Source organism: Musca autumnalis, unplaced genomic scaffold (assembly GCF_047663935.1).
Source record: "Musca autumnalis isolate F117 unplaced genomic scaffold, ASM4766393v1 scaffold_2, whole genome shotgun sequence".
In the NCBI taxonomy this organism is placed as follows: Eukaryota; Metazoa; Arthropoda; class Insecta; order Diptera; family Muscidae; genus Musca; species Musca autumnalis.
The window spans coordinates 175,991,043-176,063,131 of NW_027411755.1; the positions used below are offsets into that span (position 1 = coordinate 175,991,043).

Sequence of the window (72,089 nt, forward strand, 5' to 3'; positions counted from 1 at the left end):
AGTTTATAACGATATAATTTTCTATTGAGCAACTCCATTCTTCCTGACATAATTATTCAAAAGATTTAAAAAAGTATTCGGTGCCTATGCCACCCAATTTTTTATATGTACATATACATATATGTTTATTGATTACCCCGTTTTTTCACTGCAAGAGATCACAGGATATGATGCTCATTAACTGCTTTACTCAGAGACCAACGAAACAAAGGTCATTCTGGATAGGTTTAAAAATAATGATGAGATTATCATGGATATTTCTTGTTGGATTGATCGTAATAACTCCCACAGCGAATTTTATCCCTAACTTATCTAGTGGGAGATAGGAGATATGAGATATAAAGATAGGAGATATAAAAGATGCTGGGGCATAGATCGATTAAGTCTTAGTTCAACATTCTTAAAATTTATCAGCCATGAGCGTGCAATTATCCCATACGTAACGATCACTATGTCGTCTGAAGGGGATGCTATAGAAGAAAGGTATAAGTTAAACATTTTAATTTGCTTCGTCATCTTGTTCTTGAATTTCACTTACGAAGTGTTCTTTGATCGACGTCCGAAAAAATTTTGCCGTGAATGACTTTATCAAAGACTTAAGATTGATCAAGATCTTTGTAAAGCAAAACTATTTTTCCTGTCCCTCCCGCGATCCTAAACAAATTGTCAGTAAAAATTGGATAATTTTAAAGTATACGGAGCTGATTGGTTTAGAATTCGACTTTCCTAGCTAAACCACCAATTTTTACAACCTCCACCATAGTATGGAGCTTGATGAAATTATAAGGTAGTTTCAATCTGTCAAATTTTTTGTTTCCGACCCTATAAAGTATATGTTCTTGATGAGGGTAAAATTCTGAGACGATCTATGCATGTCTGTCCGTCCGTCTGTTGTAATCACTCTAGGATCTACAAAAATGGAGATCGGACGCTGCAATTTTTGGGAATATACATACGTCTTTTGTTTGCAGGCAGGTCAAGTTCGATTTTGGTCACGTTTTGGTATATCCTCTATTTGAGGTATTCTGAAGTTTTTAGTCACATTTTTGATATTTAGGGTTTTTAGTGACCAACAAAATTATATTCCAAAAATTATGGACATAGGTCCATATTTTGGCATAGCCCACATATAACGGTATCTCCCGGTTTTCCGTATTTTGAGGATTTTACCGAAAACTTTTAACCGAACTAGCTGTAATTTAACATTTGAGGTTCTAAGCGGCCAAGAAATTTTTTCACTAAAAATCGTCAACATAGGTCTGTGTTTTGATAACTAACTTTACATCCTGATTTTCGGTATTTTGAGAATAGCTAAAACTTTTAACCGAACTACCTGTGGGGTGCCACCGTGGTGCAATGGTATGCACGCCCGCCTTGCACGCAGAAGGTCGGGGGTTTGATTCCTCGGCCAAGCAACATCAAACATTTTTCAACGGTGGCAAAATACCCCTCAGTAATGTTGGCGACATTTCCTGAGTATTTCAGCCTTGAAAAACTTCTCCACAAGTGGTGTCTTAAGACACGCCGTTCGGACTCGGCGATAAACAGTAGGTCCCATATCATTGAGCTAAATATGAATCGGGGTGCACTCATTGATATGAGAGAAGTCTCCCTTGTCCCGTATGGGATGTTGTGGAACAATGTTTTTTTTTTTACCTGTAATGTGACATTTGAGGTTCTTAGTGGTCCACCAAAAATCGTCAACATATTTCTATGTTTTGGTATAGCTCCCATATAACGTTACCCCACGATTTTTAATATTTTTAAGGCTTCAGCTACATTGTTTGACGAAACTATCCGTAATTTGACGTTTGAGATTCCCAGGGGTCATAAAACGTTCCATTATAGCTCCACCTGCTGTATTTCTTGACCGAACTTGTAATTTGATATTTGAAGCTCCTATTGGTCACAACACGTCTCCATCAAGAGTTGTCAATATAGATCATATATAACGGTACCTCCCGATTTTCGGTATTTTGAGGGTATTAGCTACACTGTTCGACGGAACTTCCCGTAATTTAGCATTTGAGGTACCCTACAGTCAAAAGCTTTTCCACCAAAAATTGTCAATATAGGTACCACCTGATTGAACATTTTTTTAGATTAGATTCGATAATTTAGGCATTAGGGCTATCCGAGGTCGAAAAATTTTTGCACCTAAAGTTGTGGACGGGAAAGGAAATTATTCCATTTATGCCCGTAATTCTAGCCCTAGGTAACCGGGTAGGTAGCTACCTATTAGTTATCTTTACCTACTCGTTTGGTAATTTCTACGTGCCATTTACCGAGGCGTGTAAATTTTGAAAACGTGTGGTAACATTGGTGATTTTCATTCATTAGTCCCAATTTACATTAGGCGAGTTTACTTGCGGCAATTGTCAGTTTGATGGAGAGAGAGGTGAGGCATATGGTAACCCTTTGCCTCTCAGCCCCCTCTCTCACCAACAAACTGACAATTGCCGCAAGTAAACTAGCCTAATGTAAATTGGGACTTATTTCGTAAAAACATTGCCACATATAAGTGTTTTAAAATTTTTAACACATTGGCAATGATCAACCAGGCAAAATCCTTGGTGTAAGTAACACGGCCGTTTTCGACCCGGTAACGTTACCTATGGATTGAAATTATGACATTTTGCTTACACGGGGGATATCTATGAACTCATAGATAACTACGCGTAGAAATTACGGGCATTAAGTTAAGAATATTTTATAATGGAGGGTATAAAAAGTCACGGTGCGCCTTAACTAATTTTAAATGGAAGCTGCTTACACCTGGGAAGTTTTTGCAAACTCTGAAACTACAGTGCTCATAGATGATAAAAATCAAGAAACAAAAAAATCGCCGGAGGGATTTTCTTTAGGATTTCACGATTTTGCTTGGAAACCGCGAGTCCTATGTAAATGGGCCTAAAGAAAGTTCTGACCTTTACGACATTTTCGTAGGTTTTACTGATTTTGAGATATAGAAGTTCAAATTGAGACAATGCACTGACTGTATCGCATCCTTATAAAACAATGTCATTACTGCAATTTCCCAAATTAAACTTATAAACCTTGAAAATGGAACAACCTAGGAAAAAAAATCATCCAATATTGTAGAGAATTTTCACAGCTTCAACATTTTCTTTAGACTTTGATATGACTTGCGGTTTCCAAGCAAAATGTTGAAGACTTAAGATAAAAACCTAAAAACATGAACTACCTACGAAAAAACCTGATGGTCAGTCTTGTAGAAAATTTTCACAGCTACAACATTATCTTTAGACTCATTTCGATACGATTTGCGGTTTCCAAGCAAAATCGTGAATACCTAAAAAAAACCCTAAAATTGTGAATTTTTATCGCGATTTATTTAAAAATCCCTCCGGCGATTGTCTCAATTTGAACTTCTATATTTCAAAAACGGTAAAACTTCTCCAAATCTTGTGGAGAATTTTCAAAGCTACAATATTTTCTTTAGGTCCATTTACATAGGACTCGCGGTTTCCAAGCAAAATCGTGAAAACCTAAAGAACCCCTAAAAATGTGAACTTAAATCGCGATTTATTTAAAAATCCCTCCGGCGATTTTTTGTTTCTTGACATTTTTCATCTATGAGCATTGTAGTTTCAGAATCTGCAAAAACTTCCCAGGTGTAAGCACCTTCCATTTAAATTTGGTTCGATCGGTCCACGTTTTGGTATAGCCCCCATATAACGGTACCCCCCGGTATTTTGCCGTTTTTAGCTACATTTTCAGACCGATTTAGCTATAACTTGACATTTAGGGTTCTTAAATGTCAATAAACTTATATAATTAATGGACATAGCTCCATGTTTTGCAATAGCCCCCATATAACGTTACCGCCCGTTTTCAGGTATTTTGATGTTTTAAGTCACATTTCTAGACCCAATAAGCTATAAATTGATATTTAAGGTTCTTAGTGACCAAAAAACTTATATTCGAAAAAAATTATGAAAATAGGTCCATGTTTTGGTATAGCCCCCATACAACTGTACCTCCCGATTTTCGGTATTTTGAGAATTTTACCTACAAGTTTTAACAGAATTATCTGTAGTTTGAACATTTGAAATTCTTAGTGGTCACCACACCTCTGCACCAAAAATTGTCAAGAAAGGTCGATGTACTGATAAAGCCCCCATATAAAAGTACCTCCCGATTTTCAGTAATTTGATAATTTTAGTTACAATATTAAACCGAACTAGCAGTAATTTGACATTTGAAGTTCCTAGTGGTCACAACACCTCTCCATTAAAAATTGTCAACATAGATCCATGTTCGGATATAGCTCCCTTATAACGGTACCTCCCAATTTTCACGTTGTAGTTCTCACCACACATCTGCATCAACAATTTTTAACATGGCCCCAATATAACGATAATTCCCGATTTTCGGTACTTTGAGGATTTTACTTAAATGTTTAACCGAACGTAGGTCCATGTTTTAGTATAGCCCCAAAACAAACCTACCGATTTTCCGTACCTTAGTTTTATTTTTTGGACGAACTTTTTGTAATTTGAAATTTAAAAGGCAACAACAATTCTGCAACAAAAATTGTTCATTTAAGTTCATATTTTCGTATAGCCCACATACCTCCGAACTAGCTGTTAATGACATTTGAAGTTCCCACGTTATGTACCGATTTCGGTATTTTGAGGATTCTAGCTACAATTTTTAACCGAATTAGGAGTTATTTGACATTAAAGGCTCCCATCACAAACTGTCAACATAGGTCCATGTTTTATTATAACCCCTATATAACAGTACCTCCCAATTTCTAGCCCACCAAAAATTGTCAACAGTTAGATATAGGCACCATAAAAAAGGAAGAAGCATTTTATGTACATTATCTGACATTTTAACGTACTCACTTAAAGTTGGGGACAGGAATGAATATTTTATGGTGGAGGGTATGAAAAGTTCGGCCCGGCCGAACTTAACGCTTTTTTTACTTGTTTTGTTTAATATTTTCTTCACCAAACCAAAAATTTAAAAATATATTTTTTTCTGAAAGGAGGGCACCTTCAAAAAAGTGATATAACTCAAAAATCGCAACTTGGTATTTTATGTAGTAGTTGATTCAGAACCCTTTGCTGAATATATTTACAGTGGCAAAATTTCAGACAAGGTTGGACAATTTTGTAAAAGTCTGTAATATAAAACTATAATTTTGTTAAAAAAATCTCAGGTTGTATCCTATATGACGATTTTTCCGCTGTAACCAAACATGTTGAAGAAAATTATTTTTTGAAACAGATAGTACACACCGCCTGCATTTCACTGAATATCATATCTATGTATTTGATTATTACCAAACTCTGAGTTTTAATCTATTATTAAATTTTTTATTTTGTTTTCAAAATTTTGTTTTTATCTATGAATTATACCGCGAATTTTGAATATTTTTGAAAACAAATTGGACATCCATATAATTTGACATGTTCTTTCTTCGAATCAAATTAGTAAACTCGCGTTATTAAAAGTGCAAAAATCGACTTTTTGCCTAAAAACCTGTCCAAATTACCTAAATTTTAATAATATTTTAATAATATCGCAATTTTAGTGGAGTAGAACTTTAAGGGAACAATATGGAATAACGTTTCGCTTTCTAAGAAAGGACCTTAATTACTGCTAAACCTTAAACCTTATCCAGCAAAAAACATTGTGAACCACTTTGAGGCGTACATTTTTAGGCGTTTATAAGTTGAGTATCAAAAACATTGGGCCTAATTATGTCACTTATAGATCCGATTACATAGCCTACATGAATAAAATGCACATACCTTTGGGCGGGGCTTTTGAACAATGGTGGTTATTCTGAAGGAAAATTCCCCGTGAATTTTGTCTTTCCGCCGTTTCAACTTAAGAGAGAAAGTGAAAAAAATCACGGGGAATTATCGTTCAGAATAACCTCAAATATGTCCATTATCGATAGAAGAATGGGGAATAAAATTATAGCATAGTAATTGAGACCAAAAATTTCTGGAGTAACTGCACATATGCCTAGAAAATAAGCTGAATCTCGATGAGTTTTAGAGATATCAACTTGAAAATTTGATTCAATATAAAGTAAAAGTCGTAGATAAAATTGAAATTGCTAACATAAAAAATCCATTTTTTGAGTTATGCCACTCTTTGAGTAAAGGAGCGATATGTTCCCACAAACTTCCCCGAAGTGTCAAGGGAGACTTTTCTCATATCAATGAGTGCTCCCGTCTCATATTGGCTCAATAGTATAGGACCTACTTTTTATAACCGAACGACGTGTCATAGATACCACTTTTAAAGAAGTTCTACATGTCTGAAATACTGGCGTATTTTTTGCCACAGTCGAAAATGTGATATTCTTCGAAATGAATATTATTCTTCTCTCGCTGGTCCGATCAAAACTGCGACTTGTTGCGTGATTACGACTCAATTACTTGAGTTATTCGATTCGCTATATAATATAAGGTGGACCATTATTGTTGTGTTGCAAACTTTTGATCCGAATCTAATTTATAATGTGGTGCCACCGTGGTGCAATGGTATGCACGCCCGCCTTGCACGCAGAAGGTCGGGGGTTCGATTCCCCGGCCAAGCAACATCAAACATTTTTCAACGGTGGCAAAATACCCCTCAGTAATGTTGGCGACATTTCCTGAGTATTTCAGCCTTGAAAAACTTCTCCACAAGTGGTGTCTTAAGACACGCCGTTCGGACTCGGCGATAAACAGTAGTCCCATATCATTGAGCTAAATATGAATCGGGTGCACTCATTGATATAAGAGAAGTCTCCCTTGTCCCGTATGGGATGTTGTGGAACAATGTTTTTTTTTGTACTCTAAAAATAAAATTAACCTTTTAATGGACTTTCCTTTAATGACACTTATAAAAAATGTACATATGTATGTATGTATTTTTATTAACTTGTATTACATTTTCTTGTACTTTCAGTTATCAAGTCCCCGTGATGGTTGGAAAAATAAAGTGTCAGTTTCGTTTAAACGCGGTGGCGAATATGGTGATCGTGGTAATGGTATCAATGATTTGGTACAACGTTGTATATAAAAAATGAAAAATTTCTTATTTTTATATTTGGATTTCATTTTATATAAATAAATTTTAGCTTTTAAGTGTCTCTCCTAAAAAAGAAAAATAATAATTATAATTATTTTAATAAAAAAGAAAATTGAAATAATTTTAAACAAAAAAAATGTTTTTTCGATATCATTTGCAACACATAACTCACATACCACCACAAACTGTGCCCACGGAAAAATTTAGTAAGAATAGCTATAAGGATACAACTAGCATCGAAAATCTGGGAAAGCTAAATTTATTAGGAAGTATGCACAAGGATCCCAATGTAAAGGAAAGCTGAACAGAGTTATCTCTCGGAGCAGGAAGAAAGCTGTGCATTGAAAATTTACATAACAAACACGGAGAAAAACACCAGCTCGCAAATTTGAATCTTGTTGCAACGGAGGCGTGTAAACTCTATGGACGGCATTCATACTTGGCTTCAGTAGAATTATTAGGGTGGCTAAAGACAAACTAAGAACTTTGGTCAAGTATCCATCTGTGTTAAAATTACCATTGTAATTTCGCAATTTCAGAGCGTTTTGGATGATATTACGCTTGGAATAACATTGTCCAACGTAAAACTGTCCGCCCGGGTTATTGTGTACGTGCTCTTTAAAGTGCGGAATAAAATATCTGACCCTAGGGAAATAATTAGTTGACGTCATTCGTAACATTCGGCTTTTGTGTTGGATGGGGGTATGGTCTCTGGGTAAGGCATTCGCACTGTACCTTTGTACTGCCTGCGGAACTGTATCAGTATGAATGCCTGATAGGCTCGCCACACTAGAGGTTCTCGATTATACCTTCGGACCTCTCTTACTCCAGATCTTGTAGATATCTCCTGAAGTGATTGGGTGAGGAAACCCTGTCCCCTAGATTGAGGGTTGCTTGCGGCGGTAACACACAAGCAGGGGCCTAATTACGTGATTCGATTCGATCGAGTATTTGCTCGTGAAAAAGATTTCGACACGATAAAAAAGCGGCATGACGAGATTCGATCGAAATCGTTGATCGAATGTTTCGAGAGTAACCGGTAATCGAACTATGAAAACCTATGTGTACTATAGGGAATATGATGAAGGTAGATGTAAAAAAGGTGTTTTTTGAAAGCAAGAACCAAAAAAAAAACTAAATTATGAATGAAAAATGTAAATATTTGTGGAATTTGTTGAACAATACATTCAATAATAATTTCGGAATGAAGTTGTGCTATGGAAATAAGAAAATTATTAATTCTTGCAAAATCTTTTTGACATTGTTGTAACGGATTGCTGATACATCTACCTTAATAATCCTCTCTCAAAATAAATGAGAGAGAGTTTGGTGGATGTTTTGCATTAGCCTCTCTGAGAGAATATTTCCTTTGGTAAACAACGGGGGATGAAATGTTTAAAATGTACTTCCCTTATACAATAAAGGCTATTAATATTAAATATTTTTTTCTTTTTTTCCAGAAATGCTTATTTTTTAACGACTGCAAAAGTAATTTTTGGTTAATGATTGCATGCATTTTAATTCTAAATTTATCACAATTTCTCAAAACGACTGCAAAGGACTTTTCCCAATTTCTCTTGTTATATTGTCTAAAAAATGCTGCCAATTATTTACTAACATCGTTTTTCTTCTATAAAACGACAACAAACAACAATTTTTACATTTCAAACAAAAAGACAATAAGGAAATCTTTCATTTTATTTGTTTACGATAGGTAATTTGGCCTCGAGAAATTACTCGCAAATTTATGCTCAATTTCTCGATAATTTTACTCGATAACGAATGTTGTCATCCCAACTTTGAGTACTCAGGGGCCCAATTATGTGATTCGATTCGATCGTGAATTTACTCGTGAATAAGTTTTCGACACGAGAAAAAAACCGCATGATAAGACTCGATCGAAATCGTTGATCGAATGTTTCGAGAGTAACCGGTAATCGAACTATGTGTTCTTCAGGGAATGTTATGAAGGTAGATGTCAAAAAAATGTGTTTATTTCAAAGCAAAAACTAAAAACAAAATTATGGATGAAAAATGTAAATATTTGTGGATTTTTTTGAACAATACATTGAATAATAATTTCGGAATGAAGTTGTGCTAAGAAAATATGAAAATTAGTAATGTTTGGAAAATTGTTTTGACATTCTAGTTACAGTTTGCTAATACATCCACCTTAATAATTCTCTCTCAAAATAAATGAGAGAATTTGGTGGGTGTTTTGACTTAGCCTCTCTGAGAGATTATTTCCTTTGGTAAACAACGGTGGATGAACTGTTTAAAATGCACTTTATTAAAAGTTGTTCACCTATAAAGTGAAGGCTATTAATATTAAATAATTTTTTGTTTTGCAGAAATTCATATTTTTTCAACTTGTATTTTAACGAATGCAAACACTAATTTTTGGTTAATGATAGCATGCATATGTATTTATTTTAATTCTAATTTTATCACAATTTCTCAAAACGATGAAAAGGACTTGTTATTTTGTGTAAGGACTCTTGTTATTTTGTGTAAATAATGCTCACAATTATTTACTAATATCATTTTTCCTCTATAAACCGTCAATAAACAACAATTTTTTACATTTTAAACAAAAATACAATAAGAAATCTTTCATTTCGTTTGTTAACGATAGGCCATTTGGCTACGAGAAATTACTCGCAAATTTATGCTCAATTTCTCGATAATTTTACTCGATAACGAATGTTGTCATCCCAACTTTGAGTACTCGGGTCGAAACAACTCGATATCGAATCACGTAATTAGGCCCCAGGTCGAAACAACTCGATATCGAATCACATAATTAGGCCCCAGGTACTGCATCGACAACATTTTGTTGTGTTGAAGTACCGGTAAAATCTTCGCGCGTCATAAAGATGGTTCACTGTTACAGTCCTCAGGCGGCATTCTGTCAGGTTTGAATATTCTTCCATTGCGGATCGTTAATATTTGCATACAACACTGGCACCGCATATCTCACTTATACCAAACTATTGCTTTATAAGAGGTCAACAATGATTATTTGTCAGAATCCCAAGTTCTGCCGGTCGCTGTCACTGTCCCCCAGTGAAAGTAACTGCCGCTCTATTATCCTTCTTTCCCGAATTCGAGAGTGATTAGAGAAAATTTTTATAGAAAAATTTTTCAGAAAGGGTATACCGAAGCACCTTTAGAAAGAGTCTATAGAAGCACCCTTTCTTTCAGAAAGTGTCTATACAAGCGCCCTTTCTTTCAGAAAGGTCTGTGGAAATACCCTTTCATTCAGAAAGAGTCTGTAGAAGCACCCTTCCATTCAGAAAGGGTCTGTAGAGCACCATTTCTTTCTGAAAGAGTCTGCATAAGCACCCTTTTTTCAAAAAGGGTATAAAGAAGCACCCTTTCTTTTAGAAAAGGTCTAAAGAAGCACTCTTTCTTTCAGAATGGGTCTACAGAAGCACCTTTTCTTTCGGAAAGGGTCTATAGAAGCACCCATTCATTCAGAAGGGGTCTGTAGAAGCATCCTTTCTTTCAGATAAGGTCTATGGAAGTGTCATTTTTTAAGAAAGGGTCTGTAGCAGCACCCTTTATTTCAGAATGGGTCTGTAGCAGCACCCTTTATTTCAGAATGGGTCTGTAGATGCACCCTTTCTTTTAGAAAGGGTCTATAGAAGCACTTTTTCTTTCAGAACAGGTCTAAAGAAACACATTTCTTTCAGAAGCGCCTATCGAGGCACCCTTTCTTTCAGAAGGGGTCTATAGAAGCACCGTTTCTTTCTAAATGGGTCTATAGAAGCACCCTTTCTTTCAGAAAAGGTCTATAAAAGCACCCTTTCTTTCTAAATGGGTCTATAGAAGCACCCTTTCTTTCAGAAAAGGTCTATAAAAGCACCCTTTCTTTCAGAAAAGGTCTTTGAGAAAGGGTTTATAGTACCACCGATTTATTCAGAGAGGGTCTATAGTACCACCGATTTATTCAGAGAGGGTCTATAGTACCACCGATTTATTCAAAGAGGGTCTATAGTACCACCGATTTATTCAGAGAGGGTCTATAGTACCACCGATTTATTCAGAGAGGGTCTATAGTACCACCGATTTATTCAGAGAGGGTCTATAGTACCACCGATTTATTCAGAGAGGGTCTATAGAAGCACCCTTTCTTTCAGAAAGGGTCTATGGAAGCACCCTTTCATTTAGAAAGGGTCTATGGAAGCACCCTTTCACTTAGAAAGGGTCTATAAAAGCACCCTTTCTTTCAGAAAGGGTCTATAAAAGCACCCTTTCTTTCTAAATGGGTCTATAGAAGCACCCTTTCTTTCTAAATGGGTCTATAGAAGCACCCTTTCTTTCAGAAAAGGTCTATAAAAGCACCCTTTCTTTCAGAAAAGGTCTATAAAAGCACCCTTTCTTTCAGAAAAGGTCTATAAAAGCACCCTTTCTTTCAGAAAAGGTCTATAAAAGCACCCTTTCTTTCTAAATGGGTCTATGAAAGCACCCTTTCTTTTAGAAAAGATCTATGGAAGCACCCTTTCTTTTAGAAAAGATCTATGGAAGCACCCTTTCTTTTAGAAAAGATCTATGGAAGCACCCTTTCTTTTAGAAAAGATCTATAAAAGCACCCTTTCTTTCAGAATGGGTCTACAGAAGCACCTTTTCTTTCAGAAAGGGTCTATAGAAGCACCCTTTCTTTCAGAAAGTGTCTAAAGAAGCACCCCTTCTTTCAAAATGGGTCTAAAGAAGAACCTTTTCTTTCAGAAAAGATCTGAAGAAGCATTCTTTCTTTCAGAATGGGTCTACAGAAGCACCTTTTTTCAGAAAGGGTCTATAGAAGCAACCTTTCTTTCAGAAATGGTCTATGGAAGCACCCTTTCATTTAGAAAGGGTCTATAGAAGCACACTTTCTTTCAGAAAGGGTCTACCGAAGCAATCGTTCTTTCAGAAATGGTATACCGAAACACCCCTTCTTTCAGAATGGGTCTTCCGAAGCATATTTGCTTTCAGAAAGGTCTACCGAAGCACCCTTTCTTTCGGAGAGGGTCTACCGAAGCACCTTTTCTTTCAGAAAGGTTCTACCGAAGCACCTTTTCTTTCACAAAGGGTCTACCGAAGCACCTTTTCTTTCACAAAGGGTCTACCGAAGCACCTTTTCTTTCACAAAGGGTCTACCGAAGCACCTTTTCTTTCACAAAGGGTCTACCGAAGCCCCTTTTCTTTCAGAAAGAGTCTACCGAAGCACCTTTTTTCAGAAAGCTTCTACCGAAGCACCCTTTTTTTAGAAGCAGACTTTCTTTCAGAAAGGTCCACCAAAGCACGTTTTCTTTCAGAAAGGGACTACCGAAGCTCCTTTTCTTTCAGGAAGAGTCTACCGAAGCACCTTTTCTTTCGGAAATGGTTTACCGAAGCACCTTTACTTTCAGAAAGGGTCTACCGAAGCACCTTTTTTTCAGAAAGCTTCTACCAAAGCACCCTTTTTTTAGAAGCAGACTTTCTTTCAGAAAGGGTCTACCGAAGCAATCGTTCGTTCAGAAAGGGTCTACCGAAGCAATCGTTCTTTCAGAAATGGTCTACCAAAGCACGTTTTCTTTCAGAAAGGGACTACCGAAGCACCTTTTTTTCAGAAATGGTCTACCAAAGCACGTTTTCTTTCAGAAAGGGACTACCGAAGCACCTTTTCTTCAGAAAATGTCTACCGAAGCACCTTTTCTTTCAGAAAGGGTCTACCGAAGCACCTTTTTTTCAGAAAGCTTCTACCAAAGCACCCTTTTTTAGAAGCAGACTTTCTTTCAGAAAGGGTCTACCGAAGCAATCGTTCTTTCAGAAATGGTCTACCAAAGCACGTTTTCTTTCAGAAAGGGACTACCGAAGCACCTTTTCTTCAGAAAATGTCTACCGAAGCACCTTTTCTTTCAGAAAGGGTCTACCGAAGCACATTTTTTTCAGAAAGCTTCTACCAAAGCACCCTTTTTTTAGAAGCAGACTTTCTTTCAGAAAGAGACTACCGAAGCTCCTTTTCTTTCAGAAAGAGTCTACCGAAACACCTTTTCTTTCGGAAATGGTTTACCGAAGCACCTTTTCTTTCAGAAAGGGTCTACCGAAGCACCTCCTCTTTCAGAAGGGTCTACCGAAGCAACTTTTCTTTCAGAAAGGGTCTACCGAAGCACCTTTTCTTTCAGAAAGGGACTACCGAAGCACCCTTTTTTCAGAAAGGGACTACCGAAGCACCTTTTCTTTCAGAGAGGTTCCACCGAAGCACCCTTTCTTTCAGAAAGGTTCCACCGAAGCACCTCCTCTTTCAGAAAGGGTCTATCGAAGCAACTTTTCTTTCAGAAAGGGTCTACCGAAGCACCTTTTCTTTCAGAAAGGGACTACCGAAGCACCTTTTCTTTCGGAGAGGTTCCACCGAAGCACCTTTTCTTTCAGAAAGGGACTACCGAAGCACCTTTTCTTTCAGAAAGGGACTACCGAAGCACCTTTTCTTTCAGAGAGGTTCCACCGAAGCACCCTTTCTTTCAGAAAGGTTCCACCGAAGCACCTCCTCTTTCAGAAAGGGTCTATCGAAGCAACTTTTCTTTCAGAAAGGGTCTACCGAAGCAGCTTTTCTTTCAGAAAGGGACTACCGAAGCACCTTTTCTTTAAAAAAGGGACTACCGAAGCACCTTTTTTTCAGAAAGGGACTACCGAAGCACCTTTTCTTTCAGAGAGGTTCCACCGAAGCACCCTTTCTTTCAGAAAGGTTCCACCGAAGCACCTCCTCTTTCAGAAAGGGTCTATCGAAGCAACTTTTCTTTCAGAAAGGGTCTACCGAAGCACCTTTTCTTTCAGAAAGGGACTACCGAAGCACCTTTTCTTTCAGAGAGGTTCCACCGAAGCACCCTTTCTTTCAGAAAGGTTCCACCGAAGCACCTTTTCTTTCAGAAAGGGACTACCGAAGCACCCTTTCTTTGAGAAAGGGTCTACGGAAGCACCTTTTCTTTCAGAAAGGGTCTAGAAGCACCGTTTATTTCAGAAAGGGTCTATGGAAGCACCTCCTCTTTCAGAAGGGGTCTGTAGAAGCCCCGTTTCTTTCAGAAAGGGTCTATAGAAGCACCTTTTCTTTCAGAAGGGGTCTGTAGAAGCACCGATTCTTTCGGAAAGGGTCTATAGAAGCACCCTTTCTTTCAGAAGGGGCCTGTAGAAGCACCGTTTCTTTCAGAAAGGGTCTATAGAAGCACCCTTTCATTCAGAAGGGGTCTGTAGAAGCGCCATTTCTTTCAGAAAGGTTCTGTAGGAACAACCTTTCTTTAAGAAAGGGTCTGTAAAAGCACCCTTTCTTTCAGAAAGCGTCCATTGAATCTCACCAACGGACCAGGATGTAGGACTTCCAAAGCAATCTGGCCTTTTTTTTAATATTGTGTGGGTGATACCCTAAGCAGTGGACCGTTATGCTCCATTTTTTAATTTTTTTTTTTTTTTAATTTTTATTTGACAAACACAGTAACCTAGCCCATAGGGCCATGAGCGGTTCCAAAAACAGCTATACAATAACTACTCTCAGATACTTATATCTAACAATATTTCTTAGCATATCATGAATAGAATTAAACATAAATAAAAGCAAAAGCATGTAAATTAAGAAATGAAAATATATAACAACATAATCATTAATAGAATCAGCTATGCAACAATATATCATTACAAACTAAGGTAACTTTTGTGAACGCTGTATTTGATTACGATTAAAATGAGCACATAATTTATTCTTGTAACATTTTAAGGAGGAATTAAATGTCTTGAGACATGGTGGCAGATAGTTATAAACACGCGAAATTCTAACATAAAACGATTTTTCCAAAAAAGGAGTCAACTGCGGAACAATTATCTGTTTGTTCCTCTCAGAATGAGAAAACGTGAACAGACTCAACACACATAAAGGGGTCTTCAACATAAAAACCTTATAGAAGAATAACATAGACCGCAAACTCAAAAAATTTTCAAACGTGCACCCAAGAAACTCTTTCACATAAGGAGATATATGATCACGACGTTTAACACAGAACACATATCGCATAACACTATGGAACAAAAGTTTCAACTTACGCAAAGCACATCCCGGACTACCCCCAAAAATCTCAACACAATACAAAAAGTGAGGCATAATCAGTGCATGGACCAACTGAATTCTAATGCTCTTAGGCAGAGCTAAGTCCAAACAGTACAACTTTCTTAGAATAAAGTTCACCTTGGACACCAAAGAATTCACATGCACATCAAACACCAAACCACTATCAAGAAACAAACCAAGACATTTCATAGAGCTTACAACATTTATAGGAGTACTATAGATGGAAACACTTATCGAATCCTCTTGCATGTTTCCGAAGAACATAACTTTAGTTTTCTGAGTATTGATGGAGAGTCCATTGCAAGACAACCAAGTAACCAGCATATTCACAGTAAAATCAATCGACGACTGCAAAACATCCAAAAACACAAATTCTCCTTTAAACAAAATTTGCACATCATCAGCAAAAGTAAACGACATACAATTCCTACTATTAATACAACTCAACAAATCATTGACATACATCACAAACAACAGCGGGCCAAGAACAGACCCCTGAGGAACACCACTACTCACTGGAAGCATACGAGAAACATTATTTTTACAACAGACGTACTGACGTCTATTGAACAAATAAGAAAAAATTAACTTGCAAGCCGAGGACGAAAAGTTATACAAACTATGCAGTTTGCTAACCAATTTGGCATGATTTAGTTTGTCAAAGGCCTTTTCCAAATCCAGTGACAGTAAAACACAACACCCTCCAGCACTAACTGTATTCCTTATATTGTCAGTCAAACCAACAAGAAGTAATGTCGTGCTACGATTACTCCTAAATCCATGTTGACTCTCATGTAACAACGAATTCTGATTAATGAAGCCAAGCATTTGATCTTTCATAATATATTCAACCATTTTTGAAAGAATTGGCATTATTGATATAGGCCTGTATTCACCAGTATCGCCACTTTTGTGAATAGGCACTATCTTGGCTATTTTCCACACCTCTGGAAAAACAGACACTGTTAACATTGTATTGACAACATGTAACAAAAATTGACCAACAACGGGAAACACAAGCTTAAGAAACTTAAGCTGAAAGCCATCATAACCTACAGCTTTCGACTTTATTTTATTAAAAGCTAGTTCCAATTCAGCACAATCAATGCAACGAAACGAAAAACCACCATAAGCATCCACAGGAATACAAGAAACATCAAAGATATCCATAGACTGGTTAGAAACAAAATCCGCATTCAATCTCTCAACATCCACACCCTCAACTTCACTCTCCGAATCACTCAAACCATTCTTACTTAATATGGACCACACTTCCTTTGTGGTTTTATTTACAAATATATCCTTATGTGCAATAAATTTCAGCCTCCTTATGATTTTCTTAGCTCGATTTCTACAACGACAAAATATATTCCAATTTTCGATATTTTTATCACGAAGGTATTGGCTATATGCAACATCCCTAAGTGAAAGGTGATATCGGATATCTGGAGATTTAAACCAGTCGAAATTATTAATTTTACAATATTTTCTTCTAATAGGGACAACACTTTGCAAACATTGAAGACCATAATTTAGAATATTGACCTGAGAATCAACATCCGTCAGTGCATATATTTCATCAAAGCTGCACAAACCAAAGGCCTCAGAAAGAGCTGCAGGGTCAACAGAACTATAGTCTGCATACTCATAAAATTTACGAGAACAATACCTAGGTACATTAAAAGAAACAAATAAAAACGAGTGGTCAGAAATTCCAGGACACGAAAATTGATTCGAGCATGCTAACAAACTCGAACACGAAACAAAAAAACAATCCAACAAAGAGGTGGAAGCATGCGCAACATCAACACGCGTTGGCATTGAATTGTGCACAACAGACAAATTCAAACGATTACAAACTTCTCTTACTATTAAACTCCGGGACAGGTCAAACATGTTATTATTAAAGTCACCCATAATAATAACATTAGAGTACTTGACCACCAAGTCAGATATTTCATACTCCATGGCCACAATATCACCATGTGGTAAATAAACTACACCAATAAGAAACACAATATCATTTACAATTACCTCACAAAAAATGTATTCGACAACACCATAAGAACTCCCCCTACAAATAAGTTTATGTCTCATGTCATGCGCAAGGTATAAAACAACCCCACCTCCTCTACACTCAGGACGATCACTCCTGTAACAAATATAACTCGGTATTTGTATTGCTTCATTAGAAACTGTTGGCTTTAACCAAGACTCTGTCACACCAAAAATGCTTAAATTATTCCCCTCTAAAATGTTCCTTAATTCATGGATTTTAAAAGTATTCTTGCATAAGTTATAGCTTCTAATATTAACATGACCTACATTGAGATTGTTTCTAAAATTGCATAGCTGATTCGACAAAAAACTATTGTCACTGATAACATCACCTAAATTGGTGGCAAAGTTCATAATATATCACAATCGAGAAATCAAGAATAAAAATTAATGAACAAAATAGAATTGCAATAAGGAAAAAAATATAAAACAAATAAACAATTACACTACTAGAATAATTCCGCTTACGACTGACCGTCAAAACTTCCGGAATTACCAGAAGAAGCATCAACACCCTCGCCATTCAAAACACTAAGGCACCGATTAATGTCAAATTCATCCTCCCGACCATCTGGGAGTAAAACAAGAGCCTTAGGACTATCCTCACTTCTCAATTTAAATTTACGTATCTTATTGCTTCGCCACAACTTGCGACATAGATACATTAACTTGGCGGCTGCACGATTATGATGGTCATTCAAGTATACTCTACTTCTCACAGATACACCAGTAATATCAGCAAGCAGGAGCGAATTACGACGCATTTGGTACTTAGCCATGAGGGTGTCTCTGAGAAGGACAGAATTAAACTTCACAAGTACGGAATTGCCCTTTGAGATATAGCAGCAATGATTAATGTCAGACGGCTGCACATCAACACCACACAATGCTCCTATTCTTATTATTGGGTCTCTTAATGTTTTAATGCCATCAGGCAAACCACTGACGATTATATTTGACCTATTGAGGCGCCTCGAAAGAACATCGCTCTCAATAGCAGACTCTTGCTTAGCTTGCTCAATAAGCTTAATAGAAGCATGACAGCGCTGCACTGACTGCTCCATTTGCTGAATCTTATTATCAACCTCCGACCGTATAGTTTTCACAACTTCTTTGATTTTAACCATAAAGTTTTCAAACTGCTTCTCTAGACATATTTTATAGGCTTCAAACTCTTTTTCCATTTTCTCAATGACCTGCGTACCAACTACTTCACAGTCAACATTCTCACTGGCCACAGAGGAGGCATTGCTACTGGCATTATCATCAGAAACCTTTTTTATACATGTCGGGCATTTAAACAAGAACATCTTGTTCTTTCTGTTTTTGTACAAGAAGCTATGCTGTTCCTTTGTCACATTGACACAGTTAATATGAAAATAAAATCCACATGTACAACATCCGATACTGTTCTGGTTACTTTTGACAATACAGCTACAAGTAGGGCATGTATATGTTTTGGTTGTAGATGGCATGATTAATAGAACAAAATAAACAAAAAGCTCCAGATACTTTTAACGTCGATGGTGACACAGACACAAGCGCCAGAAATTATATTGAGGATCAACAACAACAATGCAATGTTGAAGAAAAAACACTGCAGCTGGTCTCCAATTACTCCAAACAAAACATTTGCGAATTTGAATTTTGGAATAAATATTTCGAGGTGCAAAGTTAGGACCAAATTGTTTGATCCGGTCGAGACTTATCATGCACACCACTCTGCCAGACAGACGGGTAGAGAGTTGAACGGACAGGGCTCCAAATTATATGAAAGAATTTCGTTTAAAACCATTCGTCCAAAACCATTATTTTGACAAGGCTTTCTTTAGCGGATGAGGGTAAAACAAAATTTATTTCGGTGTCACAATTGTGCCATGTTCAGTGTAGAAACAAAACTGGAAAGAAGTTGAAACTCTGATTTCATAATATTTTTTGTATTGTTTTTAACTTTCTTCTGCTTCAACGTCATGGACTCATTCGATTTCTTGCCCGATCAAGATCATCCATTGATTGAATATCAATCGATTTCATCCGCATGTTCGCAAGACATTATAGAGCGGCCAGAACGCCTCCACGAATGGTTAAAACCTCAAGAAATCGAGCAATTACATGAACGTTTTGTGGCAAAGCGTAAGCTAAGCTATGGGGAATTGCGTGAAGAATTGGAAAATCTCGATATAACCTTTAACGACTTGGAATATCAGCGATTATTTTTGAAAATTAATCAAAATCGTGATTTTAAATGTGATTGGAATGAATTTGTTTCGTATTTGATATTCGGATTTCAAGATGATGATCCTGCGGGCCAAAAAGAAGCCTTGACATTGCCCATTTCAGTGCCACCCACTGTTCGCAAGTCCGAACATAAATCGGCAGTTTGTTGTATAAGTTTATTAAAAATTTGTTCGGATTTTTTACTAAACGAAGCTGAGGAGGAGAAATTCAATGAGGAGGTGGGGAATGTCAGTGGTGGAGCAGGCGATGACGATGATGACGAAGAGTTGGATGAAGAAGCTGAGGAAATGAAACGTAAATTGGCAAGTTTGGCGGTAAATGATACACCCGACAATACTGGGCTTTGGATAACTGGTAGTAAGGAAGGGCAGATACGTTTTTGGTCACCACATTTGGAGCCACTGCGTAGTGGCATGTCTGAGAGCAGTAAGTAAAGCATGGTGAATACACCCAACAAACATTTTATGGATCCCTTTTTCATTTCTAGTCCACCTAAAAATGTCCACATGGATCTTAGCCGTTCAAGCCCTCTCTGATGTTAGCATTGTTTGTACCTCTTCGACGGAGCGTGAGTTGCGTTTCCACGAGACCGTGGCTTCTACATTTACTCTGCGCATTGTGGTGCGCAGCATGCCTTATGCCGTGTGCTGTATGTCTTACAGCTTCTTCCCGAATGGTCGAACTAATTCTCGCCTAGTTTTGGGAGATTATGGTGGTAATGTTCGCATCTTGGAATTTAATCCACATTTGAGAGGACCATTTCAATCGAAACCAGGTGCGGCATTAGTTGAAGTGTTTTGGTCTGATATACTTAAGGTAAAATGTGAGGAATTGGAGAAGGAGGAGAATACTTAAAATGTATTATTTTTTCTTTTTAGGGAAAACTTCCTCAGTTTATTGTACATGAATATGTCAACATTCACAGCGAACTTATCCAGCAGACATTCTATTCTTATCGCTTGAATTCCCTCTTCTCAGCGGCTGAATATCGCAATACAAAGAAGTATCGTGGTCGTTGTCCTGGCCTAATAGTGGCGAATGGTGATGAGAGAACTATTTTTCGTATACCGCTGGTAGGTTTTTTAATCTAAATATTTATCTTCTCAAACAACATAAAAAGGTCTTCCCATAGAAGATCAGAAGATCTTCACATGGAAGATTTTCTCATAGAAGGTATGAAGATTTTCTCATAAAAGATCGGAAGATTTTCTCATTGTAAATCGGAAGATCTTATCATAGAATATCAGAAAATCTTCGCATTGAAGATTGGAATATCTTCACATTGATGATCAGATCGTAGAAGAACGTATTGTATATCAGAAAATCTTTTCATAGAGGATTAAAATATCTTATAATAGAAGAACAGAGGATCTGCTTATTGAAGATCGGAGAATCTTCTTAGAGACTATTGAAGACCTTCTCATAGAAGATCTTGCGGTTTTTAGTGAAACTATCTTTGGATCAGTGAGACTATCTTTGGATCTACCGGGATTTAAGACTTTTTGCTATGGACAGGCACTAATCTCCGATACGCGAACAAAATTTTCCCTTAGATTTTCTTATAGAAGATCGGAAGTTCCTCTTATAACAACTCAGAAGATCTTCTCATAGAAGATCGGAAGGCCTTCTCACAGAAGATCGGAATATCTTCTTAGAGAAGATCATAAAATGTTCTTCCAGAAGATCAGAAGGTCTTCTTATAGAATATCGGAAGGTCTTAATTGAAAATCTCATCATAAGCGATCGGAAGGTTTCCTCATATGAGATCAAAAGATCTTCCTATAGAAGATCAGAAGATCTTCCTATAGAAGTTCTTCTTCTAGAAGATCAGAAGGCCTTCTTGTGGAAGACCATATAATCTTCTTATAGAAGATCAGTAGATCTTCTTGTAGAAGATCAGAAGACTTTCTTATAGAAGATCGGAGGTATTCTCACAGAACATCGGAAGATCTTATTATAGAAAATCAGAAGATCTTACATAAGATCGGATGGTCTTGTAATAGAAGATTTCTCATTGAATACCATCATAGAGGATCAAAAGGTTTTCTCATAAAAGATCGGAAGATTTCCTCATAGGAGATCGGAAGATCTTTTTATACAAGATCAGAAGATCTGCTTATAAAAGATCAGAAGACTTTTTATAGAAGAACAGTAGATCTTCTTATAGAAGATCATCTAACAGAAAATCGGAATGTATTCGCCTGTATTCTCACCGAAGGTCGGAAGATCTTCATATAGAAGATCTTCTTATAGGACAACAGAAATTCCTCTCATAGAAGATCAATTGACCTTCTCATAGATCTTTTCATAGGAGAAATGAAGATTTGTTCATATAAGATCGGAGGACCTTCTCATATACTACTTCTCGTAGGAGATCGGAGGATACTCTCAAAGAAGATCGGAATATCTTCTAATAAAATATCGGAAGATCTTTCGTAGGAGATCGAAAGATCTTCTTATATAAGATCGGAGGACTTTATCATAGAAAATTTAAGGATCTTCTCATAAACTAGTAGAAGATCTTCTCATAGAAAGTCGGAGGATATTCTCATAGACTATTGGAAAGTCTTCTCAGAGAACATCTCTCATTGAAGATGGGATGATCTTCTAATAGAAGATTGAAAGATCTTTTCATAGTAGATTCGAAAATCTTCTCATAGAAGATCGGAAGATCTTCTCATAGAAGATCTATTCTTCTTATAGGACATCGGAAGTTCTTCTGATAGAAGATCGGCAGATCTTCTCATTAAAAATTGGAAGATCTCATAGAAGATCGGAAGATCTTCTCATGGAACATCGGAAGATCTTCTCAAAGAAGATCGGAGAACATTCTCATAGACAATATTTTCTCATAAATGATCGGAGGATCTTCTCAACGAAGATGGGAAGATATTGAAGATCGGAGGATGGAAGATCTTTTCATAGAAGATCGTGGGATTTTCTCATAGAAAATTAGAGGATCTTCTCATAAGCTATTGGAAGATCTGCTCTTAGAAAGTCGGAAGATTTTCTCATCGAAGATCGGATGATCTTCTTATCGAAGATCAGATGAACTTCTCATTGAAGATCGGAAGAACTTCTCATAAGATCTTCTTTAGAAGATTTTCTCATAGAGGATGATGGAAGATCTTTTCATTGAAGATCTGAAGAACTTCAAATAGAAGATCTTCTTTTAGAAGATTTTCTCATAGAAAATCGGAAGATCATCTTATAGAAGATTGGAAGATATTCTCATAGAAGATCGGTAGATCTTCTCATAGAAGATCAGTAGATCTTCTCATAGAAGATCAGTAGATCTTCTCATAGAAGATCAGATGAACTTCTCATTGAAGATCAGAAGAACTTCTCATAGAAGATCTTCTTTAGAAGATTTTCTCATAGAGGAAGATGGAAGATCTTTTCATTGAAGATCTGAAGAACTTCAAATTGGTTTGGTTTGGTTTTAGGACGCGCAGCTACCGTTGTTGGCAGCTACTTCACTAGGAGACTTTGAGGTCCATTGTGATCATCCTTAAAGAAACTGTGTGTTGTGGTTGGGCTATATCTGATGATGATAGATGCTGGACTATTGCGGATTTGTTGTGAAGTTGAGTGTGTAGGTGATGCTGTGATGATGGATGTTAGTTTATAGGTTGTTGCTGAGGTTATGATGATGGATGTAAGTTTATAATCAAGTTGTTGTGTGTGGTGACTGGTTTATACTGCAGTGATGTGCGGTGGTTGGTATATTGTAGAGATAATTCATGTATTGTTGTTGAGGTTGCGATGATGATAGTCACCAGGCGACGGTTTATAATAAAAATGAAGAGGTGATTGGTAAGCATCAGATTTGTTGATGTAGAGTGGTTTTGGTGGGTTGGATGTGATGATGATGGATGCTGATTTATAAGATGGGTGTTGAAAGTGGTGACTGGTCTATTCTGAAGTAATATACGGTAGTTGGTCTATTGCAGGTTTGTTGATGTAGAGTGGTTTGGTGTGGTGGGTGCGATGAGTAATGGATATGGATGCGCGGCTGCTGTGATTGTGGCAAAGATGTTGATGTAGTGGATGTGATGTGGGTGTGTTGCCGCTGAGGGTGTTATTCAGAGTTGATTTGCTGATTTCTATCCCTCTGTGTGAAGGAGAAAGAAAAACAGTGATTAATTAGTTTTGTTTGCCAGCCATGTGAGATTTTTGGCAAATTGGTACAAGTAGATGGGGTCTATGTCGGAGAAGAAAGTCAGAGTATTTATCTCATATCTACCGAAGAATCGATGTCTCTTCGTGAGTAACGAGGGACACCTACATAGTAGATGTTCGACCGTCTCTGTTTCTTCTGGATCTTGACATAGCCTACAGTAGTCTACACTACTGTTGTCCCATCTAGAAGTTAGGGACCTGACCATGTTGTGACCGGTAATGAGACCTACAGTGGTCTTTATCCCTAACTTATTTAGTGAGAAAAGAGAGTTGGTTCTATGCTGAGAATAGCTGGACCAGATTGCCTTGGATACCTTACAGCCAGTTTCCATTTGCCATCTTTGCCCCGCCTTCTCAAGGAAGTAAACGCGAAGTTTCCGGATGTAGTAGCACTTTGGTGGTCTGATAGATGACTCAACTGGTAAGTCAGTCGACTGAGAGCCACCCCGTGCTAGTTCATCCGCCTCTTCGTTTCCCTTTATATCACAGTGTCCTGGAACCCAGCAAAGACCAACAAAGTCGCGTACTTCAAGCAGAGCGTTTTTGCAGTCGATGATAGCTTTTGAGTTTATGGTCCATGACTTGAGAGCCTTAAGGACCGCTTGACTATCGACAAAAATAGTCACCGGTCCTTTAAGGATACTCCCAAGTTCTTTGACCATCTCCGCTGCTTTCCTAATTGCAAAAATCTCTGCCTGAAAGACGCTGCAGTTATCGTTGAGTTTGAAGGATTGCTTAATTTGTGGGTTTTCGCAGAAGACCCTGGCACCTGTGCCATCCTCCATCTTCGAACCGTCTGTGTAGATGGCCAGACCGCCAAGAGGAGGGCTACCACTTCAAATAGAAGATCTTCTTTTAGAAGATTTTCTCATAGAAAATCGGAAGATCATATTATAGAAGATTGGAAGATCTTCTCATAGAAGATCGGTAGATCGAAGATCAGTAGATATTCTCATAGAAGATCGGCAGACCTTCTCATAGAAGATCGGTAGATATTCTCATAGAAGATCGGAAGATCTTCTCATGGAAGATCGAAAGATCTTCCCATAGCAGATCGGAAGGTCTTCTCATAGCAGATTGGAAGATCTTCTCATAGAAGGTCGGTAGATCTTCTCATAGAATATCGGTAGACCTTCCCATAGAAGATCGGTGGATCTTCTCATAGAAGATCGGTAGATCTTCTCATAGAAGATCGGTAGATCTTCTCATAGAAGATCAGATGAACTTCTCATTGAAGATCGGAAGAACTTCTCATAGAAGATCTTCTTTAGAAGATTTTCTCATAGAGGATTATGGAAGATCTTTTCATTGAAGATCTGAAGAACTTCAAATAGAAGATCTTCTTTTAGAAGATTTTCACATAGAAGATCGGAAGATCATCTTATAGAAGATTGGAAGATTTTCTCATAGCAGATCGGAAGATCTTCTCATAGAAGATCGGTAGATCTTCTCATAGAAGATCAGTAGATATTCTCATAGAAGATCGACAGATCTTCTCATAGAAGATCGGTAGATATTCTCATAGAAGATCGGAAGATCTTCTCATGGAAGATCGGAAGACCTTCTCATAGAAGATCGGAAGATCTTCCCTTAGAAGATCGAAAGATCTTCTCATAGCAGATCGGAAGGTTTTCTCATAGCAGATTGGAAGATCTTCTCATAGAAGATCGGTAGATCTTCTCATAGAAGATCGGTAGATCTTCTCATAGAAGATCGGTAGATCTTCTCATAGAAGATCGGTAGATCTTCTCATAGAATATCGGTAGACCTTCCCATAGAAGATCGGTAGACCTTCCCATAGAAGATTGGTAGATCTTCTCATGGAAGATCGGAAGATCTTCCCATAGAAGGTCTATTTTTCTTACAGGACATCGGAAGTCCCTCTCATTAAAAATTGGAAGATCTCATAGAAGAGCGGAAGATCTTCTCATGGAACATCGGAAGATCTTCTCAAAGAAGATCGGAGAACATTCTCATAGACAATATTTTCTCATAAATGATCGGAGGATCTTCTCAACGAAGATGGGAAGATATTGAAGATCGGAGGATGGAAGATCTTTTCATAGAAGATCGTAAGATTTTCTCATAGAAAATTTGAGGATCTTCTCATAGGCTATTGGAAGATCTGCTCTTTGAAAGTCGGAAGATTTTCTCATCGAAAATAGGATGATCTTCTCATCGAAGATCAGATGAACTTCTCATGGAAGATCGGAAGAACTTCTCATAGAAGATCTTCTCATGGAACATCGGAAGATCTTCTCATAGAAGATCGGAAGACCTTCTCATAGAAGATCGGAAGATCTTCTCATAGAAGATCGGAAGACCTTCTCATAGAAGATCGGAAGACCTTCTCATGGAAGATCGGTAGATCTTCTCATGGAAGATCGGAAGACCTTCTCATAGAATATCGGTAGACCTTCCCATAGAAGATCGGTAGATCTTCTCATAGAAGATCGGTAGATATTCTCATAGAAGATCGGAAGACCTTCTCATAGAAGATAGGAAGGCCTTCTCATGGAAAATCGGATGACCTTCTCATAGAAGATCGGTACACCTTCTCATAGAAGATCGGAAGACCTTCTCATAGAAGATCGGAAGATCTTCCCATAGAAGGTCTATTCTGCTTACAGGACATCGGAAGTCCCTCTCATTAAAGATTGGAAGATCTCATAGAAAAGCGGAAGATCTTCTCATGGAACATCGGAAGATCTTCTCAAAGAAGATCGGAGAACATTCTCATATACAATATTTTCTCATAAATGATCGGAGGATCTTCTCAACGAAGATGGGATGATATTGAAGATCGGAGGATGGAAGATCTTTTCATAGAAGATCGTAAGATTTTCTCATAGAAAATTAGAGGATCTTCTCATAGGCTATTGGAAGATCTGCTCTTAGAAAGTCGGAAGATTTTCTCATCGAAAATAGGATGATCTTCTCATCGAAGATCGGAAGAACTTCTCATAGAAGATTTTCTCATAGAAGATCATCTTATAGAAGATCGGTAGATCTTCTCATAGAAGATCGGTAGATCTTCTCATAGAAGATCGGTAGATCTTCTCATAGAAGATCAGATGAACTTCTCATTGAAGATCGGAAGAACTTCTCATAGAAGATCTTCTTTAGAAGATTTTCTCATAGAGGATGATGGAAGATCTTTTCATTGAAGATCTGAAGAACTTCAAATAGAAGATCTTCTTTTAGAACATTTTCTCATAGAAGATCGGAAGGTCATCTTATAGAAGATTGGAAAATCTTCTCATAGCAGATCGGAAGATCTCGTCATAGAAGATCGGTAGATTTTCTCATAGAAGATCGGAAGACCTTCTCATGGAAGATCGGAAGATCTTCTCATAGAAGATAAGATCAAACGATCAGATGATATTCTATTGGAAGATCGGATGATTTTCTCATAGAAGATAGGATCAAATGATTAGATGATCTTCTCATTGAAGGTCGGATGATCTTCTAACGGACGATCAGATAATCTCATAGTAGATCAAATGATTTTAACATAGAAGTTCAGATGATTTTCTTTTGGAAGATCAAATGATCTTCTCATAAAAGAACTGTAGATCTATTCGAGAAAGATCATCTCATCTCATGAAGAACTCCTTACTTACTCTCTCATAGAAGATCAGATGATCCTTTCTATGCAAGTCAGATGATATTTTCATAGAAAATCAGAACAAAAGTGTAGATTTGGGCGGCACTCTCTTGACGTTTGGACAAATTTCAATTTGTTCTTAATTTTTTTAGGGCGTTACAACATTCTTTGTGGATGAGAAAAATAACATCGTTGTAACTGGAGGACCTGATACTTTTGTTCGGATTTGGGATGTATATATACCAAGTGAACCTTCAGGTATATTAACCGGGCACAATGGAGGCATTGTTATGGTGTTTGTACAACCGGATGAAAAAAAAGTTTACAGGTACATTATGCGAACTCATGTTTGCACCTTGTAGCTTATAACACAATTCAACCTCTTTTCCCATAGCGTTGATTATCAGAAAATCATCAAGGTGTGGGATTTAACCGAGCATGTATTACTACAAACCTATGGCGATTTGGTACGCCTAATACCTGGCGAAACTGATTTGGCGTATTATTACCACGCCCATATGCGGGTATTGCTGGTGGGTGGGAGAAAACTTGTTGCTGTGAAATGTAACCCTCGGGTGCGGGTAGATCTTACCGATGGCAATACCCATGCTGCTCCAGTCTCTGTGGTTTTATATAATCGCCTCTTCCGTAATGTGGTAACATGTGGCCTCGATAGTTATATCATTGTTTGGGATCCATGGACGGGACGACGGAAAATTATTATGAAAAATTGTCATACGAAGCAGATGTATGGTGAAAATATTGATATTGAAATAACGGCAGCATGCTTTGATCCGCTGGAACAATTTCTACTGACGGGGGCCAGGGATGGTTCGTTGAAAATTTGGAATTATAATAATGCTGTGTGTATCAGGAACATGAGTATCAAGGCGGAGCATGAGGTTACCGCTGTGCTATGGGTGGTGGAGAGGTAAGTGAAGGGCAGGAGAAGTGTTATTGTTTCTATTTTTGTTGTTTGTTGCTTTTAGAATTCTGGCTGTTGGCTGGGATATGCAAGTAACCGAATTCAATGATGTTGAGGGCCGAGAATATGGTGATGCCAAGAAATGGCCCATGTTCCACACCGATGATATTACCTGTGCTGATGTTAAGTTGGGGGAGGGTGTCATAACTGCCACTTATTCGGGAGAGTTAATTTTTTGGAAATTGGAAACAGGCCAACCATATCGTCGTTATAATGTTGCCACACCTGAGAAATTTATAGAGTTAAAATATCGTCGTAAAGACCAAGAAGATGATGATGCTGAGGAGGAGAAACGTCGAGCAAGTGAGCAACGTCGACAATCATACCACGTTAGCATATCACGTTATGTACGCAAGTCAATATCGGATCGTATACGCGAAATTGAAAGGAAACAAACGAAAAGGGAACGTTTTAAGGGAAAACGTTTAAGAGAGGCCGATGAGGGAGAAGCCGTTTATTTTGAGCAGCAAAGCGATCGCAGTGAAACACTACCCATGTCTGTACAGGCGGTGCTATTTTTGCAAACTCGACCCATGACCAAGGAACATGGTAAGGGAGAGGGTGCATTATTAAATTTCGTAGGGTTAATGTTGTTTTTTTAACTCTTTTAGGCAGCGTTTTTGTTTCTCTGGAAACGGGTGTTATACAAATCTATTCCCACCATCATCATGGCGGATATTTGGATCAATTCAATGCCATACATAAAACCGGAGATTGTGTTTTGGCCATGGCCACAGATCGTAAGAATCGGTTTTTGTTTAATGGTACCGCTTTTGGTTATATCAAAATTTGGTATATCGAGAATTTTGGGTGAGTTTAAAACTTTAATAACTCAGTCAGAATGGGTCCGTTGTGCGTGTCGTTAAGGCATGAAAACAATAAGAGTTGGCAATATTTCTTACGTTGTTGTTGTAGTTGTAGCAACGCAGATATATATGTTCATTCTGGTATGGTTTTCAGTCATGTGGTTCAGGTTATTCTGTATCCAGATTCAAAAATTCTGTAACCGGCTACTTCGGTAAAGTATCGGGACATACGTGAGTGGGGTTAGCTGGACAGCTAAACAAATGCAGCGTGTCGTACCGTTCCAATCCACATGCAGGACATTTGTTGGATATCTGCTGCACCGCCTGAATCTTAAATGAGCTAAAACCAACGGTGTTTGCCTTGGCAGCTGGAGTTCTTCATTTGTGTTGAATGGGCTCTGAGCACGGAATTCCCGCTATATATTCGAACAGCCTGTGCTATAGCATCAGTGGGAATGCTATTTAATCCTGCCTGATAAGTTCATTGATCTAGAGGTTCCCATTTGTATCTACCTAGATCATGAAGACTTCTTATGTCATGCCTCCGTAGGGAAAACCTGTCTACAAGAATGTGCCTGGGTGTTATCGCAATGAGCATACCTGCCACAATCTTGTAGACAAGCTTCCTTTTCCCAGGAACTTCAGTAGTTATCTTTATAAGCTGCAAATGGGATCCATCGACAGATGATGCTCTCGTAAAATCATCCCTTCCTCACAAAGATGGTCCACTGGTGCTGTGTGGATGCATTCCTCTTCCACTGCATAGCATTAACATTTGCATACCACACTGGCGCTACATTGCTTACTACAGACTGGCATATTGATTTTTAGGAGGTCAACAAAGAAGTACTCGATGCTTAGTGATTTAGTCGAGCCATGGAGCTCATCTTCCATGACAAAGCGAACAACGAGATCCAACACATAGAGTTTGCTACTGATGAACTTGGATGTGGATCAAAAGATCTTCTGATGGATGATCGGATGATTTTCTCATAGAAGATCGGTAGATCTTCTCATTGAAGGTGGGAAAGTCTTCTCATAGGAGATCGAAAGGTCTTCTCATAGGAGATCGAAAAATCTTCTCATAGAAGATCGAAGACCTGCTCATAAAAGATCGGAAGAACTTTTAATAGAAGATCGAAAGAACTTTTCATAGAAGATTGGAAGATCTTCTCATTGAAGATCGGCGAATTTTCTCATAGAATATTGGAAGATCTTCTCATGGAATATCGGAATATCTGCTTATAGAAAATCGGAAAATCTTCTTATAGGAGATCGGAAGGTCATCTCATTGAAGATCGGAGGACCTTCTAATAGACTATATCTTCTCATAAACTCTTGGCAGATCTTCTCATAAAAATCGGAAAATTTCCACATTGAAGATCGGAGGATGGAAGAATTTTTCAAAGAAAATTGGAGGATCTTCTCATAGACTATTGGAAGATCATAGAAGATCAGAAGACCTTCTCGTAGAAGATCGGAAGTTTTTCTCATAGATCATCACAAAACTTATCATCTGTACTCCAGGTTGTAAGCCCAACATTAGCCCGCTTTTGGAAGGTCATAACCGTCTGGTCTCGGGGGACTTTAATGCTCGTCGCGAGTTGTGGCATTCGATTTTACCTTTTCTTTACGCTGCATTTTCATCAATCATGAGAAAACTAATTGGCCTAGTTTCTGAGATGTCAATAATCACCGCTTCAGAGATCTATGGCTACAGCCGCTCGCTATATATCTGCTGGTCGAATACTCGAAGTGAGAACAAATTTTCCAGCAAAGGCGACGGGATTAGCAAATGAACGTGATGAGCCAACCCCAGTGAACCCCGAGTCAGCGAGCTGACATTGGAAGTTAACAGGTTAGTAGGTGAACATAAGCGGAACAAGTGGCTATATCATCTGAAGATTTGCAACATTGGAGCCGGGATAAGTTAATGCAACGGTTAAATCACTCTCGAACCCGGGAAAGAATGAAGATATTACCACAGTCACGTTTGGCGACGTTACGCTGATTGATCCGAAGAGGTGTAAGTTATTTCAGCGCTGTACCGCAACACAAACTAGTCAACTAGAGCAAGCCGTGTGATACAACAGTGATGACGGAGCTGGAGTTATCAAAAGCTTTTGATGCTGTCTGTTTGAGGACATCGAGCATACTACCCTCTGGCCAAATTTTAAACGTTTGACAATCAATAATATGTGTTCACGTCAGTCGTACTTGGAATTCAGGAACAATTATGTCCAAGCACCAAGGTGGGGTGATATCTCCGGAAGTGTTTAACATCTACCTTTCTGAAATTTCAAACTCTCCAACAGTGTGCCTCTTTATCACACCAGTGGACCATGTTCATGATGCGATGGTTTACCGGTGCATCAACACAACAGCATATTGTCGATGCAGTACCTGATTGGGTGTTATCGTAGTGAGAATCCATGTCAAGATTTAGTGAACAGGCTTCCTCCACCCAGGCACGTCAGGACATATCTTCATGATTTAGAGGGAGATAGAGTTCCAAAGTGATAAACGGGAACCTCTAGACCAACGATCCTCTCAGGCAGACTTGGATGGCATTGACCCTGATGCAGTCGCGCAGGCAGTAGGAAGATACAGTGTGAATGTCGAACTTGGGGACCCATCCATCGTAGCAGAAGAACGACAGCTGCCAAGGCAAACACGAGTGGTTTTAGCCCAGTTAAGATTTGGACGATCCGGCCGCCCAAATTCGTATAGGGCCCGACATGCCCGGCATGTTGTTTGGGACCACTAACCTGTCTCCTGATTCCTTATGAACGCAACCAGTTCAGGTTGTAGAATTAAATTACGGATAATTAGTCAAACTTGAATAGTCAAACTTGAATGGGTGCCACAGTGGTGCAATGGTATGCACGCCAAATACGTAGTGACCGTTAACCGAAAGGTTTTTAAAAAAGATTTAAACGAATTTTATTCTGATCGAAGTCATGGCTCAATTAAGACTGACTTCTTCTTTATTTAAAAATTATAATATAGCTTTACATTGTTAACCAAAAATGCTTACATAGCTAAATACTAGTTTTAATAAAGTAAGAAAATGTTATGAGCTGATTTCTTCGAATTGTTTATTTGGTGATTTTAATTATTTAGAATTGTTTTTGATTATTGAAGTAACCTGGAATTTTGCTATGAGAAAATATTTAATGCCGGAAATGGTAATTAGGTTACTGTCTGTTAATTTCTTTAATAAATTCTTCGAATTTATCAGGTGGGTAGGTGTTTGCATATGTAACTACCCTCCCCTTTAGATCAGAATTCTCCTGAATTCGATTATTCAAATTTATTTTGATATGACTGAATTTTGTTCTCCAAAAACAAATTATTAATATGACTGTAAATATGATGAAAATATTACATCCATATATAATTTTATTGTGAATTTTCAAGTTCGAAATATTTTGAATGTTGTCTCTATTTTCATCATATATTTGCTCAAATGTTAGCTTGTTTGTAAAATTATATATATCATCATATTGTATGCTCATAATATTTTCATCAACTTTTTCAATTAGATTAGAAAAATAATAATCATTAATTTTTATTGAACAATTGTAAAACTGAATCAAGTTATTTCCATTTAGAATTGTGTTATTTTTATTACATGTATTGTTTACAAATAAATTGAAGGCATTTTTAACCAATATTATTTTTTCATTTAATGATATAATTTCCAATTCTTTACTTGTTACTAATTTACAATTTTTTGTTATTATACAATGATTGCTGGGTTTTAATTGTCTAAAATGTTTATTTTCTTCAAATCTCATGGTTTTATTTTTGTATGTGAACAATTCTTCTATTGGTGCTTCTATTTCTTTCTGTTCATTATTTGGTAATGGTACAATTGTTCTTATTTTAACTTGTATAAACTCTTTTGGAATTTTTATTCCTATTATTAAATAAGTATCATTAAAGGTTGTTATTCCTTGTTGTAAATATTTAAGCTTGTTGAAATCAATATTATACTTGTGTATTTCATTGTTTGTTAAAATGTTCGGATGGAATATTCCGTATTTAGCTGAAATTACATTGTCTTGTAGTTGTTCTATTTTACTTTTTAACAGTTGAATTTTTGTCATTTGTTGTAAATACATATGTTGTTGGTATTCTTGATTTTCAAATTTATTTATTACATTTAAATTTCTTTCCATTTCTTTTTTATCATTTTTAACAATATTTTTTATTTGTTCTATCGCTAAATTAAAATGATTGTTAATATGTATTTGTTCGTTTAATGTTTTCTCAGTTTGTAATAAGTGTTTTTGTATGTTCTGTCTGTCATAATCGTCCATGGTTCCAAATGTCCACTTTGATAAAGTTCCTACTGCGTTTATAAGTCCTCGCTTTTGTCTTTTTATTGGAACTAATGTCATTAATTTATTTCTTGTTTCTAGTAATTCCGTTTGTAGCATATTTTTGTTGCTTGCATTCATGAGTATAACATCATCTGTCATTTCATCAATAATGTTTTCTATTTCCTTAGTGTCCACTATGTGTAAAATTATGTCACTGTCCATAACTATATCCTGGTCTCTTATTTGTAAGTCGATAAATCCTTTTTGGTCTACCAATTCTGTTAAAGTCAATGCGGTTTCACTCTGTGCTATCCATATGCACGTTGTCATCATTATTGTCATCAATAGTATCTGTAAATTTTAGAGGTTTTTTAATGTTACTTGGATGAATGTTTTGTAGTTTGCTTTTCCTAAACTTTGGCTGCTCCTTATGCCTAACAGCTTTATAATTTTTAATAAATCCTTCTGATCTTGTTTCCTCATAATTTTCTCTCTTTTTGTTTAACTTGTGAATGATTTTGTGTTTTGTCGTTTCTATGTTATTTTTTACTACTTCAAGATCTACTTTATTATTATGTACTTCGTTTGGTGTACATTTTATTGTTGAGTGGAATCTGTCATTATAGTTTCTAATAGCTTTCTGTATTAATTGTTTGACTGACAAACTTTTTTCTAACTTATATAAAATTCTAAATTTCTCTCCTATGGTGTTGTGAAATCTTTCGATATCTGAATTGCCTGTATGACTATTAGGTTTTGTTAGATGAAGTTCGATGTTTTCATTGTTTAAAAATTCCTTTATTCTAGTAGTTTTGAATTCATTGTCTGCTATTATTTTACTAGGTACTCCTATTTTTGTAAAGTGCTCTTCCAATTGTTCCATAATTGTAATCTGATTTCTATCATTTAAAGAATACGCTGCTCCGAATTTTGAAAATTTGTCAATAACTGTTAAGAAATGATGTCCTTTCATGACATAGGTATCTATGTGTATGATTTCATTTTTCCTTGTCGGTGTTTCTGTGATATAGAATTTTGGTTTGATTGGTCTCCTATCATACTTTACTTCCTGGCAAATTTCACACTGATTAATTATCATTTGGATTAATTCCATTAATTTCGGATAGTATATTTTATTCCTAATTTGGTTATATGTTTCTAATATCCCTGAATGAATACTTTCTTTTACGTGATATAATGAAATTTGCTTAACAGCTTCAACTTCGGTTTCTATGTCTTGAGCTCTCATTGTGCATTTAACAAATTCTATCTGTTTGTCATTAGAATACATTTCAATAAGTTTGTTCTGTACTTTATTATAGTTGTGATCAGATATTTCCGAATAAATTCCAACCTTTCCTTTTGTTATATATTTTTTAAATATATTTCCCATATCGTCAAAATCACTTTCTGCAATAAATATGATTCTTTTTCCGTGTAATGTTTTTAGTTCCTCTATTTTATTATTTGTCAAAATAATTTGAGTTTTATATTTATTAACTATCTCTTCTTTGATTAAAAAATGATCGCATAAGTTTTCTTCTGCAGAGTGTACTGTAGCCATTGTTTCATCTTCTACATTGTTAACTAAAAAATTTAAATTTTCAGTATCCTTACCATCCCTGTCTTCTAAAATAGTGTCCTCACTATTTTGTATTCTACTTAGGAAATCGGCTACTTTGTTTTCTTTGCCTTTTAAATATTCGATATCAAATTGATATTCCCCTAGTTTTAATAACCATCTTTGGTGTCTAGGTGACATGTCCTTGCCTTTGTATTTTGAATGGAGAAATTTAATTGGCTGATGGTCAGTTAAGATTTTAAATCTTCTGCCATAAACATACGGTCTAAAGTAATTAACACTCCATACAATTGCTAGAAGTTCTTTATCTGTAGCTGAATAATTTTTTTCATGATTATTTAAAGTTCTTGAAGCGTAACACACTGGGTGTCCTTCTTGAGATAATACAGCTCCTATCGCATAATTAGATGCGTCTGTTGTAACAGTAAATGGTTTCTCAAAATCTGGGTAACGTAATATTGGATGACTACTAATTAGTATTTTCAATTTTTCGAAAGCTTCTATATATGTTGGATCCTTTAGATTAATCTTTACTCCTTTCTTTAAATATTTGGTTATTGGCTGTGCTATTTTCGCATAATCTTTCACGAATTTTCGATAATAGCCCGTTAATCCTAAGAAACTTTTAATTTGCTTTTCTGTTTTCGGCAATACTAAATTTTCAATAACTTTGATTTTATTAGGGTTCGGTTTCATACCGTCTTTTGTTAGGATGTGACCTAAAAATTCTGTTTCTTTCCTCATAAAGTTGCATTTGTCTATTTGAATTTTTAAATTTTTACTTTCTAGGACCTTGAATATATCTTTGATTGCTTTAATATGTTCCTGTAATGTCGTACTAAAAATGAGTATATCATCAAGATACACTACACATGTTTTATTAATAAAATCTCTCAAAATTTCATTTATTAGGCGTTGGAAAGTCGCCGGTGCATTCTTTAATCCAAACGGCATTCTTATGAACTCATATAGTCCGTGAGGTGTAACAAATGCAGTTTTTTCCCGATCTTCTTTCTTTACTAAAATTTGATGATAACCTTTTGCCAAATCTAACGTTGTGAAATATTGAGCTCTTCCTAGCTTATCTAGTATTGAATCTATATTCGGTAGGGGATATTTATCATCAATGGTTATATCATTTAGTTTTCTATAGTCTATTACAATTCTGAATTTTCTCTCTCCTGAATTATCCATTTTTTTCGGAACTACTATTAATGGACTTGAATATCTGGAATAACTTTTTTGTATAATTCCTTGTTCTTCCATTTCCTTAATTTGTCTCCTTACCTCCATTTCGTGTTGAGGCGGATATCTATACAATTTCGAATTAATTTGTTGTTGAGTTGTAGTTTTTATTTCATGTTGAATTTCCGTAGTATTTGTTAATTGGTCTCCTTCTTTATATAACAAATTTTTAAATCTCTTCAATAGTGTTGTTATTTCTCTAAATTCTTCTTCATTTAAATGGTCTAGTTTTAATCTATCTAAATTCAAATCTGTTGTTTCTAATGTATAAATTTTGTTAAAATCGTAATTATTTTCTAGTAGTTTAGTTTCCTTTTTATTTAGAATTATTTTTCCTTCGTCTATATTTATTTTTCCGTTTAAAAATTTTAAAATGTCCATACCAATTATAAAATCGTATTTTCTTCCTGTGAGTGGTGCTGATTTCCATCTCACTCTTGCATTATTTGGTAAATTAAATTCTTCTGGTGCTTCTGTGCACACTTCATATTTTATTGAATCTTCGGTCGTAATGGTACTAAAAAGAATGGGTTTTTCTAATTTTATTTTTGGAAAATCCTTTATTTCGCTGTTAATTAAACTAAAACTTGCTCCTGTATCTATTAACGCTTTGTAATTCTTACCTTGAATTACTATTTTTATTTTGGGTAACCAATCCGAGGCGGATTCATAAAAAAAATACAATTGTTTACTTCTTCCCGTCTTTCATAATTCATTTGAGTTTCTTCCTGGCTTTGCCTATCCGAAATTAAGCGATTTTGGCTAATTTGAGGAGTAGGGTGTCCTGCCAATTGGAGGTTGCTCATATTTGATTCAAGATTATCAATTTCCATAGGTTCGATCTGACCTTGCCTAAACTGATTCTGGCGATATTGGCCCGAATTCTGTCTAGGGTTTCCTGTCTGTGATCTTTGAACCGAATTATTGTGGTTATAATTATTTCTATTATTTCCACCGTAGTTGTTATAATTATTTTCCCTGTAATTATTATTTTGTCTATACTGTCCGGAGTTATTATTTTTATCTTCATTTTTATTTTTAGGATCATAGTTCTTATTCTTGTAGTTTTCATTCGTTTTGTCCGAATTTTTATTGTTCCATCTGTTTTCTTTCTTAGATTTCCTGTACTCTGGTCTAATACAGCTATTCTCAAATCTTCTACTGCTCATAGTTTTTAAAATGTTATTTAAAATTCCCTCATCGTAAATTTTATCTAAAAGAACTCCTTGTGTCATTTCCTTTATTGTGTTTACTAGTATACTGTCCATGTTACTTAGGTCGATGTAGTGATCGTCATTATAGTATACAGTTAACTCGTCCGTCTTATATTTAATGTCTTGTACTTCAATCATAAGTTCACTCACCGTGTTAACTTTCATGTTGCTTACTCTTCTATAAAGTTGGTGCGGCTCCACGTCGGGTCTGTATCGGAGTTTCAGTGTTTCCTTGATCAATTGCCAATTATCTGGTTCAGGTATATTTATGATGGTGTTTTTTGCTTGCCCCTGGATAGTTCTGTAGAATATTGTCCTTACGGCTTCCTTCCTGGTTTCTTCATTAGTGATTGTTGATAAAAGATACTCTATGCTGCTAAAGAAAGAGTTGATGGACACTTCTCCAGTTCCTGTGAAAGTTGGTAGATTGCATATTGTTTTCCTCAAGGTTTCTCTTTCTGTGTTGTCTGCTTTATTTTTTAATTCCAAGTATGCCTGACGCATAGCCTCGAGCTGCTGCTCCCGCCTAGCAAGCTCTTCTACCATAGCTGCATTTTGTTGTTGTTGAGCCTGTAACTCAGCCATTCTGCTTCTATCAAAAATTCTTTGTCTTCGTTGTCTCTGAATTGTTGGTAATTTGATCGTTTCAGTTTAAGTTTGCTGTTATTTTGTGGTGTCTTTTTGTTTTTGTTAAAAATTCACTACACAAAATTTTATTAATTGATTTATTTTGCGGTGTCTTTTTTCTTGTATAAAAATTCACTACGCAAAGTTTTATTTTTGAAGAAATTATTTTGTGGTGTCTTTTTCTTTTATAAAATTCACGGCACAAAAATTATTTTCTTTTAAGATTTTATTTTGTGGTGTCTTTTTTCTTTTGTAAAAATTCACTGCACAAAAATTTACGTTCAGTTAGAATTCTATTTTGTGGTGTCTTTTTTCTTTTATAAAAATTCACTGCACAAAAATTAGGTTCTGTTATGATTTTTATCTGTGGTGTCTTTTTTATATGTTTGTACACTTCACTCTTTATTTGTGGTGTAATCAAATGACATATTTTAAAAATTCACTTCACAAGATTTTATTGTCCTTTTCACTGAACGATATTTATATTTTTACGGTAACGAGGTACGTTTCACTGAATCCTTTAGTTTTTTAAAGGATCCTACCGACTGCGCCAAATACGTAGTGACCGTTAACCGAAAGGTTTTTAAAAAAGATTTAAACGAATTTTATTCTGATCGAAGTCATGGCTCAATTAAGACTGACTTCTTCTTTATTTAAAAATTATAATATAGCTTTACATTGTTAACCAAAAATGCTTACATAGCTAAATACTAGTTTTAATAAAGTAAGAAAATGTTATGAGCTGATTTCTTCGAATTGTTTATTTGGTGATTTTAATTATTTAGAATTGTTTTTGATTATTGAAGTAACCTGGAATTTTGCTATGAGAAAATATTTAATGCCGGAAATGGTAATTAGGTTACTGTCTGTTAATTTCTTTAATAAATTCTTCGAATTTATCAGGTGGGTAGGTGTTTGCATATGTAACTCGCCCGCCTTGCACACAGAAGGTCGGGGCTTCGATTCCCCGGCCAAGCAACATCAAACATTTTTCAACGGTGGCAAAATACCCCTCAGTAATGTTGGCGACATTTCCTGAGTATTTCAGCCTTGAAAAACTTCTCTATAAGTGGTGTCTTAAGACACGCCGTTCGGACTGGGCGATAAACAGTAGGTCCCATATCATTGAGCTAAATATGAAACGGGGTGCACTCATTGATATGAGAGAAGTCTCCCTTGTCCGGTATGGGATGTTGTGGAACAATGTTTTTGTTTTAGTCAAACTTGAAAGAGGTGGCTATCAATTAAGTTTAAAACCTTCACATGTGTGAAATATGAGGGGCGTGATGATCTGGATCTGCATGTCCAGAGGTTGGAGATCCAGGATTACGTTCAGGCTTTTGATTGTTCCAGTGATCAGAATTGACGCAGCGCTTTGCACACTTGATAATTTGGACAGTAATGCTTTATTCCCAAACAGATCCCCCGTACGTTTGGTTTAAAAAGAAAATGGTTACATCCAGCCATTGTATGACTTGTGGTCTCGGTCCCCAACTTTTTCCAATAGACCTTTTGCAGCAGTCATTTATATACCCGCTCGTATCCTACTGGTAATCCTTTTCCATGTCAAAAGGTGGTCCAGTATAGTACGGACGTATTTTGCTTCCGGAGAAAGTGCCAATTCAACTTCGTCCAAAACTGGAGGCTGCAAATCCGGAATTTTGCATTTTCTGGTGAATATTACAAGTTCTGTCTTCTATTGGTTGATTCCAAGACCATTGTTATAGGACCAGCTTGCCAGTTCTATCAGAGCAGCTTGCATAGGGTCAGATACGGTTGGTATAAATTTGCCACTTATCGGCTGGTCGAAACACACAAGAATTTAATTTATAACCAGAATCCAGAGCAGAGGGTGAGACAATAGTTCGGGTTTGATTGTGACTTGTTACAGGACACCATCAAAGTACGCATAACCGCTTGGATTCCTGATCATTAGATAGTATATTGCAAAACCTCAGCGCTTAATTGATCCTCTCAATATTGAAATTAACCTTGTAGTATCTCAATCAGTAGAGATGGGAAATGGGTAAATACCCAAATGGAAAATACCCATTAAAATGGGTATATTGGGTACAAACGGGTAAATATCAAGGTATGTATTTACCCAATATGTGGGTATAAACTACCGAAACTAAAATCATCCAATTAGATACGAAAACACAGTGTTTTAGCAAATTTTAACTGACTACAACAAATGACGTAAACTCCCAAAACCCCTGTTTTAAGTGCAGGTGTAAAATGCGTTTTATTTAAATTGAACAATGTATACAAATCGTTGTTCGTTCTCAAAATTTTGTGTAGAAAATTAAGTAATTAAATTGTAATTGGGTGTCGAACTACGAATAGAGAGCGAACGACCGTCGGTATGAACATACCTTAGGGAACATTCTTAAAAAAGAGATAAGTATTGAAAATTATTCTGAAAAAATATTCTTTATTGCTGTAATATAGCTAAATAGTAGAGTTGTGCCAAAGGAACTATATGGAACTGTCTAGTTCACTTCGCAGTTCCAATGGCCCACATTTTTTCTTTGAACAAATTGCGTATACTTAATATCACACGTTACATTTTATGATGTTACTCATACGTCTTAGAATAAGTACATGGAACTAGATTACCCAACTCTACTAAATAGTAGTGTTCCCAGTATTGACGCAATTTCATTATCATTTTTGTAGGGGGCAAGAGGAACAGAACTATTGTCTAAAGTTTCTTTTGCTAACAACTAAAATGTACGAACAATTTATCTGTATTAGTTTTGTTGGTGGGAGGATTTTCCTGTCACGGAATATGAAGACAAATGATAACACAAAACTAATATGAAATTCCGCAAATAAAGAAGAAACTTATTAAAATTATGTTTGCATGACAGTTATGACTGACTGGCTTCTTTGTTGGGTGGGAGATTGGCTGGTAGAACTTTGACAAAATTCAAAAATTTCCATAAGAAAAATTTTTGACTTAATTTCGTTTTCTTACGAGGGGGAGGTCTTTTAAGAGGAAGACAAATTTTCAGTTAAGGTGCTGAATATATTCCCATTTAAAAATTGTATGGTAGCCACTCTTCGAATAGATAATAAAATATAAAATGAATAGCTATGAAATAATGTAATGCTAGTTGTTTCAAACAAAAACTATATTATTAAAATTAATCAAAAATTATTATAAATACTTTTTTAATATGAATAGGCAAATATAGCCGAGTAGCTATGAAATAATATAGTGCCAGTTATTTCATACAAATTTGAAAATTTGAATTAATTCTTTAAAATTATTTATATTTCTTTTTAAATTTATTAAAATAGATGTAGTTACATAATTATATTTTCGAGTAGCTATGATATTCAGCTGAATTCTTTGTAATTATCTTTAAAATGGCAATAGAATTGGCCATTCAATTGCAAAGCAAATAAATAAAAAATTAAATAAATAAAATAGTGGAATAATTATAGAACATGAGTTTGACATACTGGACGGTGCAAAATCCGTCGTAAATGTATTTTTAATAGGTTAACCTGTTCACATACAGTTTGCAGGCTTCTGATTTACCATGCTTATTACACCACCCTTTTATATATTATTCGCAACAGAACACTATGCTTCAATGTTACTTCACTCTCAAAATAGTTGGAGGTCTTCAGAAATTATCTTAGCGGTTTGAAGAGAGAATAGCCCGTGACTTCAAAAAAAAAAAAAAATATCTAACTCAAGTACTCCACCACTTGACGAAAGAATTTGGCTCGATTAGTCCACGGCTTGAAGAGAGAAATTTGCCTCGAATAATCCACAGTTTGAAGAAAGAATTCTGCCTCGAACAGTCCACGGCTTGGAGACAGAATTCTGGCTCGAATAGTTCACGACTTGAAGAGGAAAAATTCTGCCTCAAATAGACCACGGCTTGTAAAAAGATTTGTGCTTCGCATACACCACAGCTTGAATGAAGAATTCAGCCTTGAACCCTGCCTGGCTTCAAGAAAGAATTATGCTGTGAATAGTCCACGGTTTAAAGAAAAAATTCTGTCTTGTATAGTCCATGCCTTGATGTCCACAGTTTGAAGAAAGGATTAAGCTTTAAATGGGTCACACTCAAAGAAAAAATTCTGCTTGGGCTTGAAGAATGAATTCAGTCTCGGCTAGTCCATGGCTTAAAGAAAGAAGTCTGGCGCGAATATTCCACGACTGGGAAAGACGATTTTGCAGCTGATAGTTCGTGGTTTGAAGAAAGAGTTCTGCCTCGAATAGTTCAATGCCTAAAGAATGACTTCTGAATCAAACAGTCCACGGCTTGAAGAAAGCATTCTGCGTCGAATAATCAATGGTATGAGGAAAAAATTTTGAACTCTTGGTTTAAAGAAAGAATTCTACTCGAATAGTTCACGGGTTGAAGAACGAATTCCGAATCGAATAGTCCACGTATAATTCTGCCTTGAATAATCCACGGCTTGAAAAAAGAATTCAGGCTCGAATAGTCCGCGGATTGAAGAAAGAATTCTGCATCAAATCGTTCACGTTTAAAGAATGAATTCTGCCTCGAACAGTCTACGGCTTAAAGAAGGAATTCCGCCACGAATAGTCTACCACATCAAGAAAGAATTCTGCCTCGAATAGTCCACGGCTTGGGGACAAAATTCTGGCTCGAATAGTTCACGGCTTGAAGAGGGAAAATTCTGCCTCAAATAGTCCACGGATGGTAGAAAGATTTGTGCTTCGCATAGTCCACAGCTTGAATAAAGAATTCTGCCTTGAACCCTTCCTGGATTGAAGAAAGAATTCTGCTTTGAATAGTTCACGGTTTGAAGAAAAAATACTGCCTTAAATAGTGCACGGCTTTAGGAAAGAGTTCTGCTTCGGCTTGAAAAACGAATTCTGCTCCGAATAGTCCATGGCGCGAATAGAACATTGCTTCAAGATAGAATTCTACTTCGAATATTCACAGTTTTAAAAAAGGTCTGCCTCGAACAGTCCATTTTTTGCCTCGAATAGTCCACAGTTTGAAGAAAGGATTAAGCTTTAAATGGGTCACACTCAAAGAAAAAATTCTGCTTGGGCTTGAAGAATGAATTCAGTCTCGGCTAGTCCATGGCTTAAAGAAAGAAGTCTGGCGCGAATATTCCACGACTGGGAAAGACGATTTTGCAGCTTCGTGGTTTGAAGAAAGAATTCTGCCTCGAATAGTTCAAGGCTTAAATAATGAATTCTGAATGAAACAGTCCACGGCTTGAATAAAGAATTCCGCCTGGAATATTCCACGACTTTAAGAAAGCATTCTGCGTCGAATAATCAATGGTTTGAGGAAACAATTTTGAACTCATGTCTTAAAGAAAGAATTCGGCTCAAATAGTCCACGGGTTGAAGAACGAATTCCGAATCGAATAGTCCACGTATAATTCTGCCTTGAATAATCCACGGCTTGAAGAAAGAATTCTGCCTCGAATCGTTCACGGATTGAAGAGAGAATTCTGCATCAAATCGTTCACGGCTTGAAGAAAGAGTTCTGCTGTGAATGGTCCACTGCTTAAAGAAATAATTCTGCTTCGGTTTGAGGAAAGAATTCTGCCTCCGGCTTCAAAGAATTTAGCTTCGAATGGTCGTCGGCTCAGATCAAGAATTCCGCCTCGAATAGTCCACGGATTGAGATAGAAATTCTGCTACGAATTGGTCACGGCTTGAAGAAATACTTCTGTCGTTGATTGTCTACGGTTTAAAGAATGAATTCTGCCTCGAATAGTCCACGGCTTTGAAGAAAGAATTTTATTTCGGGCTTGATTCTGAATTCTGGTTCTGCTTAAAGAAAGAATTCTGGTACGAATGAACCACGACTTTAAGAAAGAATTCTTCTTCGAATAGTCCACGGCTTTAAGAAAATTTCTCTCTCGAATAGCCCACGGATTGAGGAAGAAATTCTGCCACAAATAGGCCATGGCTTGAAGAAATACTTCCGTCGTTGATTGTCTACGGTTTAAAGAAAGAATTCCGCATCGAATAGTCCACCACTTCAAGAAAGAATTCTGTCTCGAATAGTCCACGGCTTGAACAAAGAATTCTGCCTCGAATAGTCCACGGCTTGAACAAAGAATGCTGCTTCGAATATACCACGGTTTGAAGAATTCATTTTACCTCGAATAGTGCATGGCTTGAAGAAAGAATTTTGTTTCGGGCTTGATTCTGAATTCTGGTTCTGTTTAAAGAAAGAATTCTGGTACGAATGAACCACGGCTTTAAGAAAGCATTCTTCTTGGAATAGTCCACGGCTTCAAGAAAATTTCTGTCTTGGATACTCCCCTCGGGTTTAAGAAAGAATCCCGCATAGAATAATCCGCGGCTTGAACAGAGAATTTTGCCTTATAGAGTCCGCGCCATGAACAAAGAATTTTTCAAGGATAGCTTGAAGAAAGAATTCTGCCCGACTTGTCTACGCTTGAAGATGGAATTCTGCATCGAATATCCCACGGGCTAAAGAAAGAATTCTGACTCGATAAGCAAATTCTGCCTGGGATAGTCCACGTCTTACCCCCTGATTTTGTAAAAATTTGTATTTTTCTCACACGAATTGTCAAATTTTGTATATTGATTTACTCGCTTTAGAGCAAATGTAGAGCGCTGATTTTTCAATGAGGAATTCTTAACGATATATGGAACGGGAATACGAAAAATTAGGTATGCATGTCTTCTGGGGGCTGAGCTATGGATGCCTAAATTATTACGAATATAGACGAACGAACAAAAATAAGTTACAAAAACATGGGGTAAATGAAAGAATTCTGCCTCGAATTGTCCATGACTTGACGAAAAAATTATGCCTCGAAACCGTGCCCTCTGGTCTGAAAGATCTTACAAAAAATATTCTTAGAGCTAACCTAGGTGTCATCGCGGGTTGGTTGTACTATTGCCACCAAAATGGACCAATATAAATCTTGGATTTTCCCCCCTAAATCCCATCTCGAACCTTTCTTGCTATCCATCGTAATCTAAATCCCCTCACAAGTGTAACTTTTAAAATTTCGCAGCCTTGTGTAACTCGCACACAGTAACTTCTGCAGGAAACCAGATTATTATGAATACCAAATTTGTTTGTGGGCCAATTTGTTTACATGTCTAGCAAAACGGAAACATGACTGGCAAATTTAATGACATCTTTATGAATTGTCATTGTTTATGTGGGTGGCTGGTTGTCTGTCCTGCCCGCCCTGCATGCTATCACCCGACCTGTTGACTTACGTTTTGTTTCTCCCACAGCATACCGGAAAAGGATAAAGTGAAAGTTAACATGCCATTGTTGCGGTTACAGTTTATATTTTTGCGAAATGACAGATTTCTAACGCGATCCAAAAGAGCAGTACGTCATCAGACGGAGCCGTTGCTGGTTAGTTCCCACAAAGGGCATTTAAAGGCTATCAATTCATTGGCCTATATAAATCAAACGAAAATTTTAATAACGTAAATATGACATGGAATAAAGAAACGGAGGTGTGAAGAGTTAAAAAAGCATTTCTCATTTCGTTTCAGTGGTAGTCACGATTGTTCCTGCCGCTTATGGTCATTGGGAGGACGTTACTTGGGAACACTGGGCTCTCCACTGCCCTGGATGAAATTGTCACCATTTGAGGCGGTTGAAGAAAAATATGAGAAATTCCGCATGCCACCCGATATACAAAAGGTGGCCAGCTCAACAACCATGAAGGTGGGTAGGGATTTTCGTTGATTAAAACCACAATTTGAGGAATATTTATTTTCAGGTAATTACCGGACAACAATTGGATACCTTTCCAATGTCCACGACCTATCCTAAGGCAAAAACAAATGAAGGCGACAATAATCAGGCAACTAAGACTACTAATAACGTGTATGATGATGATAATGAAGAGGATGGAGTTTTACGTCTATATGGTCAACCATTGCGTGCACCAATTTTGGGCAAACATTTTCAATTGCCGGGTCGAAATGCTGTCGAACAACGTATCGATTTGGATATAACAGCCTCATATATACCTGTGTTTACTCATCTCAAAATACACGAAGCAAATGAATTGACCCGACCCCAGACACCACCCTCTATTAGGCGTGTGGCCACTGAAAGTTATATGGATTTTTATGAACCACCTTTGTCACATCGAGATCAAAAAAGAGATTCTATCAAAGATACAGATTTATTAAAGAACTCAAGAAGACGTTCAGTGGCCAAGGCATCAGTGGTCTTTGGTCCGACAGATGAAAGGGGATTAGAATAGTTGTTGTAGATAAGTATTTTGTTATTGTTTTTGTAAATAAATTTGTTGTGGATTTTGAATTCGATGTAGAATTCCTTTTTTCAAGCTGTATACTATTTGAGGCAGAATTTTTTCTTCGTGGAATATGAAGCAGAATTCTTTTTCATGGTACGGAATATTTAAAATAGATTTTTTTTCAAGTCGTGGAATATTCGAGGCAGAATTCATTCTTAAAGCCGTTGACCATCGGAGACAGAATTCATTCTTCAAGTCGTGGACTATTCGAGGCTAGACCATCGGAGGCAGAATTCATTCTTCAAGTCGTGGACTATTCGAGGTTGAATTCTTTCTTAAAGCCGTGGAATATTTGGAGCAGGATTCTTTCTTAAATTCGAAGAATACTCAAGGTAGAATTCTTTCTATAAGCCGCGGAATATTCGGGACAGAATACTTTCTTTAATTCTTAGAATATTCTAGGCAGAATTCTTTCTTCGATTCGAAAAATATTCGAGGCAGAATTCTTTCTTCAAGTCATGGACTATTCGAGACTGATTTTTTCGTCAAGCCGTGGACTATTTGAATCTGAATTTTTTTCTCCAAGCCGTGTACTATTCGAAACAAAATTATTTCTTTAAGCTTTGGACTATTTGAGATAGGATTAATTCTAAGCAGAATTATTTCTTCAAGTCTTGGAATATTCGAAGCAGAATTATTTCTTCAAGTCTTGGACTTTTTAAAGCCGAATTCTTTCTTGAAGCCGTGAACTATTTCCAGAAAATTTTTTCTTCAAGCCGTTGGATATTCGGGCTGGAATTCTTTTTTTAAGGCTCGGAATATTCGAGGCATTCGAGGCCTTTCTAAAAGAAGGGTTGCTCCGATAGAGCCTTTCTAAAATAAAAGGTGCTTCAATACACTATTTCTGAAAGGAAAGGGTGCTCCGATAGAGCCTTTCTAAAAGAAAGGGTGCTCCGATAGAGCCTTTCTAAAAGAAAGGGTGCTCCGATAGACTCTTTCTGAAAAAAGGGTGCTCCGATAGACTCTTTCTGAAAGAAAGGGTGCTCCGATAGACACTTTCTCCAAGAAAGGGTGCTTCTATAGACCCTTTATCCGAGAAAGGGTGCTTCTATAGACCCTTTCTCCAAGAATGGGTGCCTCTATAGACCCTTTCTCCAAGAAAGGCTGCTTCTATAGACCCTTTCTCAAGAAAGGGTGCTTCTATAGACCCTTTCTTCAAGAAAGGGTGCTTCTATAGACCCTTTCTTCAAGAAAGGGTGCTTCTATAGACCCTTATCCAAGAAAGGGTGCTTCTATAGACCCTCTCTCCAAGAAAGGGTGTTTCTATAGACCCTTTCTCCAAGAAAGGGTACTTCTATAGACCCTTTCGCCAAGAAATGGTGCTTCTATAGACCCTTTCTCCAAGAAAGGATGCTTTTATAGACCCTTTCTCCAAGAAAGGGTGCTTCTATAGACCCATTCTCCAAGAAAGGGTGCTTCTATAGACCCTTTCTCCAAGAAAGGGTGCTTCTATAGACCCTTTCTCCAAGAAAGGGTGCTTCTATAGACCCTTTCTCCAAGAAAGGGTGCTTCTATAGACCCTTTCTCCAAGAAAGGGTGCTTCTATAGACCCTTTCTCCAAGAAAGGGTGCTTCTATAGACCCTTTCTCCAAGAAAGGGTGCTTATATAGACCCTTTCTCCAAGAAAGGGTGCTTGTATAGACCCTTTCTTCAAGAAAGGGTGCTTCCATAGACCCTTTCTCCAAGAAAGGGTGCTTCTATAGACCCTTTCGCCAAGAAATGGTGCTTCTATAGACCCTTTCTCCAAGAAAGGTTGCTTCTATAGACCCTTTCTCCAAGACAGGGTGCTTCTATAGACCCTTTATCCGAGAAAGGGTGCTTCTATAGACCCTTTCTCCAAGAATGGGTGCCTCTATAGACCCTTTCTCCAAGAATGGGTGCCTCTATAGACCCTTTCTCCAAGAAAGGGTGCTTCTATAGACCCTTTCTCCATGAAAGGGTGTTTCTATAGACTCTTTCTCAAATACCCTTTATAGACCCTTTAAGTCGCCGAATATTTGAGGCAGAATTATTTTTTCAAGCCGTTGATTATTCGTGGCAGAATTCTTTCTTCAATCTGTGAACTAATCAAGTATATTCTATCTTCAAGCCGTGGAATATTTGAGGCAGAATTCCTTTTTCAGAATTCTTTTCGTGGAATATTTGAGGCAGAATTTTTCCTTTAAAACTTGGACGATTTGTGGCAGAACTCCTTCTTTTCCTATTTTAAACCATGGTAGAATTGTTTTTTTTATTTGTGAACTATTTGAGGAAGGTGAGGTGTAATGAATGTGGGAATGGGTGTAATACCGAGGCAGGTGTGCGGTGTTAGACGCCTCCAGGACTACTACGATAGAAGTTATGTTGCGGCTTGCATCACTAGAACATCGCCCAGCGTGTCTCAAACTGCTTAGGAATACAATACATCCCTGCAGTCTCCCAAACAGCAGTAAACGCAGCAACATTCCTGATAGGCAATAACTGTCTGGTACTAGGGGACTTCAACGCTCATTCTGAACATTGTCATTCCGTCTTAGTCAATGGCCTGGATGAGAAAATTGATAGCTCGACATTTTGCAAGGTGGATGAAGACGTGCTCATGAGTATAAGAGGAGATTGCCACAGCTCGCCAGTCATCCATCACCACTACGGTCCCTGGTCTGATAAATGGCGTGTCCCGTCATTTCGCTTGGCCCAGACCACCTGCCTATCATCGGCTCTTCGGGTAGCTGAGAGAATTAACCGGACATAATGTTGTTGTTGTTGTAACTGTGTTTTTATTTATGCGTGTACGTTCATTTTCTGCTTAATCTGGCTGTCTTCAGTTCTTGGAATGTGGCTGCTTCGATTGGAAGTAACCACATTTATACTGGAGTTAGTTGAGTAGATTTTGCTGGGCAGTTGAGAAGGGGCAGTGTGTCGTGTGGGCCTGTGCCGCATGCTGGGCAGATGTTCTGCACAGTGTCATCGATCGTTGTCCTATAGTAATTTAGGCGGCTGCACCCCCCGAGCCTAGTTAAGCCAAAACTAATCTGGTTTGCCCTCAGCTGCTATAAATGGGGTATGTTCTCCGAGTACCGGCATCTGCGACTCCATCAGTGTGAATGTTATTTCAACCTGCTGGATAGGCTGGTTGATCTCGGGGTTTTCTCTTGTAACGTTGGACCTCTCTTTCTAGATTATGAAGATCCCTCCTGACATGTCCTATACACCATATGGTAACACGGTAACACAAGTTCAAGCACCGGAGAACAGTTGTCCGGGCGTCATTCTGATATGTTTGAATATTTTTCCATCGCGTTGCACTTATATTTGCGGACCATACTGGCGCCGTATAGATTACCACAAAGAAACCTATCGTGTTATATTTGGTCAACAAGGTTTCTTTATCTGCACCCCAAGTACTGCCTGCTAATGATTTTGGGACCTTGTTCCTACATCTAAGCTTGTCGCATATAGTTGTGGCATGCACAGACGACACGAACATGCTGTCGAATGTGACCCCTGGAATTTTGGGGTAGTTTGTGGTCGGAATTCTGCTACCATAGACCATGACAGTTAATTCTGTTCTCACCTCTGCCGTCCATGTGGTAAACAGAGTGGCTGTAGATTTAGTGGTGGATATTTGCATATTCCTCGCATGGAAAAAGGTGGTAAGAAAGGTCAAATAGGAGTTGAGCCTCTCACAAGTGACATCAGGGAAGGTCGTCCGCATACGTTGCAATCTTAATGCCGTCTGGAGGGGGCGAAATATAGGAGAGGTAAAGGTTAAACAGTTCCGCAGATATCACCCCACCTTGGAAAATTCCCTGTTTCACTCTACGGGGCTGGGACTTATTATTTCTGAATTCCACGTATGTTTGGACGCCTGTACGATACACCTTTGCTGGCATCCTTGCTTCAGTAGCGGGAGCATCGTTCCCATTTTCCAGACTTCGGGAATGATGTGGGCGGCTATCGACAGGTTGAGAACTTCAGTGAGATACACGACTCCCGGCACATCCAGCTATTTCAGCATTAATATGGAGGAGCCTACACTTTGGATGACTTAGCGTTCCTGATGACATTCGCAACATCATCCATTGTAAATTGTGGTGGTTCGGCAGGAAAAGATCTAATGCGACGTAGTACTCTTTTCTTCGCCCTGTTACTCCCGGGATGCTCGACAACAGTCAGCGTAATGTCGCCAAAGTGACTGAGGTCCTGTCTTCCTTTTTTTCTAGGGTCTAAGAGTGACTTAAAAGTTGTCCACAATTTACTTATTCCTGCTTCAATGTTGCAACTCTTCAGATGATTTAACCACTTGTTCCGTTTATGCTCACCTGTAAATTTCCAGTGTCAGCTCCCTGACTGTGGGTCACTGGGGTTGGCACGGCGAAGCTCATCACGCTTGTTTCCTAATCTCGTCGCCTCTGCTGAAAAGTTTGGTCTCACTTCGGGTGTATTCGACCAGCAGGTATGTGGGGAGGGGCTGCAGGTGATGATGTCTCGGAATGTCCTTTCTATTACCCGAACATCAGAAGGGTTGTACATATCTCTCAAGCGATGACTAGTGCTTTCTCATTAATGACGAAAGTGCGGCGTTCAAAGGTGATGAAATCGGGCGGTCTGCTGATGGAGACAATTATGGGGAGATGGTCTGATCTAAGAGAAATGAAGGATCGCCAGGAGACTTCATTTATCAGACCAGGGGACACAAGGGTTATGTCTGGCGGACTGTGATATCTCCGCTAATTCTGGTAATGGCGTCCTCAATGACAGTGCAAAACGTAGAGAACGAATATCTTGGTCAGCCAGTGCTATACCACTCTGGTCGTTTTCGAGGACCGAATGCCACAACTCAAGACCAGACCGTTATGACCTACCAAAAGCGGGCTAATGTTGGGCCTATAACTTGGAGTTCAGCTATTTATCGGCGGTGAAGAGATTGGTGCAATTGGAATAGTAATCCCCCCAGAGGCTAGTATGCTGACCTCCCCGTGGTGGCACCTGGGGAGCTGCCTTTAACACCCGTTAAAGGTAGTGAGCTAACATGTGCCGCGCGTTCACCCATAGAACGTTAAAAACTTGGTACAATTCGAAAGACTTGCTACAATTCGAATAAAAGCAAAATTCTTCAACACCACCTTTATCTGCGCTCATGCTCCCACTGAAGACAAGGACGAACAGACCAAAGATATATTTTACGAGCGCTTAGAAGAAACATATGACCGTTGCCCTGCCCATGACATTAAAATCATTCTAGGCGATTTTAATGCCAAAATTGGAAAGGAGAATATCTTTAGACAAACAGTCGGGAAATTCAGTCTACATAGTGAAACATCAGACAATGGAATGAGGCTGATAGACTTCGCAGCGGCAAAAACATGGTAGTTAGCAGTACCAGATTTAAGCATCTCGATATTCATAAGGGCACTTGGCTGTCTCCAGACCAAAGAACAATAAATCAAATTGATCACGTTGTGATAGATGGAAGACATTCATCGAGCGTGTTGGATGTACGATCGTTCCGAGGCGCAAACATTGATTCGGACCATTACCTCGTTGCAGCAAAGGTACGTAGCCGTCTTAACGTTGCAAATAAAGCACGGACAGACACAACACGAAAGTTGGGCATCGCTAAGCTGCAAACACAACAGATATCCACAGCATATTCCACTCAACTGACCCAATTGCTCAATGAAAGCGCTTCTCGTCCCGATAACATATCAGCACAATGGCAAAATATTGCCCACTCCATGCAAATTGCCGCAAAATCAGTACTTGGATACCAGAGACCTCCACCAAAGAATCCATGTGCCGTGCTGCTACCGAAGAAAAAAATGCGGCATATAGGGCTACTTTACAATCAGTAGCAACGCGTAGCGCACGAGAGAGGTATCGGGAGAAAAGGAGAGAGGAGAAACGTCTTTTCCGCAGGAAAAAGAGAGAGATGGAAAAGAGGGAGTGGGAACAAATAGAGATGTACAGGAGACAGAACGAAGTCCGAAAATTCTACCAAAGAGTGAAGCATCAAACTGATGGCTTTGGTACAGGCATATCCTCCTGTAGAGACCAACAAGGTAATTTGGTAACTGATACAGATAGTGTGCTCAGGATATGGAAAGAACATTTTTCCAAACTGTTGGTATCCGATTGCAGTGAAGACGGCGAAGATACCACAGATCCAATCCCAGAAGATGGTATTGAATTTATACCGCCCAGCCAAGATGAGGTAAGGACAGCAATAAACCGGCTAAAGAATAATAAGGCGGCAGGAGCAGATGGCCTACCAGCCGAGCTGGTCACAACCGGAGGCGACACGCTGATAAGGTGTATGCATCAGCTAGTTAGCACCATCTGGCAGGAAGAACGCGTACCCGACGATTGGAACGTGAGCATCCTATGTCCAGTCCACAAGAAGGGTGATAAGACTGTGAGCTCCAATTACAGGGGCATAAGTCTGCTCCCTATTGCATAAAAGATAGTATCTGGCATATTGTGTGAGAAACTAAAGCCTATGGTCAATGAAATTATTGGACCCTATCAGTGCGGCTTTAGACCTGGCAAATCCACCATTGACCAGATATTTACCTTGAGACAAATCCTGGAAAAGACCCAAGAAATGTAGATCGACACCTTCCATCTTTTCGTCGATTATAAAGCAGCATTCGACAGCCCTATACGTTCAAAGGTGTTCCAAGCCATGTCTGATTTTGGTATTCCTGCAAAGCTCATTCGGCTTTGTAGAATGACATTAACTGAGACGAGATCCTCAGTTAAAATAGGAAAGAACCTCTCCGAAGATTTTATTACCAAAATAGGTTTCAGACAAGGAGACGGCCTGTCGTGTGATCTATTCAACATCCTGCTGGAAAAGGTCATACGAGACGCGAAGGTCAAAAGAAATGGAACGATATACACGAACAGCCATATGTTACTGGCTTATGCCGACGACATTGACATCATGGGTCGATCGGTAAAGGAAGTAACTGACACCTTTGCAAAAGTCGAAAGAGAATCTGCTAAAGTTGGTCTTGCAGTAAACGGCGAAAAAACCAAGTTGATGGTATCGACGCGTAATATTTCCACAAACCCCGCACCATTTGTGAATGTTGGTACCTACAATTTTGAGGTAGTAAAGGACTTCGTCTACCTCGGCACCGCCATAAACACAACAAATAACATCAGTTGTGAAATACGAAGAAGAATAGTGTTAGCTAACAGATGCTACTTTGGGCTGAGTAAGCAGTTTAGGAATAAAGCCACCTCTCGTCAAACAAAAGTAACACTTTACAAAACACTGATACTACCCGTGCTAATGTATGGTTCCGAAGCATGGGTACTTGCTCAAGCAGATAAGGCAGTGCTTGGTGTAGCTGTATCAACTATACAATGACATCAATGCAGTTGAACAAATCGAGATACAACGACTGCGATGGCTAGGCCATGTTATAAGAATGAGTGATGATGAACCCGCTAAAAAGGCGTATAAATACGGGCCGTTGGATAGAACAAGTGAAACTAGATATCAGAAAGCTACATATCCCAGATTGGGAAAATACAGCAGCAAACATAGAGGATTGGAGATTTTTTCTTAGTTCGGCTTATGGAACAAATGTTCTGTAAAAGGCCAGCTTGAAAGTAAGTAAGTAAGTAGTATGCGAACACAAACGCTAAAAGTGACTAGACCACCTGAAGCAATGCAACACTGGTACAGGATTGAGTAAATTGTGGTCAACGGTTAAATCACAACGAATTTGGAAAATAATGATAATGGAGCCTCTTACTTTTACGAAGTTTTTTTTCTCATCCACAAGGACGGTTGTAACGCCCTGCGGAAAACGTTGGGATCTTCTATTAGAAGAACTTCCGATATGCGAATACCTTCTTATCTTTTATTCCAAGAACTTCCATGAGAAATTCTTCTAATCTTTTATGTGAAGATCTTCTATGAAATGATATTTTTATTTTCAATTAGAAGATTTCCCAAGTGAAGATCTCCAGATCTTCAATGAGAAAATCTGAAGATTCTTCTATATGAACATATTTTGTTCATTTATGTGGATACTAATATATCAACTGATCTTCTGTGAGAAAATCTTCTGAAATTCTTCAAAGTGAAGATCTTCTGATATTCTATGAGAAGATTATCTGATCTTCTATGTAATGATCTTCTAAACGTCTGTGTTGAAATCTTCTGATCTTTTATGAGATCATTTGACCTTCTATGGAATTAACATCTGATCACATGATCTTCTCATAAAAGTTCTGATGTTCTTGTATTAGCAGATCATCTGATCCTCTATAAGAAGATCTGATTTTGTATGTGAAGATCTTTTCTATGAGAAGGCAATATAATCTTCTACGAAAATATATTCTGACCTTTTATAGCGAGATCATCTGAACTTCTATGAGAAAAGTATCTTATCTTCTTTGGGAAGATCACCTGATATTCTAGGAGAAGAGCATTTGATCTTCTACGAGAAGGCCATTTCATCACCTGGTAGAACATCATCTGTTCTATGAAAAGTTCATCCGATCTTCAATGAGAAGATCATCTGTTCCTTATGCGAAGATCGTCTGGTCTTCTACTAGGAAATAATCCGATCTATGTAAAGTCCATGTGATCGTCTACGGGAAGATCACCTGATATTTTATGCCACTTCACCTATGAGAAGATCATCTGTACATTATGGGAAGATCGTATAGTCTTCTATGAGAAGACAATCTGATCTACTATGAGAAGATTATCTCATCTTATTTAAAAAGATTATCTGATCTTCTATGAGCAGATTATTTAATTTTACCCTCATATATCATCTGATCATCTTTAAAAAGACCTCTGATCCTTTTTTGCGAAGAAAATCGGACTTTCTATGAGAAGATCGTTCGATCTACTATGATCTTCTATGAGAAAATCAGTTGATTCTTTATGAAAAAATCAGCTGATCTTCTATAAGAAGACCACCTGATCTTCTAAGAGAACATCATTTGATCTCCTTCACCTGATCATCTGATTTTCAAGGAGAAGATCATCTGATCCTCTATGAGAAGGTCATCTGATCTTCTATGAGAAGATCATCTGATATTCTATTGGAATATCATCTGATATGATCATCATTGCATTGTGGATTTCCAAACAAAAATTTCTTACACAAGTATAAAATATTTATTAAAATATCTCTTTAAATATTTTACAAAAATGAAAAAATATCCAATAAAGTTGAAACTTACAAATTATTTATAACCTATTACACAATTCATATAGTCGAATAATAAAAGTCCAGCCGTATAGGGTAGTAGGCGGGTCCAATTATTTAAATGCAACATACATGGAGGCAATGCTAAATTTGTGACATCCGAACGATGGGCTTCAATAATTTTCTCCGCCACATATTTGGGATCCAACATGGCCAGCATTGAGGGAAATCGGGAATTGACACTTTCACACAGCCCCGTGTCAACGGCATATGGATAGATAACGGTGAATTTTATCTGCACGAAAAAGCATAAGTAATTTTTCGGAAAATTGTGAAAATGTCTGATTCCCATACTTACCAAATTCTTATAGGGTCCAAAATGCATTTCATTGTGTAGAGCTTCCATCATACCACGTACGGCAAATTTCGATGCACAATATGGCACCAAATTGGGCATACCAACCATACCGCACATAGAGGAAACGGCAATAATGTGTCCACGATTTTGTTCCTTCATGTGTGGGAGGAATGCTTCCAGTGTCCAAAAGTGGGCAAAAACATTGATTTCAAAAGTTCGTCGAATATTTTCCACGCTTTGCTTTTCCAATGGTTTTGTGGGCATTATACCGGCATTATTCACCAGCACCGAAACCGGACCAACCTCGCGTTTTATTTTATCGGCTAATTGTAGTATGGCGTCTCGATCAGTTACATCACAGCTGGGGAGAAAAAAAGACCGGGAGGAAAATTTGAATTTTGTTTTAAAATTCAGAATCAGAACTATAATCGTGGATTTTTGAGGGATATTTAAAAAAATATTTTTTAAGGGACCTTCAGAACCATAATTTTTGAATATTTGTTCTGTTCCAGAAATTAAATTTATTTTTTAAAAATTTGAAAAGTTTTACAAGTAATTTTTTACGGGAACACAACTTATATTAAACAACTTTCGTGCATTTATAACTTACATGTAACTGTGAACCACACCCCTGTTCAAGGCTTTGGCTTTTTTCATTGTCTCTTCATTGTTCTTCTCATTTATATCCACACAGATAACGGTACTATATTGGCTAACATATTGTAGGGTAAGTTCACGACCAATGCCATGGCCAGATCCTGTAATCTGAAAGATTGGAAAATGGATTACAATAACAGATGTCTCAGATTTGCTACCAAATTATATATGTACTTATCTTACCAAGACAATTTCACCGCTAACATCTTTCAATTGTTTTCCGATGATCTTCTCTACACCTGCCTTAAATATTTCCAGGGTCATTTGAACAATAAGTACAATAAAATCAAATAGATCTTGGATAATATCAAAGATACGTTTTAAGGCGGGATTTGTCGTCCTGAAAGAAAGTAAAGCATATTAGAAGTAAGTTTCAAGTAGAGAGGTTCTTGCATATTTCTGTGGAAACCTTTTTTGTAAGGTATTCATGTTAGATTATTTATAGAAAGCCCTTTGAATTCTTCTGTTTATAGAAAACCTTTTGAAGTCGGCAGCATATAGAAGACTTTTGGAGGTCTTCTGTCTACAGGAAACACTCTGAGGTTTGCTGTCTATAGAAAACCTTTTGAGGTCTTTTGTCTGTTGAAACCACTGTGATGTCTTATGTCTATAAAATACCTTCAGAGATCATCTGTCTATAGACAGAAGACCTCAAAAGTCTTCTGTCTATAGAATACTTCTAGAGGTCTTCTGTCTATAAAAGGCCCTATGAAGTCTTCAGTCTATATAAAACCTTTTGAACTCTGCTCCCTATAGAGGACCTTTCGAGGTCTTCTGTCTTCCATAGAAGACCTTTATAAAAGGCATTTTGACTCCTGCCGTGTATAGAATACCCCCTGAGCTCTCCTATCTATAGGTCTTAGACATTAGAGGGTTTTCTGTAAACAAACGCCCCCAGAACACCTTATAAGCTCCTCTTTAGGCAGAGTACTTCAAAATGCCAAATATAAACAGAAGACCTCAAAGGGTTTCCTAAAAGCAGAAGGTTTTCTATGGAAAGAAATCCTCAAATGGTCTTCTATGGACAGAAGATCTCCAAAGGTGTTCCATAGACAGAATACCTCAAAATAATTTCTGCAGACAGATGACGCCAAAAGGTCTTCTATAGACAGAAGGCCTCAAGGGGTCTTCTACAGATAGAAGACCTCAAAAAGTCTTCTATAGGCCGAATACCTTAAAAGGTCTTCTGTAGGCGAAGACCGCAGTAGTGCGATTCTCTAACTCATTTTTTTGAATTACCGACAATTGTCGGTAAAATTAAAATGCTTATAATTTCGGTAATTACCGATGTTTTTCGGTAAGTTAGCAACGAATAAAAAACAGTCGTAAAGCTCTACCAATACCAAGAGTGTTGTCAACTTTTATTTGTACTTTTAATTCATAATTTTGCGTTTTAATTTTACCGATTTTTGTCGGTAACTAAAAAAATGTGTTAGAGAATTGCAGAAGGTACTCTTTAGACAGAAGACCTCAGAAGGTGTTCTTAAGACAGAAGACCTCAAAAGGTCTTTTTTAGAGAGAAGACCTCCGAAGGTCTTTTATAGACAAAGAAATTCTCAGAAATTCTTCTATAAACGAAGATTTCAGAAGGTATTCTATAGACGAATACCTCAGAATGTCTTCTTCAGACAAAATACACCAGAAAGGGTTTCTATTAAAAGAAGACCTCAATAGGTCTTCTATAGACAGAAGACCACAGAAGGTATTCTATAGACGAAGACCTCGGAAGGTCTTCATTAGACAACAGATCTCAAAACGTCTTTTTTAGACAGAAGACCTCCGAAGGTCTTTTATAGGTGAAGACCTCAGAAGTTCTTCTATAATCGAAGACCTCACAAGGTCTTCTTTAGACAGAAGACCTTACAAGATCTTCTATAGAGAGAAGACCTCAGAAGTGTTTCTTTCATTGGGCAGAAGACCTCAGAGGGATTACTATAGATGAATACCTCAGAAGGTCTTCTTTAGGCAAAGACCTTACAAGATCCTTAGAAGTTTTTCTTTAGACCTTTGAAGGTCGGAATGTTTTCTGTAGACAAAAAACCTCCTTATGTCGTTTATAGACAAAATACCTCAAAAGGTGTTCTTTAGACAGACGACCTCAGAAAGTCTTTTAGAGACGAAGATCTCAGTAGGTCTGAATGTCTTCTGTAGACAGAAGACCTCTTTATGTCTTCTAGTGTCAAAAGACCTCAAAAGGTGTTTTTTAGACAAAAGACCTCAGAAGGTCGTCTATAGACGAATACATCAAAATGTCTTCTATAGACGAAGACCTCAGAAGGTTTTCTTTAGACAGAAGACCTCAGAAGGACTTCTTTAGACAGAAGACCATAGAGGGTCTTCTATACACCGAAGACTTCAAAGCGTCTTCGATAGGTAGATGACCTCAGAAGTCTTCGTCTATAAAAGTCCTTCTGAGATCTCTGTCAATAGAAAGAACACCTTCTGAGATTTTCGTCTATAGAAGACCGTCCGTGGTCTATAGACGACTGTCTATGGACAACTTTTTGAGGTTTTCTGTCTATATAAGACCTTCTGAGGTCTTCTGTCTATATTAAACGTTTTTGGGGCCTTCTGTCTATAGGAAACCCTTTGAGTTCTTCTACCCATAAGAGACCTTTCTAGGTTTTCTGTCTAAAGAAAATCTTTTCCTATGTCTAAAGCTCCTATGTCTAAAGAGAAGCTTTTGAGGCCTTCTGTCCATAGAAGACATTTTAAGGGTTGCTGTCTATAGAAGACCCTTTGAGATATTCTTTCTTAGTATACCTTATTATATCTTCTGTCTATAGAAAACCTTTTCAGATCTTATGCCTAAGAACACATTTTTAGTTTTTATACCCTACACCACTATGTGGGGAGGGTATTATAAGTTGGTTTTGGCCAAAAAGTTTGTAACGCATCGAAATAATGTTCGCAGACCCATACTTATATATACCAAAATGAATGTAAGTCAATCTGGCTATGTTTGATCGTATCATCACAAAATGTTGGGTGTTGATGGGGGTACCGGAGGGGAAGAAGCCCATTGATTTTGGTGATGATCGGATAAAATTTGGGGGTCGAAATGGGAAAAAACTTATTTGGAGGAAAAGTTAATGTTTTTTCTAAAGTGAATATTTCAGCTTCTGTAAAGGGTATACCAAAAGCAAAACCTGACAATGAAAGTAGAAAATATCGCCTTTCTAACGGTGTAAAGTAGGTTGTCGTCGATGGTCAAACAACGAAGATATCACAATAGTCGCAAATAAAACCCAACTTTTCATTTTTGCGATTTTAGTTATAATGACGAATATCACAGCTTCCAAAAGCAAAGCATGGCTATGAAAGTAGAAAATCCCATCTTTACAATGATGTAAAGTAGGTTGGTGTAGGTGGCCAAATAACGGAGATATCGCAAAATTCGGTACTACATCCCTTTTTTTTTGAAATCGCGCTACAGGTCGCAATTTTGATCGGAACGTCACGAAATTTTGGTGGTTAATGGGGGTCCATAGAGGAAGAAGCCTATTCATGGGTCGGAACGGAAAAAACTTATGTGGAGAACATTCAACGTTTTATTCATATGCTAATATCCCCGTTTCTAATAGGCGAACTCCAAAAGAAAAGCCCGTCAATGGTAGAAGATAAGATTTCCTTTACATTGTTGCAAAGTAGGTTGGCGTAGGTGGTCAAGCAACGGAGATAAGGCAAAAGTCGGTAATGCATCCCATTTTTTGTAATCACGCTACAGGTCGCAATTTTGATAGGATCGTCATTTTGAAATGTTGGTGGTAAATAGGGCTCCCAGAGAGGAAGAAGCATATTGAGTTTGGTGATGGTCGGATAATATTCCAGAGTCGGAATGGGCAAAAAACTTATGTGGACAAAAATTCAAAGTTTTATTCTTATGCGAATATCTCCGCTTTTAGTAGTCGTATTCCAAAAGGAAAGCCCGTCAATGGGTGATTAAAATATCACCATTATTAGGATGCAAAATAGGCTGGCGCACATCCCAATTTCCCATTTTTTATTTGCATTGTACTGACGAGTATCTAAGCTTTGGTTGGATGCGTTTCAACAATGAAGACATTCTGAGCTTTAAAATGTCCCCAATAGCGTTACCAAAATTGGTGAAATGCTTGTGATGTTGAAAAAGACGATGGAATTTTATTTCCATGTCCGATATTTATGCTTCTGGTGGACATATTCCAGGGAGAGAGATTGGTAATGAAACTAAACCATCTGAGCTTTAAATAAATACAAAATGTGGTCTTTATAGTAAAATATCAGAGTTATTGCAAAAGGCGCTAAGCTATCACAATTTTAATATTTTGAAGTTTTTACTTTAATGACAAATACCTCTGTTTCTATTTGGTGTATTAAAGACATGTAAAATGCTAATCCAGAAGACTATCAAAGCTTTCAATCAATACCAAGTAGATGTGAAGAGTAGTAAAATATATAATTAAATATTAATTATTTTGGTTCAGTTCGCCTTAAGCCATCTGTTATAAAAGCTAGATAGATGAAAACTATAGTATCTCCCTAGTGTGTAGGGTATCACATAGTCGGCCCCGTCCCGACTATAGCCTTTGCTCACTTGTTATAAGTAGTTTTATGTAAAAGTTTTCCACATCCGACGAAGGATTAGTGTAAATTCTTAGGGTGGTTCTATCCTGGTGAACCATTAAAACATGCTAATATTTTGACATTTTTTTATAAAGCGAGCAAAAAGCACGGTTATAACTAGACAGCGAAGTCCTATGCAAATGCATATATGGTTAGGATGTCGTAGAGAAAATCTGATAAGACAGAAACTCGTTTTATTACAAAATAAAACGAATTAGGCCCAGAAATTTTTGCATATTTTGCATATTTTGACATATTTTTACATATATGCATAAAATGAGCATATGCAAATATCCCACCGAAATGGCTGAAATTTGGTATTAAGTCTTCGTTAGGGGTATGCAACTTTACAACTGAAATCTGTCCGCATAGGTCCACGTCTTCATATAGCCCCCATAGAATGGTACCCCCGGATTTCTGATATTTTGAAGGTTGTGCCTTCAATATCCCTCCGAAATACCTGAAATTTGGTATTAAGTCTTCGTTGGGGGTAAAAAACTTTCCACTTAAAATTTGTCGGTTTAGGTTGAGGCCTTCATATAGCCCCCATAGAACGATACCTCCCGATTTTCGGTATTTTGAAGGTTGTGGCTGTGGTTGTACATTTCTCTATTTTATTGACTTGTCTGAAGATAATTTTTAACAGAAACATTTTAAACACAAACATTTTTGTACCTATTATTGAAATATTTGTTGCATAAGAAAATATGTAAAATGCATAAATTTTGCATTTACAAAATTTGACATGAATCAGACCAAAATTAGGGGTTGCATAAAATTCCGCTGTCTAGTTATAACGCATATGTGAAACATGTTAGATATTGAACATTTCGGATACTATATACTCTATTTGTCCATAAATATATAATTTACAATCCCTCTCCTGTCGTTAGATATGACGGCATTTGTACGTAAAAATTGGTTGGTTCCTTTCAGATGAACCGGAGTGTACATAGAAAATGGGTTATATTGGTCCACATCTTCATGTCGCCCTCATAGAATGTTACCTCCCGATTTGTGGTGTTTTAAAGGTTATGTCCTTAATATCCCACTGAAATGGATGTAATTTGGTATTCGGTCTTTGTTGGGGGTAAATAACTTTCCACCATAAATTTTTCGGCATATGTCCACGTCTTAATATAGCTCCCATAGAACGGTCCCCCTCGGTTTTCGGTATTTTGAAGTTTTCAGAGTCATTATCAAACCGAAATGGCTACAATTTGCTATTTAGTTTTCATTGGGTGTGTAGAATATTCCCGAAGAAAAATTAGCAGTACAGGCCCAACCTCCGCATTTTTGGTATTGTGAAGGTTGTGACCTCAATATTCCACCGAAGTGGCTGAAATTTAATATTCAGTCTTCGTTTCAAAATGTTGAAGGTAGTATAGGTCCAATATCGCACCGAAATGGCCAAGTTATCCAATTTGGATCTTGATATTTTAGAATCCCAATTGGTAGAAAACCTCCACGCAGAAATTATCATTATAAAGCGATTTTCATCAGTTAAGATATTCTGCTCCTCCCAGGAATGAACCTTAACGGAGAGGAGGAGCTTCGTACTTTCATAAATGAAAGGAAACTAAGTTAAGTTCGGTCGGAACGAACATTTTATACCCTCCACCATGAACTGTAAATAAGAACAAATTTACAGTTCATGGTGGAGGGCATAAAAAGTTCGGTTCGACCGAACTTAACGCCGTTCTTACTTGTTTTTGCAACAGGTTGTTGAACCTCCCCTAAAAAAGTTCAAAAATTTTCGCTAAAATTGTACGCGCGATATCTCTTGAACGGAGCAACCGATTTTCTTCAAACTTTAGATTTCGTAATATTTTGTTCGAACTTAGTTTACATATGTATGTATATTTGTAAATGAGCAATATTGGCCCATTTCTTAGGGTAAAGCAGAGCACTCACCCAGTCAGCATTTTTTGAAAATTTTAATCAAATTCGAGTCTTTATTGATCCGACTGCACGATTAAAAAGCTAGAATATGAGCTCATTTTCTGATCATAAATGACTCCTTTGTCGGTAGGAAAACATAACCTCAGGCGACTCTTCTAAACAAATCGCAAATGAGTCTTTTTCGAGTCGTATTTCAATCATTTATTGGTGTTTTGTTGATTAATTTCGGACCCTTTTTCGAGTCTTTTTAGAGTCATGTTTATAATCATTTATGCGTCTTTAGGGAGTCTTTTTGTTAGACGAAATAAATTAAAAAAATTGTCTTTTTATTCTTCTTTGTTCCTTTTCTTTGTTTTATAGTCTTTTCTGCTTTGTTATGTCTTTTAATTATCCTTTATGTTGCTTGGTGGTTAGTATACTGCTTCTTCATTTCACTTGGCAAAACCTGTTGTGTTGTGTTTGTCTGTACCTTTAATATTATACGTTACATTTATATCAAAATTTTGTAGAAAGTGTATATGAGAATTTTATTTTTTTATTTATAAATAATTACAACCAAATAAAAATAAAACAAAACAATCAGTTTGTAATCACCTAACTGTTCAAAATATGATCAGAGTATACATAATTATAATCACTTTTCAAACACCTGTATGACCCTTTTTTGATTAAGCATTTTTCAATCTTCCAGATGATCAAAATGTGACAATAAATAACAAAAAATTGTCACATTTTAAACACCTCAATGATTTATTTGTGATTGCTACACATTTGTTGTTGTATTTTAAATTGAACTCTTTTTAATCATTACAGGGAGTCACTTTCGAGTCCCTTTCTGATCACACAAGCGACTTAATCAATTTTTGATCACCAAAAGGACTCTAAAAAGACTCCTCAATGTGATTTTTGAAAAAACAGTCTTCTAAATGCTATCTGGGCACCTATCAGTCTGCCCGACAGCATTTGTGATAGTATGTGTAAATTTTCGACAATTTGAGAATGTATGTGTGAGTTTATTTTAAAATTGTCAATAAACAATTTTGAAAAACAGAAAATGTTTGTGTAGGAACACAAAAAACGTAGAATTCATTCGCTTTTGGAGGAGAAATTCAAGATTTTTAGACTTGACTGATGGTTCAGGCTACACACTTGTCAGTCACACATACAGAAGACGGCACAGACTGATAAATGAGTGGGTGCCTTTACAACTCTCTCACAAAAGTTCAACAATTTTGTTTAAGTTCAGTTTAGGGTCTGCTCGAGGATCCTTTAGAAATTTGTACCGAAACTAGTCCTAGTTGTCCTGTTTACAGCGACATTATGGTTCTCCGTGGGCAAGTCCATGCTTCCTTACATAATGGTCCCAAAGCTCTAAATTATACGGTGGGCAAATGTAATGATTGGTGGATGCGATATAAATCGAAAGTAAGGACTTCCAAAATGGACCATGTCGGTCCGTCCAATCCTTCAGGTACCTCCTCCACAACGCTTTTAAGATTTTATCCAAATTCATATTTTTTTGTCGGCAAGTTCTTACGCCCAAAAAGGGTCACAAAATTCTGAAAACACTTATGCCATGTTCAGACCAGCATTTGAATCACGTTGTTCGTTCTCATAATTATGTACACGAATTAACCCGTTCATACGACATGGTACACAATTCATAGCAACATGATTCATATTTTCATATTTTTTATTTACTGAATTTAAAGAAAGTTTCAGCCAAAAGACGAGTAAAATTAGTTGATATAAACTGAAAAAATATTTGTCCTTCTTTCAGATATCTATTTAATATTAAATAATATTATTTTCATTCATCTTTTCTATTTTTTCTCACAATTTTGGTGTTTTCAGCACATTTTTTAATTTTTCTATTTTCAAAATTATCGAGAGAGATACCTGCCAAAACAACTTTTTGGTATACAGACTTTCAGGCAGGCATTTGATTTTTGTTTCTAAATTTGTACGCGAATTTAAAAAGATGGACAAGAAATGCAGCTGTAGTAAAAGAGAAGAGAAAATTTGCTATGATTTGAATGCATACTAGTCGTTAAACCGTTTACTTTTCATTCACGCTATAAAGTATATCTAAAAATATTTGGGTTTTTAATAAATTTTTAAATTGTATATTTTTTCTGTCATAATTAATTTATTTCGATAAATTCTCTCATTTGTTAGAGATGGGACATATTTTATCGTCGTTCTGAGAGTAATTTAAATTGAACAATGTTTAAAAATCGTTGTTCGTTCTCAAAATTTTGTATAGGAAATGAAGTAATTATATCGTAATTTGGGGTCGAACAACGAATAGAGAGCGAATTAGCGTCAGTCTGAACAAGGCATTAGGGTGTTTGGGAAAAAGGATTTTGGTTGTGTAGCCGGTATTCGATCCTTCCATAAATGAAATTTTCAATTCAAAGCCGACTGATATTTTTTGCTTTTTTAGCTTTGTTTCTTTAAGTTTTACCAATTTTACCATTTTTAACTCGGAAAGCGTTGCTTAACCCCAAAAAGTAGTAAAACATGCGTTTCTTTTACTACTTTCTGCTCGACAAATTTCGTGGTGTAAAAAGTGGAAAGTCTGTCAAACTGCTGATTTGACATTATGTGTGTTCGTTTACTCAAAATTTGTACGAATTGTTACTGGATGTTGTTCGTTTACTCTACAGTACAATGCAAAAGACCTTAGTCGTTTACAAGAAGTTACTGGACTTGTACAAATTTGTACAAATTATTGAGTAAACGAACACACCTATTTATTTGACAATTAAGACAAAAGAAGAAAAAAAAAACGCAAAAAATTATACCAGTGAAATAAAAAACAGTGAAATTTTTTTGTTTGTTGTTACTTTTTAAAGCAGTCATGTTTGTTTTTTTTTGACATTGTTGCCGGATCTACTATTTCTCCGGTCCTTTACTTTTGTGCAAAACTTGTTACGTGAGAGCAATTTTGACAGTTCTCTCTTTTGCTACTTTTACTATTAAAAAGTAAAGGAACAAAGCTTATATGTTTAGGTTCCGATAGAAGGATTTTGTATGGGTCACTCCTTCGGGTACCTCCCCCACCAAAGCTCATTATTGTTTGCTAAAATTGTGTGCACGATAACTCTCGAAGACCGTAACCGATTTGGTCCATACTTTGCACATCGTAAAATTTCAAGTTCGAACATGAACTCAATCGGTCCACTCCTACGGGTACCTCCCACACAAAATTTCGGAAAGTTCAGTTTAGGACCTGCTATCGAATAGCTTTAATTTTTGTTGTACCAACTTGAATTCACCGACTCCCATACGACGGTACAAGTTTCATCGGGGGTAAGTCCATACATCCTGAGAAAATAGCCTGAAAGGCGCAAAAAACCCCTATGACACCGTGTGTAGTGGTTGGAGCGCAACATAACTCTCGAACGGATCTGCCGATTCGGTCTAAAATTTGGCGTTCATAATATTTTGTCCAAACTTAGTTTAATTTCGGAGATTGAGACCATATCGGTTGTGCTCACGATAATTCTTGAAGGTAGTGACCGATTTTGTCCATACTTTTCGTATCGTAATATATCTACGGGACATAGATCAGATTCGAAAAAGTACTTCCCACACAAAATTTGTGAAGAGTGCAGTTTAAGGCCTGCTCTCAAATAGTTTTGCTTTTTTTGTACCAATTTGTATTCGCTTTCCTCATTACGACGGTACATGTTTTTTCAGTGGCAAGTCCTTACTTCTTGAGGTAATAGCCCAAAAGCTCCAGAAAAACCTTCCGACACCAACTAAACTGGGTAGTACGTAAGATAACCATCGAAGGAAGAAACCGATTTGATCTAAACGTTGCACATCGTATTATATATACGTCGTATTGTGTGTTATTTCGTTTCTTTAGGTCCGAGGCTGAGGGTATATCTCTGTCGGCCAAGCCGTCTGATACTTTTTTCTAGACGAAATTTTAAGTAAAGACACATATTTCGGACAAAAAAATCATTGTTATGAGAGAACTGTCCATGTACGAGGGCGGTTCGGAAACTTCTTAGCCTATCAATGAAAGAGAATAGTTAGTTTTTCAAAAATATTTTTATTTTTCAATATAATCTCCTGAAACTTCAATACAGTTAGTCCAACGCTTTTCTAGCAATTCTATCCCTTGATTAAAATAGTTTTCCTCAAGGTCTTCAAAATAGTGGTTTACAACAATTGCATCTTCATTTGAGGTAAAACGCTTGCCAGCAAGGAATTTTTTAGATTTGGGAACAAGTAAAAGTCTCCGGGAGCTAAATCAGGAGAATAAGGTGGGTGGTCAAGCAACTCGTACTTTAATTCGTTGATTTTAGCCATTGTTAAAGCACTCTTGTGCGCTGGTGCGTTGTCTTGATGAAAAATTATTTTTTTTGTTGTAAGCCAGGACGTTTTTCTCGAATTTGTACATTTAATTGATCCAAAAGGTTGCAATAGTACTCTGAATTTATTGTTTTACCCTTTTGCAGATAGTCAATCAATAAAATACCTTTGAAGTCCCAAAAAGCCGTTGCTATAACCTTACCAGCCGATTGAATTGTTTTTGCCTTCTTTGGGGCACTTCCTCCAGCTTCAGTCCATTGTTTGGATTGTTCTTTTTCTCTGGAGTATAGTGGAGGATCCATGTCTCATTAACAGTTATGAAACGACGCTTAAAATCCATTTTATTTCGCTTAAAACGACCCAAACAAGCTTGAGAAATGTTCACTCTTATGCGTTTTTGATCGACTGTTAACAAATGTGGCACCCATCTTGCAGAAAGCTTTTTCATCTGTAGTTCTTCATGCAAAATTAAATGGACTCGATCATTTGAGATGCCCATGATATTAGCAATTTCACGCACTTTTATTCGTCGATCATTTAATACCATATCATGCACTTTGGCAACAATTTCTGTTGTTGTTGCTGTTTTGGACGTCCACTACGTGGTTCATCTTCAATGTTTGTACGACCACGTTTAAATTCAGCAACCCAATTTTTTAATGTTGCATATGAAGGAGCACTTTCATCTAACACATTCACCATATCATTATGAATTTCTTGTCTCGATAAACCTTTTTTATGTAAATATTTAATGACAGCACGCATTTCTAATTTTTCCATTGTAAAAAAATTGCGGATGCGTCTTTTTTGAACACCTGTTTCTATATGAAGGAGTTGCCAGATCGAAACAAAATTTAACATGTGTTCATAACAGAGATGGAAGTTTCCAAAACATTTAACTTTTTTCTGTTTATACCGCGCTTTTTGTGCTAGGCTAAGAAGTTTCCGAACTGCCCTCGTATGTATCTTTATTTACATAATTGTTTGAGGTAGTTCATGATAGACCGAGCTTTCTACACCCTCCACCATAATATGGAGGGTATAATTAAATTTGTCAATCCATTTGTAACACATCGAAATATTCATCGGAGTTTATAGGGTCTCTCTATGTATATTCTTGATCCGTCCGTCTGTTGAAATCAAGATACAGCTCGCAATTTTTAAGATAAAGCTTTGTAATTTGGTATAGAAGTTTCTATTATTCCTAGAGTGTTTGATATTGCAAATGGGCTATATCGGTCCACGTTTTGATATAGCCCCCCATAGAACGGTACCGGCCGATTTTCTGTATTTTTAAGGACTTAGCCTCACACAAAAATTGCTGAAGCTTGGTATTTAGTCTTCGTTGGGTATATAAAACTTTCCCCCATAAATTTGTTGGTATAGGTCCACGCCTTCATATAGCCCCCATAGAACGGTAGCTCCCGATGCTCGGCATTTTGAAGGTTGTGGCTACAATTATCCATCGAAACTTGTTGAAATTTGGTATTTGGTCTTCATTTGGGGTACTAAATTTTCCATATGAAATTTGTCGGTAATGGTCCACGCCTTCATATAGCCCCCTGGAACGTACCTCCCGATTTTATTCTTCAGAAATGACTGAAATTTGGTATTTAGTCTTCGTATCAAACTTTCCCCCAGAAACTAGTCGGTACAGGTCCACGATTTTCGGTATTTTAAAGGTTTTAGCCTCATTACTACACAGAAATTGCTGAAATTTGGTATTTGGTCTTAATTTGGAGTATTAAACGTTCCATATAAAGGTCCACGCCTTTATATAGCCCACATAGAACTGTACCACCAGATTTTCGGTATTTTGAAGGTTGTGTAGTCTAATGTTGGAGGTAAAAGCCTTTCTGACTGAAATTCGTCGGTATAGGTCCACGTTTCGATAACTTGGTATTTAGTCTTCTTCATAAACGAAAGGACACTAATTGTTCCATTTTACTTCACTACAACTCGTCGTGGAGGGTGTAACAAGTTCGGCCTGGCCGAACTTAACGCCGTTCTTACTCGTTTCCATGATATAACCTATACCCGACTATTGCCCTTTTATATTGCACGTCACGTCGTGCTTGCCGTACAAGTTCGAATAAATATTATAGAATATTAAATTCGTCAAATTTTATTTATTTGCTGATTTCATTGATAAAACCAGCTTAAATAATTTATTCAAATATAGGACACCCAGCCTTTGGGCATGACATATTCATAAGACTATCTTTCTTTTAATCTAAACCATAAATTAATGTTGAAACTATCACAAAATGGATTAATTGAATTGATAATTGAAAGTTTGTTTAAACCATTTTTCACGGTTAGGTTTTTTTGTAAAGTTTAATTTTTTTCGATTTTTTATGCAAATTAATTTCGTACTTACCCTGCTGGCTTGATGACTTGGTCAGCCATAATAAAAAAAATATATTTTATTGCTGTTGTTTTGCTTCACTTATGTAGGTATGTATTGGAAAAACTAAATGCACTTGAATGGTTGTTGTTGTTGTTGACGTTTTTGCTTTGGACTTGTAAAGCTTCCTTTTTTCTTGCAAAACAAACACTTCCGCTAGACGAATACTGGACAACTGAAATACTGCCACAAAAAATATTGTGAGGTGTGCGACCTAACTCTCTCTTGCCGTTCCCGTTCTCTGTAAAGAAACAAGAAATGAAAGGAAAAATAAAATGAAAATAAAAATGATTTTATCTTTCTCAAATAACCAAAGGGGCAACAATAATGCGCGAAAACCGAAAACAAGTTGCACGTTGCAAGCAAGACTGCCGGCAATACTTGCACTTTCGTTTGCAACACAAATTGCAATAGTTGGGGTAGTTGTAGTTGTTGTTGTTTGCTTGCTGGCTTTACGGTTATTGGTAACCAACCATGTTATGCGGTAATGCGGCCAGATGTCTATGCCACTATTTTGCAGCAAAAAAAAAAAACATTGAATAATTTTATTGCCGAGTGCAACAAAATAAATGTGACAATGACTCTGAATAGTGATGATGCAAGGTGTCCATAAATGGAAATACATATATAATAAAAAACAAAACGTTAAGTCCAGCCGGGCCGAACTTTTTATACACTCCACCATAAAATATTCTGAACTAAAACGGAATAATTATATTCTTTCCTGTGGTAAAAAAGGTAAAAAAGCATAAAAAATGTATTCAATCGCTAGGGAACCTTATATGGGGCTATATCAAAGTGAAAATCGGCCGGTACAGTTATATAGGAGACTATACCTAAACATGGACCTATGTTGACGGTTTTTAGTGGAGATATTTTGTGACCACTGAAAAACCCAAACGTGAAATTACAGGTAGTTCGGTCAAAAAATGTAGATAAAATCCACAAAATACCGAAAATCGGAAGGTTCCGTTATAAAGGGGCTATACCTAAACATGGACCTATGTTGACCGTTTTTGGTGGAGATGTTTTGTGATTACTAGGAACCTCAACTGTCAAATTACAGGTAGTTCGATCAAAAATTTTAGCTAAAATCCTCAAAATTCCGAAAATCTGGAGGTGTTCGCTATATGGGGGCTATAACAAAACATGGACCTATGTTCACGGTTTTTAGTGGATATACTTTGACCACTGGGAACCCCAAACCTGAAATTACAGATTGTTCGGTCAAAAAATGTAGTTAAAATCCACAAAATACGGAAAATCGGGGCTATACCAAAAAGTGTTCCGATATAGCACATCTTCGAGCTTGACCTGCCTATGGATAAATGACGCTCGGGTACAAAATATAGCTCAATTATTGCGAACGCTAGAGTGATTACAACAGATGGACAGACAGGCAGACAGACGGACATGGCTAGATCGTCTTAGATCTGATCAAGAATATACATATATACTTTATATGGTCGCAAGTGATTAGTTCGATGTGTTACAAACAGAAAAACAAACTTAATATACCCTCCATACTATGGTGGAGGGTATAACAAGCTTTTGTTTCCTCTGACAACACGTTATACCTAATTACAGCGATACTTAGTCGAGAATTTTACAAAGTAGTCTCGAAATAAATAAAACTGGGTAATACCGGATCATGGGGGCTAGACTAAAACCTGGATATATATACACCGACGTAGTCAGGGGGAACTCGGTGGATCCGAGACACCCAAGTGGTAATTAAACCCTCAGCATTTATGCTAACGCACTTTCATCCGGGCAAAATGTGCCTCATAGAATAATGGTTTTAGACCCAAGTATCTTTGGACGAAATGTCTTTCAGGCTATTTGGAGTCGATTTAGCAATGTCCGTCCGTCTGTCTGTCTGGCTGGCTGGAGCGCACGATAACTCTTGAACGGATCAACCGATTCGGTCCAAAATTTGGCTTTCGTAATATTTTGTCCAAGCTTAGTTTAAGTTCGAAGATCAGTTAAATCGGTCCACTCCTTCCGGTACCTCCCCTACAAAAGTTCGAAAATGTTCGGAAAATTTGAGCGTACGATAACTCTTGAAGGGATTAACCGATTTGGTTCATCGTGAAATGTCTACCAGACTTAGATGAGGATCCAATATGGACTCAATCGTTTCACTCCCTCGGGTACCTCCCACACAAAATTTCGGATAAGTTCAGTTTAGGACCTGCTCTCGGATAGCTTTGATTTTTGTTGTAACAACTTGCATTCACCGGCCCCCATACGACGTTACAAGATTTCTCAGAAAATAGCCCGAAGGGTGCAAAAATCCCCTATGACACCGTGTGCAGTGGTTGCACCAGTGGTTGGTGCGCACGACAACTCTCGAACGGATCTGCCACTTCCGTT

At 37.2% G+C, this 72,089-nt stretch overlaps 3 protein-coding genes across 3 annotated transcripts in view; 2 read left to right on the forward strand and 1 right to left on the reverse strand.

Annotated features, from left to right (window-relative positions):
* The window catches only part of RpL7-like (Ribosomal protein L7-like), a 9,557-nt gene extending 2,358 nt beyond the window's left edge, over nucleotides 1–7,199 (forward strand). The window contains exon 3 of the mRNA XM_073966163.1: nucleotides 6,940–7,199. Coding sequence (XP_073822264.1) covers nucleotides 6,940–7,053 — 114 coding nt within the window. The 3' untranslated portion in view covers nucleotides 7,054–7,199. The remainder of the gene's footprint in view (nucleotides 1–6,939) is intronic.
* An 11,858-nt stretch (nucleotides 7,200–19,057) lies between these two features.
* Nucleotides 19,058–46,299, forward strand: LOC141394888 (WD repeat-containing protein on Y chromosome). The gene is made up of 10 exons (XM_073970019.1): nucleotides 19,058–19,861; nucleotides 19,923–20,251; nucleotides 20,314–20,508; nucleotides 27,377–27,552; nucleotides 27,619–28,155; nucleotides 28,214–28,758; nucleotides 28,821–29,019; nucleotides 45,249–45,449; nucleotides 45,519–45,693; nucleotides 45,749–46,299. Exons 1-10 carry the CDS (start codon nucleotides 19,168–19,170, stop codon nucleotides 46,238–46,240), a joined length of 3,543 nt encoding a protein of 1,180 aa, XP_073826120.1. The 5' UTR covers nucleotides 19,058–19,167; the 3' UTR covers nucleotides 46,241–46,299.
* Nucleotides 46,300–55,401: 9,102 nt separating this feature from the next.
* firl (firelighter) overlaps nucleotides 55,402–72,089 on the reverse strand; it is a 26,744-nt gene continuing 10,056 nt past the window's right edge. The window contains exons 2-6 of the mRNA XM_073966164.1: nucleotides 69,687–69,954; nucleotides 56,654–56,810; nucleotides 56,424–56,578; nucleotides 55,814–56,174; nucleotides 55,402–55,750 (exon numbers count right to left, since the gene is read on the reverse strand). Of these exons, the coding sequence (XP_073822265.1) occupies nucleotides 55,493–55,750; nucleotides 55,814–56,174; nucleotides 56,424–56,578; nucleotides 56,654–56,810; nucleotides 69,687–69,715 (960 nt within the window). The 5' untranslated portion in view covers nucleotides 69,716–69,954 and the 3' untranslated portion in view covers nucleotides 55,402–55,492. The remainder of the gene's footprint in view (nucleotides 55,751–55,813; nucleotides 56,175–56,423; nucleotides 56,579–56,653; nucleotides 56,811–69,686; nucleotides 69,955–72,089) is intronic.

Coding starts and splice junctions, on each gene's coding strand:
- LOC141394888 (XM_073970019.1), top strand. CDS start 19,168: ATGGACTCATTCGATTTCTTGCCCGATCAAGATCATCCATTGATTGAA. Junction 19,862..19,922: donor TAGTGGCATGTCTGAGAGCA/GTAAGTAAAGCA, acceptor TTTCATTTCTAG/TCCACCTAAAAATGTCCACA. Junction 27,553..27,618: donor GATGAAAAAAAAGTTTACAG/GTACATTATGCG, acceptor CTTTTCCCATAG/CGTTGATTATCAGAAAATCA.